The following is a 72089-nucleotide window of genomic DNA, read 5'->3' as shown; positions in this document are numbered from 1 at the left end:
GGTAAACATACCAGTTCCAGTTCAATGGAATATGATAACCCCAAACATGTTCCAAGAGAACAATGTTACTTTGTTATGGAGAACATGTTTGCTGAAATCAGATACATAATTTCCAAGACTATAGCGTGGTTGAAACAAACGTGTTACTCTTGCATCACGTTTGGAGGTATGATATTCCGTATCTGCGTGCATCATTCCTCCTACAAAGGTTCGAAACGGCTATCACCGTGGTCCACAACTCACCAGTCTTTTCTACCAGTGTATGCCTAAGGTGAAACATAATATGTTTGAACAATACAAACAATATTTTTTTGACCAATTCTGAAAATATATATGCTTGAAGCAGAATGTGTTTGGGAGTACACCTAGACCTCGCTTTGCGTCGTTTCGCCTTGTTTCGAAGTTGCGTCTGCTGAATCAGTCTTGGTTTTCACTTTGCGTCGTTATATTTTCGAAGTTCCGTTGTTATCGTTGTTATCTATCTCCAATCTTTGCATGGTTTGCCATAAAAACTCATAATTCACTTTGCGTCGTGTTTTTTATACCCTCCATCATAGGATGGGGGTATATTAACTTTGTCATTCCGTTTGTAACACATCGAAATATTGCTCTAAGACCCCATAAAGTATATATATTCTGGGTCGTGGTGAAATTCTGAGTCGATCTAAGCATGTCCGTCCGTCCGTCCGTCCGTCCGTCCGTCCGTCTGTTGAAATCACGCTAACTTCCGAACGAAACAAGCTATCGACTTGAAACTTGGCACAAGTAGTTGTTATCGATGTAGGTCGGATGGTATTGAAAATGGGCCATATCGGTCCACTTTTACGTATAGCCCCCATATAAAGGGACCTTCAGATTTGGCTTGTGGAGCCTCTAACAGAAGCATATTTCATCCGATCCGGCTGCAATTTGGTACATGGTGTTGGTATATGGTCTCTAACAACCATGCAAAAATTGGTCCACATCGGTCCATAATTATATATAGCCCCCATATAAACCGATCCCCAGATTTGGCTTGCGGAGCCTCAAAGAGAAGAAAATTGCATCCGATCCGGCTGAAATGTGGCACATGGTATTGGTATATGGTCTCTAACAACCGTGCAAAAATTGGTTCACATCGGTCCATAATTATATATAGCGCCCATATAAACCGATCCCCAGATTTGGGTTGCGGAGCCTCAAAGAGAAGCAAATTTCATCCGATCCGCCTGAAATTTGGAACATGATATTGGTATATGGTCTCTAACAACCATGCAAAAATTGGTCCACATCGGTTCATAATTATATAGCCCCCATATAAACCGATCCCCAGATTTGATTTGCGAAGCCTCAAAGAGAAGCAAATTGCATCCGATCCGGCTGAAATGTGGCACATGGTATTGGTATATGGCCTCTAACAACCGTGCAAAAATTGGTTCACATCGGTCCATAATTATATATAGCGCCCATATAAACCGATCCCCAGATTTGGGTTGCGGAGCCTCAAAGAGAAGCAAATTTCATCCGATCCGCCTGAAATTTGGAACATGATATTGGAATATGGTCTCTAACAACCATGCAAAAATTGGTCCACATCGGTTCATAATTATATATAACCCCCATATAAACCGATCCCCAGATTTGACTTGCGAAGTCTCCAAGAGAAGCAAATTTCATCCAATCCGGTTGTAATTTGGAACATGGTGTTAGTATATGATCTTTAACAACCGTGCCAGAATTGGTCCATATCGGTCCATAATTATATATAGCCCCCATATAAATCGTTCTCCAGATTTGACCTCCGGAGCCTCTTGGAGGAGCAAAATTCATCCGATCCGGTTCAAATTAGGAACGTGGTGTTAGTATATGGTCGCTAACAACCATACCAAAATTGGTCCAATCACACAAAAAATTGGTCCATATCGGTTCATAATCAAGGTTGCCACTAAAGCCAAAAATAATCTACCAAAATTTTATTTCTAGAGAAAATTTTATTTCTAGAGAAAGTTTTGTTAAAATTTTATTCGGTTCATAATAAAATTTTCATCATTGTCAAAATTTTATTTCTATAGAAAATTTTGTCAAAATTTTATTTCTATAGAAGATTTTGTTCAAATTTTATTCGGTTCATACACAGAAAAAAATATCACCAAAATATTTCCAATTAAAAAGTTAATTGAAGTTGATTTTTTTTTCAATTAATAAATTAATTGGTACAATTAACTTTTTAATCAAGATAGAAACATTAAGTTAATTAAGTCAATGATTGAAAATTTTAAAATTTTTAATTAAAAAGTTAATTGATACAATAAACTTTTAATCATATTCGGAAGACTAAGTCAGTTAAAAAAGTGATTAACATTTTTTTAAATTTTTACTTAAAATTTTTTTTCAAACAATCAATTGTTAATCCAAATAAAAATTCTAAGCCAATTCAAAAGGTAATTGAAAATAGTTACCTTTTTTTTAATTAATAAATTAATTGAGTTTTGCAATCAACATCAATTAAATTTTTAATTGAATCAATTAAAAAATTAATTGAAATTTGGTAATGAAATCAATTAATTTTTTAATCAAGATTTTTTTCTATGCCCAATTAAAACTGTGATTGATACTATCATTTTCGTGATTGAAGACATTTCAATTAAAAAATTAATTGGATCAATTAATTTCGTGATTGAATCAGAAAAAAAAATTTTTTGTGTGTAATCATGGTTGCCACTCGAGCCAAAAGTAATCTACCAAGATTTTATTTCTATAGAAAATTTTGTCAATAGTTTTTTTCTATAGAAAATTTTGTTAAAATTTTATTTCTGTAGAAATTTTTGTCAAAATTTTCTTTCTATAGAAAATGTTGTCAAAATTTTTATTTCTATAGAAAATGTTATTTCTGTAGAAAATTTTGTCAAAATTTTATGTCTTCTTGTCAAACTGAATTATATACGTATTGGATCGATCTTTTTTGATTTAATATATACCACGTATGGACTTACATACAATTTAGAAGATGGTGTTAGGAGGTTTTAAGATACCTTGCCATCGGCAAGCGTTACCGCAACTTAAGTAATTCGATTCTGGGTGGCAGTGTTTAGAAGAAGTTTCTACGCAATCCATGATGGAGGGTACATAAGCTTCGGCCTGGCCGAACTTACGGCCGTATATACTTGTTTTTTTTTTTTTTTTAACGTATATGCGACGCAAACCGAGGTCTAGGTGTATATGTTACAAAAGCGATTTTTTGTGGGTGCAGGGTTAGTACTATAAAGCTCATCACACTCATTTGGGAGTTGCGCCTCTTGTGCTGAGATGTAGATCAAATTTCCTAGATGCCTCACTGAAGCATTGTCACCTACGTCCGGCATTCTCATGTCATGAAATCTGGGGCCGATCTTTTGTTTACAAAGTATACACGCTAAGCATTGCACCACGGTGGCTCCCGCAGTCACTATAAGTCTGACTAGCTACAGCGCTTTCTTGGGTGGGTATAATATAGTCAACTCCACCCAGCTTCATCCTTTCTAATTCAATTGCATTACCTTGTGACGCATAGTAATTCCATTTCTAGTTTTACTCACCTCATAACATTCTACTTTAGCATATTTCCTTTTTTGGTTGGCTGAAAATGCGTGGGTTATAGGCAAATCTACCCACACTCACACACAGCTGGTTAAGTTTTGCGGTTTTACTGGGTTTTCTCCACGATCTTTTTCCTGGGCCATTTTTCTTTTGGAAAATCTCAATTTATGGTGTGTTATATATTTTAAATAAATAAAATGGACTCACTTCCTTTGGCCGTTGATTTTATTTTTTTCGCTGGTAAATTTTTTAAAATTTAAATGGAAAAAACGCTCAAATGTTACCATGGGTGACAATGGGGTATTTCATTCTCCAGTGGATTCACCACATGTTTGTTAGTTCTCTCTATTGCTTCTGTTTTTTGGTAATCTGAGATGTTAATTTTTTCGTTATCTACTCTCATCCTCTATGGGGGAGTATGGTTCCGTTTCCTCTATACTATTCGCTATTATACGGAATTTGGTGGTATTGCTTGTTTTATTCTTCTGTTTAGTCATTTTTATTTGGATTTTTTTGTTTGGAGCCCTGAATCTTTTGGCTAGGTGTAATTTTCATTTAGCAAACACTGATACGTTTGGACTTGGCTATTTACTTCCAGTACATAAATTTTATCAATTCACTGAACCATTCACTACTGGCCATTGTCTCTGCTCTATCTCCAAAAAGTTTGTCAGTGGGATTTACTTGGGTTTTTTAGGGTGATGGGATTTTTTTTTTTTTTTGTGAAACACATTTTTTCACTAAGGATTTTCAGAGATTTTATTTAGTTTAGTTTAGCGGAAGTGATAGCATTGTTATGGCGGATATTAAGCATGACTGAGAATAGATGTGAAAATTTTATTAAATAACCATAAAATCATCCATACAATATGATGGGATTTTTTTTTGGGGGGGGAATTTAAGTTGAAAGTTATTTGATTTTTATTTTTGTGGGATAAATATCGATAGATTTTATATGGGATTTAATAGAAGTTTATTGTAGTGGGAATTTTTAAGAGGTATATAAATAAGGTTGTTTGATGCTCTATTTCATACACTAGAAAAATATCTATGCAAATTTTTATACATATATATATATATATATATATACACAGAGAAGAGGTTGGTTGGAAATCGGTTGAAGTAATGAAAATTCTACATTTGTAATTAAATATCAATTACCCCAATCTATGTACTATATTTGCAATCATACGTTGGTCTTTACTATAATGTTTCTACTATTTCAATGGATTCACGTTTGTGATAGACGACAGACAGTTGTAGGAACTGAATATCTCTACTTTGAAAAATTATGCTTGAATTCGGATGACACGACCTGCCGTAATTAATTGCCGTAACTGTCACTTAGTTATCACCACTTACGGACGGTTTTCACAACCGAATGGCATTTGAATTATTTTACAAATGTCATTTCTATTAAAAAGTATTCTATCTAAAGGAGACTTATTTTTTGACTTCAAATTAAAACGGCAGAATTTTCAGCTGTGGTAATTCTTTAATCATCTAAGCATGCACCAACTTATCTGGAGAATTCGGTATGTAACAGATAGGATGATAAATGCACTTCCTCAATGATCAGTGAGTCAAATATGCAGGGAAGCCAGGTTATATTATATGTCAGAATAACATCACAAATTGAAACAGCAGCTGTGTAAAATGTACCTCCATGATTCTACAAAAACAACCTTAAAAGTTGGACACACCAGGTAGGTCCAGATTACATTATATGCTCCAAACCGGATTGGGATACACCCCAATTTCTAATACTATATGTTTAATTTTTAAATTCCTTTGCATGATAAAACGAATGCGTTGCTACATTTCAACAGGTATTTATCCCTAGCATCGTCCAGTCCATGATTTGACCAGTGAATCAAAATCGGTTTCTTTTAATTTATTAAAATACTGACCAGAGATGTTTATAGCAGAAATCCATGCCGAAGGAAATATGAACTTTCGCGATATCTGGCGAAGTCGGAAAAATGTTTTGAGGTAGTTTGGACTACTTTTTGACGTTCATATACATATTTATACAAAAGTTTCTATACTCTGATAAATGTATTTCAGATTTACCATTTGAACCGACCTTTCTACGTTAAGATTATAGTAAGAATCAATATGATATGTCCACAAATGGTGTGGTCCGTAAATGTTTATAATCTGCTACAGTCCCAATAGTACCGATTTTCACCATTTTACGTCCAAATCAGCTAAAAAGGTGCAGATGTTCATGTCATATGTTACGTGATATTCGGCCCGGCCGACTTTTCTGTCGTATTTAGTTGTTTTTTATATGAATATATATAAGAATCAATTTATTAATAAATTTTTATTTTATTTGTAGTAAACAAATCATAAAGTTCAATTTGCATCATTTGATATCAAACACATTGTATTTAGATTTATATGCACCATTATACATATATTTAAATAAAATAAAATATAATATTTGTTTGGAAAGGAATTGGTTTTTAATTTGGCTATGAGTATTACTAAGGTTGGGCAGCACAACCGAATGAAGAAGGTAGCTACAACCGATGTCGTTGGCAGACCCAACCAATACCATATGAGATATTAGTTGTGTCGACCGAATCAGTCGGGTGACACAACTGCCAACTAATAGTTGCTACAACTGCCAAAAGGAGGTTGGCAATAAATTCGATTGTCACAACCAATCTGTATTCTCTGTGTATATATATATATATAGGAAATCCGAGTTGTATTTGATTGTATGTATCGGGTACGCTCAGAAACGGCTGAACGGATTCACTTGCAATTTTAAGAGGGCGTTCATTGGAAACTTCATATTTGGATACCTGTTGGGGGAACTTTCCGCTGGCCCCACTTGTTGAAAATTACTCTTAAATTCTCCATTTGCTTGAAAATTTCAGGTTGTGGATGACTTTTAAACAAAATTCCTCTATTTCATTTTTCGAAAATTGGTCGGAGAGGGGTACCTCATCTTTGCCAGACTATTTAGTAACATATAGTGAAAAACTAAACATCTCCGATTTACTTGTCATTTACAAAGGACGTGGGGAGGTTATGAAATTAATATGGGGTAACTGATTTTTTGATATTTGTCCGACTTTTTGAAAATTGGTCTAAAATCTTCCGATTTGCTTGAAAATTTTCAAAGAAGGTTAGGGGTGACCTCTAGACAAAGATCCGCCACTTTATTTTTCTAAATTGGGTCAGAGATGGTAACCTCCCCTTTGCACGACAAGTATAGTGCAAAAAAAAAACTTCTCCGATTTACTAGAATTACATAAAAAACAATGAAATATGGGGTACCTGCTTTTTTTAATATTTGAACGGAGGGAGGAAGACCTCCTCTTATCCGAAAACACTAAATTAAAAACTAAATTAAAGGTACAAAAATCTATATGAAGACTATTATATTTTTATAAAGTCTTGTGAAATAATGAATGGAAAAGATCTAAGGAATTGATTGTGAACCATTGTATATTTATAATTTAATTAATTAAAACAAGTAAGGAAAGTCTAAAGTCGGGCGGGGCCGACTATATTATACCCTGCACCATTTGGTAGATCTAAATTTTGGATACCATATCATATCCGTTAAATGTGTTGGGGGCTATATATAAAGGTTTGTCCCAAATACTTACATTTAAATATCACTCGATCTGGACAGAATTTGACTTCTACAAAATCTATAGAATCAAAATTTAAGTCGGCTAATGGACTAGGGTGGAACACAATGTTAGTAAAAAAACATGGGAAACATTTAAATCTGAAGCAATTTTAAGGAAACTTCGCAAAAGTTTATTTATGATTTATCGCTCGATATATATGTATTAGAAGTTTAAGAAAATTAGAATCATTTTTACAACTTTTCGACTAAGCAGTGGCGATTTTAGTTACAAGGAAAATGTTGGTATTTTGACCATTTTTGTCGAAATCAGAAAAACATATATATGGGAGCTATATCTAAATCTGAACCGATTTCAACCTAATTTGGCACGCATAGAAACAATGCTAATTCTACTCCCTGTGCAAAATTTCAACTAAATCGGAGCACAAAATTTGCCTCTGTGGTCATATGAGTGTAAATCGGGCGAAAGCTATATATGGGAGATATATCTAAATCTGAACCGATTTCAACCAAATTTGGCACGCATAGCTACAATGCTAATTCTACTCCCTGTGCAAAATTTCAATTGAATCGGAGTAAAAGATTGGCCACTGTGGTCATATGAGTGTAAATCGGGCGAAAGCTATATATGGGAGCTATATCTAAATCTGAACCGATTTCAACCAAATTTGGCACGCATAGCTATAATGCTAATTCTACTCCCTGCGCAAAATTTCAACTAAATCGGAGCAATAAATTGGCCTCTGTGGGCAAATGAGTGTAAATCGGGCGAAAGCTATATATGGGAGCTATATCTAAATCTGAACCGATTTGGATGATATTTTGCAAGTTTTTCGAGACTCATAAAATATTCGGATGTACGGAATTTGAGGAAGATCGGTTGATATACACGCCAATTATGACCAGATCGGTAAAAAATATATATGGCAGCTATATCTAAACCTGAACCGATTTTTCCAAATTCAATAGGGATCGTCTTTGAGCCGAAACAGGACCCTATACCAAATTTTAGGACTAAACCTGTGAGCTGTACTTTGCACACAAAAATACATCAACAGACAGACGGACAGACAGACGGACAGACAGACAGACGGACATCGCTAAATCGACTCAGAATTTAATTCTAAGACAATCGGTATACTAAACGATGGGTCTCAGACTTTTCCTTCTTGGCGTTACATACAAATGCACAAACTTATTATACCCTGTACCACAGTAGTGGTGAAGGGTATAAAAAGTAACCGTGAAAACAAACTGGGTTTCCGCTTGAAAACTGAACATAGTACTCAGCTATATATGGAAACTATTGATTCCCAGATTTTCTTGAAATTTCCAGGGATCTTGAGGGTGGTCTCTAAACTCAAAACACAGTTTACTTCGATCCAAAGATTTTGACCTTCCCTTAAGGATTTTGGTTTTGATTCCGAGCCAAAGTTGCGGCTTCCTTAAAGTAAATATATTTTGTAGCGAACTATCGCTTTTCGAGGTATATTAATAATGCTATTCGTGTTCAAAAAAATTCACGTTCAAAAAAAAAACTTTAAATCAAAGTTGCGAAATTCTCAAAATAAGGCTTAGCCTATAAAGATTCTACTAAAGATTCAATACTTCAGTTAATTTAAGGATGATTTCTTTAAATCAAAAAATTTGTTTACTTTAAGTAAAATTGGCCTTAGTTGAAAGGCATACGACTTTAACGGAGGGACGAAAATTTCCAAAAAAAATAATTAAAATTTCCTTATTTTTTTCCTTATATTTGTCCTTAATATTTTGTAAATTGCGCGTCCTAAAGTTTAGGTTGCGTAATCTTTAATGGCACGTACATATTCTTTTAGTGTAGACAAAACTCCCCAACTTTAGTTTACGATATTTTATCTCTTTATTAAATTGGCCTTAGTTCAAAGGCATACGACTTTAACGGAGGGAGGAAAATTTCAAAAGAATTTTAATTAAAATTTCCTTATTTTAAAGAAATTTGTCTTTAATATTTTTGCGCATCCTAAAATCTTTAATATCACGTAAATAATTTTTTTTCAGTGCTGACAAAATTTCCCAACTTTACTTTACGATATTTTATCCCTTTATTAAAAGAAGAGAGGAGGACCTCTCTTTGCCAGATGAACAAAAAATTAAACTTCTTTACTAGAAATATACATCCTGGAGGGTTTAGGAAATTAATGTGGGGTACCTGCGTTTTTGATATTTGTATACCCGACATATTGAAACTTGAACAGAAGCTCACCAATTTTCTTGAAATTCTCAGGGATGTTAATGGTTGTCTCTAGACAAAAGTCCCCTACTTCATTTTTCCATACTTGATCCCTGTTTTAAAAGAATAGAGCAAAATCTATACTTGTCATTTTTTTTAATTGGAGGGAAGCTGCTCCCTAAATAGGTTTTTTTGATAGTTGCACTTAAAACAATGACCAAAATTGACAGGCAACGTGGAAGGCTCCTCATTTTCGGGTATATTCGAGAAAGGTATCTTCCCCGTGGCCGATATTTTAAAAATATTTTTTATGCTCAATTTTTCGAGAACTTTTAAATATTTACAGGCTCTGATTTATTTGATAGGATAGTTGACAGTGTTTTTATCCAATTGAAATAGTCTACTTAATTTCCGGTATGTTAAAAAGGAAAACGTAGGTTAATTTCAGAAGATTTTAACTAAACTGTATTACAAACGCCGATATCACAAAGAAGGCAAATATTTTTTTATAAATTCAAGAAAATTTGTTAGACCTAATTATTTAGTTCTTTAATATAGGTTGCATAATATATCAATAGTTTTTAATATTTAAACTCCCTTAAATATCAAAAACTTTTGAAATAATTATCAACAATAACGTCAATTTCCTTTAAAACATTTAATGAAATCTACATTGCCGTTCAACATCGGTTGACTCATAATTGATTTATTCATCATTCTTTCTATTTAAAATTCATAAATTTATGCTAATGTAAACATTTGCCATCGTTTATCGTTAAATCAAAATCCACTTTCGAGTGAAGTTTTCAATTTTAATTATGTTTACCTTTTGTTAATTATGTTGTTCTAAAGCATTGAAAGATTCCACCATCACATTACCACTGCTAATCCTCTTTACAAATTAATGGATGAGGGCTTTGGGGCGACGAAGCTGGGAGCTAAGTTGTTGGTCCATAAAACAACAAGAACAATTCAATCAATTAGGAGAATGCCATTGCCTTCTTCTTGAGCATCGTTTAAAGATACCCACACTCATATAAACTTACACACCTACAGGCACACACACACACACACTCAAACTCAGCAAATAAATGCCATACTTACACAATTAAAAGTAAGAATGAATGCTAATTGAAAATTTTGTAAAATCAAATGAATTGTAGTTGAAAAGTTCAAATAAATAAAGGATTTCTAGGAAGAGTGAAGAGGAAATAAGATAGGGAAATGTTGTATATGTTGAATTTGATAAACTTATTTATTATGACACTGTACTACAAACATAAATACAAGAGCTCAGCGATGTATAAAAAAAGTTAGGAAAGAGCCAAGGAGTAGCTTCGCTTACACGAAATTGACCAGTTCCCGAGATTGGTTCTCCGATGAGAATTCATTCCAGACCAAATAAACGCGAATTTGTGGCAAGTGTTGCAACGATTTTATCTAATGATTTTTATTTGCTTCAGTAGAAAATTGTTTAACATCAAAAGAAAACTTAGTTTGTCTTAAATCTCGTTTCTCAGAAAAGAAAACTCTTCTTTCAGTGTATCTACGGCACAATGACCACAAAAAATCTTGGACTTTTGAGCCTGGGACATTTGATACTATTAAATACCAAAGTGTCGATCATTTCAAGGCGGCTCGCAGTGCTTCGAAAAAGGCAAACAAATTATATGCTTTGAGTTTTATTCTAATATTTGTTTTTAATAGTCTATGATACCTAGCTTCGGACACAAAAATACTATTCAGCTATATTTGACTAGAACTATTTTCAAAAATATTTGAATTTCAAGCTTTTTGGTCGAAAATAGGGTTAAAATACATGGACGGTATAAAAGAAGGAGTGGTCCGATTTTTGTCATGTTAAATATTTGTTGTAGGTATTGGTGGTGGTATTTGAACTAAAACCAAAATAAACAAAATAAAATTGAGCAAATTAAAATTTTGATAATTGTTTTAAATTTCTACATATACTACACTTTATACATACACTACACCCACAGAAGGAATATGATCACCTCAAACATGTTTCAAGAGCAAAATACTATTTTTGGCCGGCAAACATGGGTATTTTTGCTGCAAAAATGTTGTTTTCTCGCCAAACATGTACATGGTTGCTGAAACAATATGCATAATTTCCGAGAAAATAACATTGTTGCGAAAACTATGTTACATGTTTGCCGTCCAAAAATAAGATTTTGCTCTTGAAACATGTTTGAGGTGATCATATTCCTTCTCTGGGTGTATTTGTTGGGTTGATTATAGTGTATATTATTTAATAAAAAAATTAAAATTCTGCTATATTTGTTTAGAAATATTTTTTCTTTTTGAGAATATTTTTGGTAAAATTCCCTCATTTCTAACAACGAAAGGATTTTGGATGACTGAAAAATTAACCTTTTTTTTTTGCAAATTTTCACACATTTCCCTTTTTGGCCATCTTGGTGGCATTTTAAGCATTGGTAACAAAAATTATATATTTATTGATTGTATTCATTTTTCTCTTTGAGTTTGGTTAACATTTGTTGATAGCTTTCAAGTCAAAAAATTAAAATGTTACTAATTAAAAAAAAAAATAAAAAACAGTAACGTTATTTTTTCTGAAGTCTGTAAAACATGACAAATTTTCACATTTTTTTCTTTTTTGGTACTCTGTAGACTTGTAGCAAAAAAAAATTATATCTCTGAATTTTTTTTTAATATTTGTTTTTAATTTTCAATTCAAAAACTAAAATTTATCTAATTTTGAAAAAGTAAATATTGTAAAAAATTTTAAAGTTGAAGAAATTTTCGCATAGTTAAGGGGACCAATTTTTGGAGGCCTATCAATAGGGTTCCGGTCCACATAGAGTCTCAAAATTTGGTTCACTACTTAGTCAATAGCTCGGCTCTAAACATACATAATAGCAAACTTCACAGAGCGATATATACCCACACAGACGAAAAAGACTGTTTTTCATATGTTTGGGTGTAAAAATTATATGTTTGGAACTCAAATTTTTTAACACAATATTTTTAAGTGCAATCATAAAATGTTCATAAACTAGGTTAGGTTAGGTTAGGTGGCAGCCCGATGTATCAGGCTCACTTAGACCATTCAGTCCATTATGATACTACATTGGTGAACTTCTCTCTTATCACTGAGAGCTGCCCGATTCTATGTTAAGTTCCATGACAAAGGACCTCCTTTTTATAGCCGAGTCCGAACGGCGTTCCACATAGCAGTGAAACCACTTAGAGAAGCTTTGTAACACTCAGAAATGTCACCAGCATTACTGAGGTAATGAAAAACTTTTGGTGTTCGGTCGAAGCAGGAATCTAACTCACGATCTTGTGTATGCAAGGCGGGCATGCTAACCATTGCACCATGGTGGCCCCAAAAACTTCATAAACTAACATAACATCTTTGGTACATATATGTTAATACGTTAGAACATATTATGTTTGGGACATAGAATGTTTGTAAATATAAAACGCTTGGTTGCAAACATATATTAATTTAGAAATAGCCTATAAACATATATGTGTTTAGAAAGATAGACCTAGAGAATATGCTGCAAGTAAAAAATGGAAGTAACCAATTGGCGCCTTAAAAATATAAATACGCGAAGAAAATCCTATTAAATTTTTTTCAACCATTGTATACCTGAGGTGAAACATAATGTGTTTGAACAATACACACAGTATTTTGTTTGGACAAATCCTGAAAATATATAAGCTTGAAGCAAAATGTGTTTGGGTTATATGTTACAGAAACGATTTTTTTAGCGTGCATTCCCAAATGACGGTAACTCCCTGGTATATAAGGAACGCTGACCATCATCGTGATTATAAGTTGAACTATGGTTCAGATGAAATAATAATCCAAACATGGAAGCACTCCAATAAGCTTCGTCTCCATTCTAATGCTGAACTAAAATAAATATTCTACAGCAACTATGCACAAAATTCTTTCTGGAGAATGCACACTTAACCCAAATTAAGCCATTTACGGCCATTTTCATGTAGCTCCGTTAGGCTTTAACTGCCAGTTAACAGAAAGTAAATTGCAAATATCTTCTCTCCGGTTAACTTTAACTGAAAAAATTTCGTCAGTTAAGCTCCTAATTGGCCTATGGAATATAAATGCAAGATGACAGCTTCGTCCATAATACGGTTTAAAATTTGGTTAGTTAACGGAACACTAACGGAGCTTTATGAAAATGGGGGTTAATTGATAAATCATTAGAGAGTAATTACTGAATTACATACTCACAAATCTTAATGTTATGTATATTCCTTATCTAACAACATGTATTATAGAAAAATTGCTTAATGAATTGAGCTCTGTTGTAATCAAAATAAAAAAGATGTTATCTCGCCCCTCTATACAATCAAACACTTTTGATCCCTTTGTATGGGAGGTACGTGATGCATTGGTCCGATCGGAACTTTCCTATGATGTCCCGTTCTATATTAGTCCATTTGTTATATGGGATAGAAGCACAACATTTTCATGTAACGTATGATGGCTTCGCCGACATTTTTGATTCTGAACAATAAAATATATCATTTTACTTTGTTGCATCAGCCACCCAGATTCGATAATTGAGATGTGTATCCTAGATGTAGACAGTTTTCTCTCAGTGTATAGTGTTCGATTTATTTTATTGGCCTTTTTCACTTTTTTCTATCTGCAAAAACTACCTGTAGATGAGTGTAGTTCCTAAGGAAACGTGGCATTTGCATTAAAATGCCATAAATACTCAGAATCAAATCAAATAATATTGTAAATATCAGAAAGGGCCCAAGTTAAACAATTTAAAACCAAGAATGAATGATAAACTTTTAGCTATTTGTCACTTAGGCAAAATTAACAACCACGCAAATACAACAGCACTTGAATCAGCAACAATTCTCTACTACGCAACACAAATAGGAAAAGATTTGTCATTACATATTTGTATATTAGTTATGTATAGTTCTTTAAAACTTTGGACAGACATAAAACCTTTTGAGAAATGATAAATTTCATTTGTCTTTGACAAAGCTAAAGGAATACAACCATACATACTACATTCAGCCAACCATTCATCCATCTACCAGCATCATATTATAGCTAAGAGTAATAAGGCACTTTACTCTGAAAACTCTCTTTCTCTCCTTCACTCTTCCTCACTCTCTCACTCCCCATGTTGCTGACTCTGAGAACTAACTGCTATGACAACAAAATAGTTGTAGTTAATACTTTATAATTATGTTACCAACAACAAAAACAACAACAATGGCTTTCAGTAGAATCCTTTGCCACAATAAATCCAAGAAGGCTAAATTACATCAAATTGAAAAGTAGAAGTTGACAGAGTAACAAACAAGCTATCCTTTTGTGACAGTATCATTACCAGTTATCATCACATAGCTTATAGCAATGTCTCTCCTCCAAATACACCATCATTCTTACATAGATGTTCCATTACGTCTCCGTTTTTTTTTCGCCATGGAACTTTTCATTTAATTTCCTAAGATTTTTTTAAAAGAGCTATGCTTTTGAAGTTTTTTGCTATGAGCCATCGAAAAACGCTTAACTAATTCATGAGCCAAAAGGAAAACATTTTGCATTTCTTTCACATTCTCCCAAAAGAAAGAGAATTCTTAACATTTCAATTCTGCTTTCATAAATGGTTGCTTTATGTTGCTGAAATGACACTTAACGCGAAAATAGAAGAGAAAAAATACTGAAAGAATATCAACAACAGCGGTTGTCTAATAAGGAAATACAGTGACTATGACGTAACTCCATAGTGGTATGTTAACAAAATTTTCCCGAATATCTATTTTTGGGGAAATTGTAAATTCTTGTAATAAGCACAACTCAACTAAGGAACTAAGACGGTATTGGGAAAAAAATTTGACACAACAATCTACTGATATTGCCTGTTTGAAAATTATACTAAAATCCATAATCACACTGAAAAAAATATTTATGTCATATTAAAGATTACGCAACCTCAATATTAGAATTCTTAATTTATACACTATTAATAACAAATTTCTTTAAAATAATGAAATTTTAATTAAAAGAAAGTTTATAATCTTTGCTTCAAAATTGTTTTCACATGTTAAAAATTTGCGTCCCTTCGTTGAAGTTGCATGTCTTTAAATTAAGGCTAATTTTCCTTAAAGTAAGGAAACACATTTTTAATTGAAAGAAATCGTCCTTAAATTAAGTGAAATATTGAAACTTTATATTTAAGATAAAAACGCTTCAAATATAGGCTCTGACTTATCTCGAAGTATCCGTCATAATGTCGATTTTTAAACTGGCATTTGCTTGTACGTGAATAGCTTTATTAATATACTGGAAAAATAGAATGAAAATTTGATAAATGAGATTTGTATCATAATTTTAGTTTTATAGATCCTAGATTTAAAGGCAGATAGGTTGAAAAAAAATTTCCTTATTTTCAAGAACCCGCATCTTTGGCTCGGAATCAATACCAAAATCTTTGAAGGAAGGTCAAAATCTTTGGATCCAAGTAAACTTTTTTGAGTGCAAGCAGATTTTATTCCAGTTACAGTTGATTTTATTGCTAATACACTGAAAAAATATTGACCAAATATTGGAGATTATACAACCTCAATTTTAGGACTCGAAAATTACGTAATGTTGAGGACAAATATCATTAAAATAATTAATCATTGAATAATTTTCATTAAATTTAGGACGATTTGGAAACGACAATATTGATTCCTCTGATAAGGTCTGTTAGGTCTTTGAAGTAAGGCAAATTTCCCTTAAAATAAAGAAAACATTTCCCTTAAAATAAAGAAAACATAACTGGAATTTGTTTGCACATGAATACCTTTATTAATATATGACAAAAAGGGAATAAGTTTTCGATTAATGTGATCTGCATCCTAATTTCAATTTAAATGATCCTAAATTTTCAAGCCAGAAGAAATTTATTTTAAATTTAAAGCCTAAAAAATATATTTATTCGGATCTCGGCATCTATACCAAAATCCGTAAGGAAAGGTCAAAATCTTTGGAAACGAAGTAAACTTTTTTTGAGTGTAAGCTAGAAAACCGCAAGTACCTGTCGTTAGAGTCCACCAACATTTAAATGTGATTAAATCTTTTACTTCTCGTAACACTACTCGGTACCATTATACTGGCATTATTGCATCGCATACAAAAACATCGTAAAAAGCGATAATACCACCAGAAATAGTGCTAAAAGTGAAGGCCACATTTGATCAAAATCAACACCGCCTTGGTAGAAAATCGCAAGAACGAATACAGCACATATCGAAAATTAAACTTGGACTAAATCCATTGAAGTTCCAAAAAGTGCAAGAGCTAACCGATGCACAAAAAATATTAGACTGGAAAGAGCCAAGGAATTTCTTCGCTTTTACGAAAGTGACCAGTTACCGAATGAGAAATCATTCCAAAGTGAGACGTTTGTAAACAAACAAAAGATCGGTCATATGAAAATTTATATATTTGGCCACCAGAACCGCAGTAACGTCCGATGATCACTCCCCGCTCATATTCATGGACCGTGGGGTCAAAATAAATGCTGGATATAATCGGGAATAAATCCTAAAGATAGTATATAGTAAAAAAATTCACGAAAATTGTTCTTAATTGAGTTTTAAACAATATTTAATTAAACATTTAATTGATTCAACATTTTTTTTAATTGAATCAAAACTCAATCACAAAAATCAATAGAATCAAGAAATTTTTTAATTGGATAAATTAATTTTTTAATTGACTTTCAAAAAAATTTTTAATTGATACAATCATTTCTGTGATTGAAGGGAGCCACCGTGATGCAATGGTTGGCATGCCCGCCTTGCATACACAAGGTCGTGGGTTCGATTCCTGCTTCGACCGAACACCAAAAAGTTCTTCAGCGGTGGATTATCCCACCTCAGTTTCAAAGCTTCTCTAAGTGGTTTCACTGCAATGTGGAATGCCGTTCGGACTCGGCTATAAAAAGGAGGTCCCTTGTCATTGAGCTTAACATGGAATCGGGCAGCACTCAGTGATAAGAGAGAAGTTCACCAATGTGGTATCACAATGGACTGAATAGTCTAAGTGAGCCTGATACATCGGGCTGCCACCTAACCTAACCCAACCTTCTGTGATTGAAGACATTTCAATTAAAAAATTAATTGGATCAATTATTTTGGTAATTGAATCAGAAAAAAAAACTTGTGTGTAATGAAGACATGGCCAGACAAACATATCATCGATAGACCCTGCTCATAAGAATAACATAGCTTAAAAAGGAGGTTCCTTGTCATTGAGCTTAACATGGAATCGGGCAGCACTCAGTGATAAGAGAGAAGTTCACCACTGTGGTATCACAATGGACTGAATAGTCTAAGTGAGCCTGATACATCGGGCTGCCACATAACCTAACCTAACCTCCTCACTTCATTTCTACTGCACAATGACTACCAAAATCACCGGGTTTCAAACCGTTGCACCTGGGGCATTTTGAAGAGTAAGGTTGACACTAAAAATAGCAAAGTGTCGATCATCTCATGAGGAGAATAGGTCAAAATATCGCAAAGCTACTTCCCGCAGCGTGTGATGGCTTTGTCGGACGTTTGAATGCCATAATTCGTGTCAAATGTCGAAAATTCAATAAAATCTAAATTGATTCTAAAATTGTATGTTATTTTTCTTTGCTTTTGAATATTAAAATAATAAAAAAAAATAAAAATACAACGCATTACATACAGTCCCCCTGTACCGTAGGTTTATGTACACCCAGAGAACGAATGTGATCACCTTAAAAATATTTCAAGAGCAAATGTTATTTTTGAATGGTGAACACGTAACATGTTTGTCGCAAAAATTTTGCTGGTAAACCAGATTCCATGGATCTATTGCTCTCTATTTTTATATTCCACTGTACATTAACTCAACAAAAATCTATGGCAAATTTCTCCAGCACTATAATGTAACTTATGAGATTGTATAATTTTGTCAACATAAAAAAAAAACTACAACTACAAAATTCCCAAAATACAAGGCAGTGGGTAACGATGTGAATGAAAAAAAGACAAAAACACACACCCATACACACATACAGTTAAATATCATGAATATATTCCATAACATCTTAGATGTAAAGATGTTCCTCCTTCTTGTTCTATTATCGAAAAAAATAAGACTTGTTTGAATGATTTGAGCTGGTATAACTGAATACAAAGTTTCTGTCGACAGAAAAATATTGTTTCGCTTTTTATGCAAAATACAATAAACAAAAACCAAGAACTTTTTTGCAAACATTTTATTTTATTTCGTACAACAGTAGTATTTAGTAAATTTTCAATTACAAGTTTATTTTTTTGTTGAATTTCTTGTTGCTGTTGGCGTCCCTATTTGGTTAAGTGCAAAGGGTGAAATTCGAGAGGTCTATTATATGGAGGCCCTATAGAGAACTCTTTATGTCATACAAAATATCTTTTTACCATTTCTCACTCTCATTGGCCTTCTAATAAAGAACGAAGAGGGCAAGCACATCAGAAAAGTGAGCGGATTGTTTCAACTCTGCCCATTGGAGAAAGCATAAAACCCCGTCTAAAGAGTTAATAACAAGTATATACGGCCGTAAGTTCGGCCAGGCCTAATCTTATGTACCCTCCACCATGGATTGCGTAGAAACTTCTACAAAAGACTGTCATCCACAATCGAATTACTTGGGTTTTGGTATCTTAAAACTTCTTAACATCGTTAAGAAGTTGTGAGTTAAATAGTCCATACGTGGTATATACTAGACAAAAAAGGTATGTATAGGTAAGTCTACAAACAATTACGAATCGATATGGACTTTTGCACGGTACGTACACGCAGAGAAGGAATATGATCACCTCAAGCATGTTTCAAGAGCAAAATGTTATTTTTGTGTGGTGACCATGTAACATGTTTGTCAGTAAAATGTTATTTTATCGTCAAATATAACCTGCTTGCCGAAATCAGATACATGATTTCCGAGAAAATAACATGGTTGCGAAAACCATGCTACATGGTCACCACCCAAAAATAACATTTTGCTCTGAAAACATGTTTGAGGTGATCATATTCCTTCTCTGGGTGTAGAGACCCAGAATTGAAATATGGGGGTCGCTTATATGGGGGCTATTTCAGCCGGATCGGATGAAATTTGCTTCTCTTAGAGGCTCCGCAAACCAAATCAGGGGATCGGTTTATATGGGGGCTATATATAATTATGGACCGATGTTTTTGCATGGTTGTTAGAGACCATATACTAACACCATGTACCAAATTTCAGCAGGATCGGATGAAATTTGCTTCTCTTAGAGGATCCGCAAGCCAAATTTGGGGGTACGTTTATATGGGGGCTATACGTAAAAGTGGACCGATATGGCCCATTTGCAATACCATCCGACCTACATCAATAACAACTACTTGTGATTTCAACAGACGGACGGACGGACATGCTCAGTTCGACTCAGAATTTCACCACGACCCAGTATATACTTTATGGGGTCTTAGAGCAATATTTCGATGTGTTACAAACGGAATGACAAAGTTAATATACCCCCATCCTATGGTGGAGGGTATAAAAAATGTAACAATTTTTGAAAGAAATTATAATAATGGAAAATATATAGTAAACAGAACTTGTACTATACGGGAATCAAATCTGGATTCTCATTGGTATTAGTTGTTAATTCGTGCTCGCCTGATTATAAATTTGTAAGCATTACGTTCTCAGATCACAACCGTTGGTTGTTTTTGTTTTTATCATTGTCACATTTAGACTGTCTATTCTCCGTTTGATACGATATCTATGTTAATTAACTCTCACCCTCACTTGCAATACTGCCTGAAATTCCTAGTAAATCATGTGAATAAATATATTGCTGAGTGCCTGAGCAACAACACATCAACATCGCCAGCAGATCCTCTAGCATCATCAGCACACGAACGAAATGTAAAATAAACGATACTTGTATTGTATAAAGTTTGTCTTTTTATACTTCATCCAAATATCCTTCCTTCCTTCCGTTGGAAAGTCTTTTCTGAACAGTAGCACCAACTGGCAACTAAAAAACAAGTAAGGAGAAATATAAAAGATACCTTCTTCTTCTCCTTCATCTTAGACTATGGAATATTTCAAAAAAAAAAAACACCAAAAAGAATACAAAAGCGACTACGCATTCATCTTCTTTTGCTTCTTTGTACAACCCCGTTTTTCCTTAAAGCTTCTTCCTGTTACCGCCTTACTCCCATGATAAATTTATTACGAGGATAATATGAATGTTTGTGTACATGGGACAGGATGAGTTGGTTTGCTTTCGAAATATGAAAAACTGTTGACAAGTTGTTGCTGTTGGCATTTATTTTCATGCTGTTTATTCCTGTCTTAAATATCCTGACTGAGCTACATTTGTTTGCTTTTCGATGAATATATGCCTGGGTGTGTGTGAGTTTGTATACATAAGAACATGTGAAAAATCTGTGCGTTTGCTTGTTTGCATAGGATACCATATTAAAATAGGGACACGCTCATACATTCGTAACAAACCACTCACATGTACTCAAAAGCTTACTCAACAATTCATGTAAACTATATTCTCATAATGCATAAGACGCCCAAAATATTAGAGTGTGTACTTGAAGTTGATAAGGAGGAGAGTATCATATTGAGTGTACATTCGGTTAATTGTCATTCGATTAATCGAATAATGTGAAATATCATCCATATCAAACAGAGAAGGAATATGATCATTTCAGACAATTTTCACAAGGAACATGAAACATTTTTGTCGCAAAAATATTGTTATCTCGTCAAACATATACATACTTACCGTAATCAAATACAGAGTTTCCGAGAAAATAACATGGCTGCGACAATTATGTTACATGTTCCCCTTCCAAAAATAACATTTTAAAACATTTTTGATGTGATCATATACATTTTTGTCGCAAAAATATTATTATGGCTGCGACAATTATGTTACATGTTCCCCTTCCAAAAATAACATTTTAAAACATTTTTGAGGTGATCATATACATTTTTGTCGCAAAAATATTGTTATATCGCCAAACACATATAGAGGCTTACCGCAATCAAATACAAATTTTTCACAGAAAAAACATGACTGCGACAATTATGTTACATGTTCCGCTTCCAAAACTAACATTTGGAAACATTTTTGAGGTGATCATATTCCTTCTCTATGTGTTGTGAATGGACATGAATTCACATACACCTTTATAACAGTTCGTCTCTGAGTTCGGCACATCCAAATCAACACTCATGACGAGTACACAAGAAACATTATCAATTTGAAGACATACTAAGTACCTTTAAATGATCTCTGTACTCCTTAATAGTTTTCCTGTGAAACTATTGACACAATTCCATTATATATTCTTTTTACGAAAAACTGGCATTTCGTAATATATTTGTTTACAATTGAATATTTGTTGATTATTTCTGTAATTGGATTCAGATGTTAAGTGTAATTATAATGTTTCTTTTGAGGTAGAAAAAGTAGCTTAATTTGGATATTTAAGATTTAGGTGACAGTCTACAAAGTATTTTGTCTACATACAAAGAATATTTCATTAAATGCATTTGTACATTCACATAACGAAATTGTATGCCCTCCCCCATAGGATTAGGGTATATTAACTTTATCATTCGGTTTGTAACATATCGAAATATTGTTCTAAGACCCCATAAGGTATATATACTCTGGGTCGTGGTGAAATACTAAGTCGACCTAGGCATGTCCGTCCGTCTGTAGAAATCACACTAACTTCCGAACGAAACAAGCTATCGACTTGAAACTTGGCATAAGTAGTTGTTATTGATGTAGGTCGGATTGTATTGCAAATGGGCCATATCGGACCACTTTTACTTATAGCCCCTATATAAACTGACCCCACATTTTGTTTGCGGATCCTCTTGGAGGAGCAAAATTTATCCGATCCGGTTGAAATTTGGTGTGTGGTGTTAGTATATGGACTCTAACAACCATGCAAAAATTGGTCGATATCGGTCCATAAATATATATATAGCCCCTATATAAACCGATCCCCAGATTTGACCTTCGGAGCCTCTTGGAGGAGCAAAATTCATCCAATTCGGTTGAAAGACGGTATGCAGTGTTAGTATATGGTTTCTAACAACCATGCAAAAATTTGTCCATATCGCTCTATAATTGTATATAGCCCCCATATAAACCGATCCCCGGATTTGACTTCCGGAGTCTCTTGGAGGAGCAACATTTATCCGATCCAGTCGAAATTTGTAACGTGGTGTAAGTATATGGTCTCTAACAACCATGCAAAAATTGGTCGATATCGGCCCATAAATATATATAGCCCCTATATAAACTGATCCCCAGATTTGATCTTCGGAGCCTCCTGGAGGAGCAAAATTTATGCGATTCAGTCGAAATTTGTTTCGTGGTGTAAGTATATGGTCTCTAACAACCATGCAAAAATTTGTCGATATCGGTCCATAAATATATATAGCCCCTATATAAACCGATCCCCAGATTTGACCTTCGGAGCCTCTTGGAGGAGCAAAATTTATCCAATCCAGTCGAAATTTGTAACGTGGTGTAAGTATATGGTCTCTACCAACCATGCAAAAATTGGTCGATATCGGCCCATAAATATATATAGCCCCTATATAAACTGATCCCCAGATTTGATCTTCGGAGCCTCCTGGAGGAGCAAAATTTATGCGATTCAGTCGAAATTTGTAACGTGGTGTAAGTATTTGGTCTCTAACAACCATGCAAAAATTGGTCGATATCGGCCCATAAATATATGTAGCCCCTATATAAACTGATCCCCAGATTTGATCTTCGGAGCCTCTTGGAGGAGCAAAATTTATCCAATCCAGTCGAAATTTGTAACGTGGTGTAAGTATATGGTCTCTAACAACCATGCAAAAATTGGTCGATATCGGCCCATAAATATATATATAGCCCCTATATAAACCGATCCACAGATTTGACCTTCGGAGCCTCTTGGAGGAGCAAAATTTATCCAATCCAGTCGAAATTTGTAACGTGGTGTAAGTATATGGTCTCTAACAACCATGCAAAAATTGGTCGATATCGGCCCATAAATATATATATAGCCCCTATATAAACTGATCCCCAGATTTGATCTTCGGAGCCTCCTGGAGGAGCAAAATTTATGCGATTCAGTCGAAATTTGTTACGTGGTGTAAGTATATGGTCTCTAACAACCATGCAAAAATTTGTCGATATCGGTCCATAAATATATATAGCCCCTATATAAACCGATCCCCAGATTTGACCTTCGGAACCTCTTGGAGGAGCAAAATTCATCCAATCCGGTTGAAAGACGGTATGCAGTGTTAGTATAGGGTTTCTAACAACCATGCAAAAATTTGTCCATATCGCTCTATAATTATATATAGCCCCCATATAAACCGATCCCCGGATTTGACCTCTAGAGCCTCTTGGAGGAGCAAAATTCATCCGATCCGGTTGAAATTTGGTACGTGGTGTTAGTATATGGTCTCTAACAACCATGCAAAAATTTATCCATATCGATCCATAAATATATATAGCCCCTATATAAACCGATCCCCAGATTTGACCTTCGGAGACTCTTGGAGGAGCAAAATTTATCCGATCCAGTCGAAATTTGTTACGTGGTGTTTGTATATGGTCTCTAACAATCATGCAAAAATTTATCCATATCGGCCCATAATTATATATAGCCCCCATATAAACGGATCCCCTGATTTGACTTCCGGAGCCTCTTGGAGGAGCAACATTTATCCGATCCATTTGAAATTTTGGTACATTGCGCTAGTATATGTTCGCTAACAAACATGCTAAACTTGGTCATATCGGTCTATAGTTATATATAATCCTCACATAAACCGATCCCCAATCACACAAAATTGGTCCATATCGGTTCATAATTGTATATTATGTTTCAATTATATTTCAATTCTGGATCTCTAATTACCGCGCAAAAGTTCATATCGGTTCGTAATTAATTGTAGACTTCCCTATATATGCCTTTTTGCCTAATATATACCACGTATGGACTAACATACAAGTTAGAGATCCGGCCTGGACGAACTTACGGCGGTATATAATTAAAACCAATGAAAATGTTTCATTATGGAATCAAATTTTAATGGAAATTTGATGTTTGATTGTATGTTAGTCCATACGTGGTATATATTACGCAAAAAAAGGTATATATAGGGAAGTCTACAATTAATTACGAACCGATATGCACTTTTGCGCGGTAATTAGAGAGCCAGAATTGAACATTGTATGTATTTATGAAACTGTTTCGTTGGATCCGCTTCAATGACAAATTTCTTTAATATTAAGAAGAATTTTCTATCAGTGTAATAATCCATTTTATAAATACACTGGTATATCTATCAAACTAGATAATGACAGCTCAAACAAAGTCAATAAAAAGTTGGGTATTACACTAGAAATCATTATAACGATATTGGTACCAACATATTATTATTCAGCCTAACGATTAATAATACTACACAGAAAAAAATTCACGAAAATTTTTCCAATTAAAATTTCAATTGAGTTTTAAAAAATATTCAATTAAAAATTTAATTGATTCAACAATTTTTTTAATTGAAACAAAAATCAATCACAAAAATTAATAATATCAATTATTGAATCAATTAATCTTTTAATTGACCCTCAATTAATTTTTTAATTGATACTATCATTTCTGTGATTGAAGACATTTCAATTAAAAAATTAATTGGATCAATTAATTTCGTGATTGAACCAGAAAAAAAAATTTGTGTGTGTATGGATGGCACCACTTCAAGAGACACAAATCACATCTGAAAGATATATGTTGTTCGCCCGGAACCGAGGGCTTTATCTTTTTCCTTAACATAAACAGAAATCTCACCAATAAATTTAAATCCGTATTAATGTGAATTTAGAAAATAACTTAAAATTTTTCCAGAAGGTTATCTTGTTAACTTATCCTTCGAAATATTCTGTAAATGATATGGTTGACTTAGTTAACACAAAATGTTCCTTACAAATGTACTTCAAAGTAAATCTGAAATTTAACAAAAAGTCTCTCAATTTTAAAAATATCGGGAGGAAGCAGCCCGGCTTCGGTTTCCGAGAGATATTATGTTTGACCCAGCATTACAACGTCGAATTCTGTCATTGAAACGCCTTGAGTTTCTGAAGTCGAGTCCAGCGACCTGCCCCATAAATACTGTTCATTCGCTTTATACGAGCTTAATAAACGTAACATATCCACAGCTCATCACTGCTCTCGCCCTGATTCCCCCACTTATATAACATATCAGCCGATTATTAAATTTGGCCCGACCTTGCTTACTGTTGTGTTTACTTGTGAATTGTTAGGGTAAAACAGCATATTGAATTATATACACTTTTTTTATTGAAATTATTGGTCACATTTCAATATTGCTAATATCCATACTAGATTTATGTAAATTTATAAAATATTCATTATTAATTTATGCATAACTCTTTCATTTAAAAGTAAATAACAAAAAACAAATTAATAAAATCAATTATTTTTATTTATAATTTACAATGTTGGTTCTTCATTCAATACCACAGGTTCTCCATCCAATTTCTTTATAGTGGGTAAACGTTTTATACACTCTGCCCTCCACGTGGGTTCATCCATACCCTCAGATATGGGATTACCAACAACAACTAAATCTTCCAATGCTTCCAATTCTTGCAGGCGATTAAATTCAGACCAATCTTTAATGAGATTATTGCTGATATACAAAACTTTAAGATTTTTCAATGGTGATAAACCCTTTAATTTCTCAATGAGATTATAACTAAGCCAAAGTTCTTCAAGTGTTTCAGCAACAGCTTCCTGTAGAAAGGTGCACGGTTATTCGAATTTAATCTTGAATGAAATATTCATTGGGAAAATTTTAGACTTACCAAACCTGATATTTGTTTAATATAATTTCTAGACAATGATAGGACTCTTAAATTTTTCATACCATTTAAACCGAAAATTTTTTCAATCATATTTGTGGAAAGGCTTAAACGTCTGTAAAGGAGAATACAATTACTGTACAACTGGACCTAGGTTTAAATGTTGTCCATTAAAAAAAAAAAAATAGATTTTAATATCCAGTATTAAATAGGTATTTCCTTACTCGCAATTGACTAAACTTCCCAAGGTATTGTCCATTTTCTCTATTGGAGGCCATTGAAATTGTAACTCCACTACAGTTGCTTGAGTTGCATTTTGTTGTTCACGTTCTTCCCATCGCTTGATTGCTTCTTTAATAGTAGTGGCTTTGGACATTATGCACAGAAAAAAGAAAAACACTAAATTATTATATTTACAGGAGAACGATTACTTATTGACTAAAGTTTACAAATAAAATTTTTATTGCAAGAAATGTTGCCTAGTTACTCTGTGTTTGTTATTGCTCCAGCATATGCAATGTTCAAAAAGTTAAGTTTCCATGAAGGTCCACCATTTGTTTAGAAGTTGTTATAGAAACCTACCCTGGATGTTAACCAACAAAGAGCAATAGGCTTCAATATTTATCAAGTGGGATGATTAAAAAGATTATGAAATTATTTTGTATTATTTTTTTTTACACTAAATGTAAATTAGTTTGTGCAGAAAAATATACCAGTCTTATAAATGTTGGCCTTTGCCAACATCTATTTCCATAATTGGATTCAGATGTTAAGTGTAATTATAATGTTTCTTTTGAGGTAGAAAAAATGGCTTCATTTGGATATTTAAGATTTAGGTGACAGTCTACAAAGTATTTTGTCTACATACAAAGAAAATTTCATTAAATGCATTTTTACATTCCCATAACGAATTTTTTGTGCTCTCCACCATAGGATGGGGGTATATCAACTTTGTCATTCCATTTGTTACACATCGAATTTTGATCTAAGACCCCATAAAGTATATATATTCCGGGTCGTGTTGAATTCTAACTTGGTGCAATGGTTAGCATACACAGGGTCATGGGTTCGACTCCTGCTTCGACCGAACACCAAAAAGTTTTTCAGCGGTGGATTATCCCACCTCAGTAACGCTGGTGACATTTCTGAGGGTTTCAAAGCTTCTCTAAGTGGTTTCACTGCAATGTGGAACGCCGTTCGGACTCCGCTATAAAAGGGAGGTCCCTTGTCATTGAGCTTAACATAGAATCTAAGAATATTTTCTTGTGTACAAATGGCACATGTTCGAACTAAAAGAAACAATGATTGTGGTAAACAGGATCCGTTGTGAAACTTCTTTTGAACTTTTTATACCCTGCGCCACACTGTGGAACAGGGTATTATAAGTTAGTGCATATGTTTGCAACACCCAGAAGGATACGAGATAGACATATGGTGTCTTTGGCAAAAATGCTCAGGGTGGGCTCCTGAGTAGATATAGCCATGTCCGTCTGTCCGTGAACACATTTTTGTAATCCAAGTCTTGGTCGCAGTTTTAGTCCAATCGACTTTGGCACAAGTATGTGTTTTGGCTCAGAATAGAACCCTATTGATTTTGGAAGAAATCGGTTCAGATTTAGATATAGCTCCCATATATATCTTTCGCCCGATATGGACTTATATGGCCCCAGAAGCCAGAGTTTTACTCCAATTTGCTTAAAATTTTGTACAAGAAGAACAATTAGTACTATAGTCAAGTGTGCCAAATTTTATTGAAATTGGTTCAGATTTAGATATAGCTCCCATATATATCTTTCGCCCGATATGGACTAATACGGTCCCAGAAGCCAGAGTTTTACCCCAATTTGGTTGAAATTTTGCACAGGGAGTAGAATTAGCATTGAAGCTATGCGTGTCAAATTTGGTTGAAATCGGTTCAGATTTAGATATAGCTCCCATATATAGCTTTCGCCCGATTTACACTAATATGACAACAGAGGCCAATTTCTTGCTCCGATTTAGTTGAAATTTTGCACAGGGAGTAGAATTAGCATTGGTGCTATGCGTGCCAAATTTAGTTGAAATCGGTTCAGATTTAGATATAGCTCCCATATATATGTTTTTCTGATTTCGGCAAAAATGGTCAAAATACCAACATTTTCCTTGTAAAATCGCCACTGCTTAGTCGAAAAGTTGTAAAAATGACTCTAATTTTCCTAAACTTCTATCACATATATATCGAGCGATAAATCATAAATAAACTTTTGCGAAGTTTCCTTAAAATTGCTTCAGATTTTAATGTTTCCCATATTTTTTACAAACATTGAGTTCCACCCTAGTGCATTAGCCGACTTAAATTTTGAGTCTATAGATTTTGTAGAAGTCTATCAAATTCTGTCCAGATCGAGTTATATTTAAATGTATGTATTTGGGACAAACCTTTATATATAGCCCCCAACACATTTGACGGATGTGATATGGTATCGAAAATTTAGATCTACAAAGTGGTGCAGGGTATAATATAGTCGGCCCCGCCCGACTTTAGACTTTCCTTACTTGTTTGAGTTGATTTTGAATCCACCAGTCCAAAGAAATACAATTTCCCTAGGTACCTTACAATATGTGAAGTTTTATATTTCCCATTGGACAAATTACCCTGAAAGAAGAATTTGTTTTCTGAAGAACGAAATCTTAGATAGCATTTTTTTGACATTAAAAAATTTTATTTTTTATTAGTGACAATTGTTACATAGATAATCATAAATTTGGGATTCTTTGTTCTCAACAAAAAAAATTATAACAAAGGGGAATTTCCTTTTGTCTAAAATTTCGTTCACACTAAAAGAAAAACATACCGGTTTCCAAAGATTTTATCTTTACTCTAATGATTTTGGTATTGATTCCGAGCCAAAGAAGTCGAAAATTGAAGTAGGGATTCATTTATTCTCTTATATTCAATTCTCTTATAACTTTGGCTTTTGCGAAGTTGATTTCAGAAACCACACTTTTATTTATTAGTTTTTTTTTTTCAGTTGTTTTCTTCATGTGCTGCCAAAGTCATTTAAAAACGTGTTAACGAAAACTTCAATTTCCACATTCAGGCTCGACTTCAAGTAGAAATTATGATATATTTCAAGTAACAATCGTCTTTAAAATAAAATGTTGAAAAATATCTAATATTTTTCGAACGCTTTTTTTGCTTTGTTGTCAAGAAAAACATCATCATACACACTGAAAAAAAAGAATACTCGGTTCCAAAGATTTTGTCTTTACTTTAAAAAATTTGGTATTGCTTCCGAGCCAAAGAAGCGGAGAATACAAGTAAGGATACTTTTAAGACACAATTCTCTTTTAAATTTAGGTTTTGTGTACTTGCTTCTAGGAAGCAAATTTTAATTTTTCGCTTTCTCAGCTTTTTTTCTTCATATGCTATCAAAGACCTTTAAAAACGAGTTAACGGCAACTTTATTTTCCAAATTAAGACTCGACTTCCAGTAGAAATTATGCTATGTTTAAAATAAAAAACTTCTTTAAAATAAAGTTTTGAAAAACATGTTCTATATTTGAACGATTTTTTGCTTTGTAGTCAAGATGCAAAAAGACAACAAATTTAAAGACAATTTCATTAAATTTAAAGAATTTTTCTGAATTATTAAAGTCAAGTTGACCTTAGCCTATAAATTTTTTCTTTCATGTTAAGATACCCATTTTTAAGTCAAATCACTTAATTATAAGGACAATACGACTTCATTGAAAAGTTTATCGACTTTTGGACAAGGAAAATAACTTTATTTTAGAGAAATGCGTCTTATATGCTAAGCAAAATTTGTATTCGTATTTTAAAGACATGAAATCTTTGACCTCACGACAATATTTTTTCAGTGCACTGAAAGTCGATAAACTTTTCAATAAAGTCGTATTGTCTTTATAATTAAGTGATTTAACTTAAAACTGGATATCATAGCATGAAAGAAATTTTTTTGGGGTATGGTCGACTTGACTTCAATAATTAAAAGAAAGAAAAATTCTTTAAAATTATTGAAATTGTCGTTTTGCATCTTGACTACAAAGCAAAAAATCGTCCAAAAATAGGACATGTTTTTCAACACTTTATTTTAAAGACGTTTTTTACTTTACATAGCATAATTTCTACTGGAAGTCGAGTCTGAATTTGGAAAATAAAGTTGTTGTTAACACGTTTATGAACGTATGAAGTTATACCTCTTTGATGCAAAATGTAATATAACGGGAATAGCCCAAAGCAACTTTCCGTGAAGTTTATATTCTTTAATGTCGATTAATTAAGAAAAGTAGTCGTGAAAAATGGCTATGTTAGCGTCTAAACTCGAACTTAATACCCACCTTAATGATTTTAATACGATTTTAATGAAAAGTTTTTCAAATTTTGGACTCGGCCTAGCGGCATATCAGAGAAATGCGTCTTCTATGCAAAGCAAAAACGTATTCATATTTTAAGGACATGAAATCTTTGGCCTCACGACAATATTTTTTTCTCAGTGCTGGAGTAAAATATTCTTTCTTTGGTGTAATTTCTCTTGTAATATTAGTCTAGAATATGTTAACATTCTACCTTAATAGTTCATAATGATTGTGAACTTTTTGCGGTTTATGGCCACTTAGATAATTTTACAAAATATTTATCATGACCTCCAATTCCTACAATGAAAACAACAGCGATTTTAAATGAAATAAATTGTTTTTATTAACAAAACAATAAATAATTTAAATACTTAGAAATGTTTATCCAGTCACCCTACACGCAAAAAAATAAATTTCCTTACACAAATTTCTTCATAACGAATTTTATTTTTAGAATCTTTTGTACTAAACATGTAATCCTTTTACATTTTGGAGAATAGAAGATGAAATTAGTGTAAAATAATATTTTTCTATTTTTTATACCCTCCACCATAGTATGGGGGTATATTAACTTTGCCATTCAGTTTGTAACACATCGAAATATTGCTCTAAGACCCCATAAAGTATATCTATTCGGGGCCGTGGTGAAATTCTGAGTCGATCTGAGCATGTCCGTCCGTCCATCCGTGTGTTGAAATCACGCTGACTTCCGAACGAAACAAGCTATCGACTTGAAACTTGGCACAAGTAGTTGTTATTGATGTAGGTCGGATGGTATTGCAAATGGGCCATATCGGTCCACTTTTACGTGTGGCCCCCATATAAACGGACCCCCAAATTTGGCTTGAGGAGCCCCTTAGAGAAGCAAATTTCATCCGATCCGGTTGAAATTTGGTACGTGGTGTTAGTATACGGCCTCTAAGATTCACGCTAAAATTGGTCCATATAGGTCCATAATTATATATAGCCCCATATAAACCGACCCCAGATTTGGCTTGCGGGGCCTCTAATAGAATCAAATTTCATCCGATGCAGCTTAACTTTGGTACATGGTGTTAGTATATGGTCTCTATGGTCTGTTTAGTGAAAAAAGAGCGAACAAGAAAATTTTTAAATTTTTTTTCGAATTCAGCAGCTCAAAATACATAAAAAAGTTGATTTTCATCGAGTGTACATGAAAAAAAAATTTTTTGTAAACTAGTGTAATCAATAATATGCCAAAAGATAAAATATTTCAATAAATAATTCATCCAAGAAGAGATTGGAAATCACCGTTAGATGTTAATATAAAATAACGACTTTTATTTGCATATTCGCAGACCTTGATCGCCCGTTTTAGATCAGATCTCAGAATAACCAAAATAAAAATAATGAGGTCATCTATCTATATCTATCTATATCTATATATATATATATATAAAATTCAATTTATGTTTGTTTATTTGTTTGTTTGTTTGTATGTTCCGAGTTGGCTCCGAAACGGCTGAACCGATTTACTTGAAACTTTCAGAGATCGTAGGGGGCGTTCATGTGGTGAAAATAGGGTACCTCATTTTTTGACACCTTGGCGCGGAGAGGGACCTCCCCTTCGTCGGACTTTTTGAAAATTGGACCAAAGTTGGCCGATTTGCTTGAAATTTTCATTGAAGATTGGGGTTGGCATCTAGACAAAGATTCGCTACTTTTTATTTCGATATTTAGGACGGAGGGGGGCCTCCCCTTTTTTCGACTTTTTTTTAAGTACAGTGAAAAAACTAAAATTCTCTAAATTATCTGAGATTTACAGAGAACATGTGGTGAGGTTATGGAATTAATATGGGGTACCCGATGATTTCATATGTGGATGGGGAGGGGGACCTCCCCCTTGCCCTACTTTTTGAAACTTGGAACAAAATTATGCGATTTGCTTGAAATTTTCATTGAATGTTGGGGTTGGCACCTAGACAAAAATCCGCTACATTAGGCATAGGGCATAGGGAGACATCCGCTTCTCTTAAGTACATACAGAGAAACAATTAAATTTTTACCGAGTTACTTGAAATTTACAGAGGACTGGGGAGAGGTTACGATATTAATAGTTGATACCTGATTTTGTGATATTTGGACGGAAGAGAGGCCGCCCTTTTAGGCTTATAATTTGCTTGACATTTTCTGGGACGTTTACAAAAGATACGCTACATCACTTTTCGATATTTCGTCGGGGAGGAGGTCCTCCTCTAAAACTGCAAAAAAAACAACAATTCTTAAGTTTTCTTGAAATTTACATATGCAGTGGGGGAAGGTTATGAACGAAGAGGCAACCTTCCTTGCCCCACACTTGAAGGAAAGTTTCAAAAAATTTCAGGGAAGGTTAGGGGTGCTATTCACTACGATGTTTGTCGATATTGTATCTGGGAAAGTGACGTCCCTTTAAAACAATAGAGCAAAATTTAAACATCGCCGATCTACTTGAAATTTACAGGGAACGTGGGAGGAGGTGATTAAATTTATACATGATTTTTAAATTAGTATATGATTTTTCGATATCTGGTTGGGGAAGGGGAAAATTTAAATAAACTTTGTCGATTTACTTCGATAGAATTTATAGGGACCATTGAATAGTTGCGAAATTAATAAAGGGTACGTGATAGTCCGATATCAGGTCGGAGTGGAGCGAAGGTGGGGGGAGGGTTCCCTTTTGTCCGTTTTTTTTTTTTTCTTAAATTGAAAGTAGAGGGTTGTCCGTAAATGGGAACTCGGTACATAATTTTATGATTTTTGCACAGGCTTCTGCCAGACTTATTTTTAGTAAAGAACTTAAATTTACATGAAATTGGCAGCCAACGTGGAGGGTGCATCATTTTCCAACATTTTAGCAAATGTTAATGTGGTAAAATTTTTTACTATTTTTGCTTTTTCCGATTTATTGGATGGGAAACAGTAATTCTTTGTATGTTATTATAATATAGTGCTTAATTTTCAGATATATTGAGGAGAAGGATACCTTTCCTTGACAAACCACACTTAAAATTCACAAGAAATATAGAAGAAGGTACACCCTCTCCAGCCGTATTTGTACCTATAAACGAAAAATCAAGTAGTCCGATTTGTTTAAAAGAATTCAAATTTTTCGAATTTGTTTTCAGCACAAATATTCCTCCATGCCGGGTTACGCTAGTAGAAAATAAATTTAAGCTAAATTATATTAAATTTTAATGAATTATAACTGAATTGAAATTCGATTTATAGGATTTAACCTTGTTAACCCTAATATTGTCTTAACTAAAGTAAAAGTTAAAACCACAATTTATTTATTTAGATATTGTTTTATTTATTCAACAAACCGCAAATATAATTTGTCATGCAAAAAACTGCTCACAAACAAATTTCGGGGTATTTTCTTATGCCAATATGATTTTTGTGTTAGCCATGGCAAATACCAATGCGTTCTTAGAACGGTCAACGCAGTTTGAAAATTATATAAATATTCCGAAATTTATCTACAAATTTCTGGGTGTCGATTTAACAATGAAGCCTGAAAATTTCTCCAAATATTTACAAATCGCTGTGGTATCAAATCTAATATTCGTGGTAACTCTACAAATAATCTACAATTGCACAGCAACAGATCCCGATGGTGATGAAGAGCTAACAGCCAATATCATATTCGCCAATTATAATATTGTGGGATTTGGAAAATTATTAGCCATATATTATCATCGCTTGATAATGGTCGAAACTCTATATAGCCTGAGAGATATATATCCCCTTAAGAATTTTTTAAATGAATATTGCCTGAAGGGGCATTATAAATTCTATTCATGTTTAGAATTTTTCATTTGGTTATTCTATCGCTGCATAGGACCTACTTTTGTATTTCTTCCACTAATGCATTCATTAATAAATTTTGCTGTGGAACGTAAATTTTCCTATCTGGTACCCATATCAATGTGGGGTATACCAGTGGGTCCCGATAATTCATGGATTGTGTACATCTTGTCTTATATCACTGGTGGTTGGTGTTGTTTTTGTGCGGGATTATCTATAACAGCTTGTGATCTATTACTGTATGGTCTGATCACTCAACTTAATGTGCATTTTGATATAATATCGCAAAAAATATTACAGCTAGAACCCTTCAATGAGCAAACAACCTTGAAGGAAATGAATGAAATCACTGATTATCATCGAAAAGTTATGGGGTATGTTTTCGATGAAAATATTGTATTTTTGGATTGAATTTTGTTTGTTTTATTTCAGTTTAGCCAAGAACATCAATACCATATTTGGTCCTTCAATTATTTTCTCAGTAATGTCCTCTTCATTCACTTTATGCTTGGTCACCTATCAAATGTTGGATGATGTTCCCATATCCACTGTTTTGAAGTCATTAGTCTTGCTTATGTATGAAAGTAAACAGGTTGTCATTACCTGTTACATGGCTCAGAAAGTTATGGAACATGTATTTATCAAAGAATAAGAAATGGAACAATTAAAAAAATTTAAAATATAATTTTCAAATTTGGGATTGATATTTATACCCTTCACCACTACTGTGGTACAGGGTATAATAAGTTTGTGCATTTGTATGTAACGCGAAGAAGGAGTAATTATAGACCAACCTTTTAGAATTAAGGAAAGTCTAAAGTCGGGCGGGGCCGACTATATTATACCCTGAACCACTTTGAAGATCTAAATTTTCGATACCACATCACATCCGTCAAATGTGTTGGGTGCTATATACAAAGGTTTGCTCCAAATACATACATTTAAATATCACTCGATTTGGACAGAATTTGATAGACTTTTACAAAATCTATAGACTCAAAATTTAAGTTGGCTAATGCACTAGGGTGGAACACAATTTTAGTAAAAAATATGGGAAACATTTAAATCTGAAGCAATTTTAAGGAAACTTCGCAAAAGTTTATTTATGATTCATCGCTCGATATATATGTATTAGAAGTTTAGGAAAATTAGAGTCATTTTTACAACTTTTCGACTAAGCAGTGGCGATTTAACAAGGAAAATTTGGTATTTTGACCATTTTTGTCGAAATCAGAAAAACATATATATGGGAGCTATATCTAAATCTGAACCGATTTCAATCAAATTTTAGCACACATGACTATATTACTAATTGTACTCCTAGTGCAAAATTTCAACCACATTGGGCCAAAACTCTGGCTTCTGGGACCATATAAGTCCATATCGGCGAAAAATATATATGGAAGCTATATCTACATCTGAACCGATTTCAATCAAATTTGACACACATGACTATACTACCAATTTTACTCCTTGTGCAAAATTTCAAGTTAATAGGGATAAAACTCTGACTTCTGGGTCAATATAAGTGCATATCGGGCGAAAGATATATATGGGAGCTATATCTAAATCTGAACCGATTTCTTCCAAAATCAATAGGGATCTATTCTGTCCCAAATTAGGAACATGTGCCAAATTTGAAGGCGATTTGGACTTAAATTGCGACCTAGACTTTGATCACAAAAATGTGTTCACAGACAGACGGACGGACGAACGGACAGACGGACATGGTTATATCGACTCAGGGACCCACCCTGAGCATTTTTGCCAAAGACACCATGTGTCTATCTCGTCTTCCTTCTGGGTGTTACAAACATATGCACTAACTTATAATACCCTGTTCCACAGTGTGGCGCTAGGTATAAAAATTGTATTATTATTATAATTGGAACAGGGTATTATAAGTTAAGCCAGAAAGAGACGAGATAGACACAGGGTGTCTTTGGCAATATTGCTCAGGATCGGTCCCTGAGTCGATATACACATGTCCGTCTGTCTGTGAACACATTTTTCTAATCAAAGTTCAGGTCGCAGTTTCAGTCCAATCGACTTCAAATTTAGCACAAATTTCTGTTTTGGGTCAGAATAGAATCCTATTGATTTTGAGAAATCGGTTCAGTTTTTAGATATAAGCTCCCATATATATCTTTCGCCCGATATTCACTTGTATGGCCCCACAAGCCAGAGTTTTAACCTGATTTGCTTGAAATTTTGTACAATGAGTACAATTAATAGTATTGTCAAGTGTGCTAAATTTGATTAAAATCTGTTCAGATTCTGACCGATTTTCCTATACTTATAGGACATATCTATCGACTGATAAATCATAAATACATTTATGCGAAGTTGTCTAAAAAGTGCTTCAGATTTAAATGTTTCCCATATATATATATATATATATATATATATATATATATATATATATATATATATATATATATATATATATATATATATATATATATATATATATATATATATATATATATATATATATATATATATATATATATATATATATATATATATATATATATATATATTTATATATATATATATATATATATATATATATATATATATATATATATATATATATATATATATATATATATATATATATATATATATATATATATATATATATATATATATATATATATATATATATATATATATATATATATATATATATATGTATCTAAAATATGGATCTACACAGTGGTGCCGTGTATAATACCATATAGTCGGCCCCGGCCCGACTTTAGACTTTCTTGTTTGTTTTTATACCCTCCACCATGGGATGGGGGTATATTAACTTTGTCATTCCGTTTGTAACACATCGAAATATTGCTCTAAGACCCCATAAAGTATATATATTCTGGGTAGTGGTGAAATTCTGAGTCGATCTGAGTATGTCCGTCCGTCCGTCTGTTGAATTACGCTAACTTCCGAACGAAAGAAGCTATCGACTTAAAACTTGGCACAAGTAGTTGTTATTGACGTAGGTCGGATGGTATTGCAAATGGGCCATATCGGTCCACTTTTACGTATAGCCCCCATATAAACGGACCCCCAAATTTGCCTTGCGGAGCCTCTAAGAGAAGCAAATTTCATCCGATCCGGCTGAAATTTGGTACATGATGTTAGTATATGGTCTCTAACAACCATGCAAAAATTGTTCCACATCGGTCCATAATTATATAGAGCCCCCATATAAACCGATCCCCAAATTTGGCTTACGGGTCCTCTAAGAGAAGCAAATTTCATCCGATCCGTCTGAAATTTGGTACATGGTGTTAGTATATGGTCTCTAATAACCATGCAAAAATTGGTTCACATCGGTCCATAATTATATATAGCCCCCATATAAACCGATCCCCAGATTTGGCTTGCGGAGCCTCTAAGAGAAGCAAATTTTATCCGATGCACCGTGGTGCAATGGTTAGCATGACCACCTTGCATACACAAGGTCGTGGGTTCGATTCCTGCTTCGACCGAACACCAAAAAGTTTTTCAGCGTTGGATTATACCACCTCAGTAATGCTGGTGACATTTCTGAGGGTTTCAAAGCTTCTCTAAGTGGTTTCACTGCAATGTGGAACGCCGTTCGGACTCGGCTATAAAATGGAGGTCCCTTGTCTTTGAGCTTAACATGGAATCGGGGCAGCACTCAGTGATAAGAGAGAAGTTCACCAAAGTGGAATCACAATGGACTGAATAGTCTAAGTGAGCCTGATATATCGGGCTGCCACCAAACCTAACCTAATAGATTGTCCAATAAACAGAACTAATGGTATAAAAATCCGATGCAATTGCTTACTCGACATTTTCATCCAATGGTAGAGGGTCTTAATTTTTTCAACTGTGAAAATATTGTTAATATTTTTTCTATGTGCAATGATACTTATAGAAATATGAATGTGGAATATTACATCTATGGCTAAGAGCTAGTGTATGATCCCTACATATATTAATAGGTGGTGATAGGCCATTATCTAAATCTAAGAACATTGCCGTTTAAATCATTCATCCAACCACATACAATTACTTCGTTCTCACACTCCAAGTATTCCATGGTGCAGCCAACACAAAAAGATTTCAGATTTTCTCAGTTTCTCACCTACGTTAGACATGGCCAATACCACTACTTTACTACAACGGTCAAATCGCTTTGAGACCTATATGAAAATTGCCAGAGCCATTTATAAATTTCTGGGAGTCGATTTGACCATGGAGCCACATAGATTCTACAAATATTTGCAAGTGATTTTGACATTGAATTTCATCTTTGTGGTGCTTCTACAGAATATGTACAATGCCACGGCCAATGATGTTGCTGAAGTTCTCTTACCGAATATCATCTTTGCCAATTATAATTTTGTTAGCTTTGGCAAACTTATGGCCATGTATTATCATCGTTTGACCATGACTAGAAATCTGGAAGAACTAAAGGACTTATATCCAGAAAGAAAAATCGAGGAAAAATACCAACTGGAACGTCATCATCGAATGTTTTCACGTTTGCAATTTTTTATCTGGAATTTTTATCGGATGATTGCACCGCCTTTTCTATTTCTACCGCTGATTCAGTCAACTGTAAATCTATGGATTAATGGTGAATTTTCCTATTTGGTGCCCATATCAATGTGGGCTATTTCGACTAATCCCAATATGGGATGGAAGACATATCTGTTCTGTTATTTTTCTGGCGGTTGGGTGTGCATTTGTTCCGGAATGTCTATAGTGGCTTGTGATCTTTTACTATATGGCCTAATATCACAATTATGCCTTCACTTTGATTTAATATCTCAACTAATTCTAGAGATTGCACCCGACGATGAAAGAGAAGGCTTGGCAAAATTAAGTGAAATTGTTAAATATCATCGAAAGGTTATGGAGTACGTCTGGCCGTCACTTTGTAAGGGAATTACAGAGCTAAACTGGAATTTTCGTTTTGTCTTTCAATTTCAGATTAGCCCGTAAAATCAATAGCATATTTGGGCCTTCGATTATATTTTCGGTAATGTCCTCGTCATTTATTTTGTGTTTGGTCACCTATCAAATGTTGGATGATGTTCCAATGTCCACGATTTTTAAATCTTTTACTTTGCTGATATACGAAAGTAAGCAAGTTGTAATTACCTGCTATTTGGGTCAAAAAGTTATGGAACATGTAAGTTTGATTTTTTCTTTTAATTCTGGGCCCAAATCTAAGAATTAAGAATGTACAACACTCTAAAAATTTGCAAGTAGTCAAAGCAGAGAAAAGCATTTCCCAAATTCTCCCTTCCTGAAAAATCGCATTTTCTTATAAGTCTTCACAAAAAAAAAATATGATTCAATCACGAAATTTAGTGATCCAATTAATTTGGTAATTGAAATGGCTTCAATCACGAAAATGATAGTATCAATCATAGTTTTAATTGGGCATGCATAAAATATTTGATTAAAAATTAATTGATTTGTTGTGAAAATTTCAATTATTTTAGAAATTTAATTGATGTTGATTGCAAAAGTTAATAAATTTTGTTTTTTTTTATTTCTATAGAAAATTTTGTCAATATTTTATTTCTATAAAAATTTTATCAACATTTTATTTCTATAGAAAATTTTGTCAAAATTTATTTCTATGGGAAATTTTGTCAAAATTTTATTTCAATGGGAAATTTTGTCAAAATTTTATTTCAATGGGAAATTTTGTCAAAATTTTATTTCTATAGAAAATTTTGTCAAAATTTTATTTCTATAGAAAATTTTGTCAAAATTTTATTTCTATAGAAAATTTTGTCAAAATTTATATCTATAGAAACAATTATCAACATTTTATCTCTATGGGAAATTTTGTCAAAATTTTATTTCAGTGGGTAATTTTGTTAACAACTATTTCTCTAGAGAATTTTGTCAATATTTTATTTCAATAGAAAATTTTGTCAATATTTTATTTCTATAGAAGATTTTATTTCAATAGAAAATTTTTTCAACATTTCTATGGGAAATTTTGTTAACATTTTATTTATTTCTATAGAAAATTTTGTCAATGTTTTATTTCTATAGAAAATTTTGTCAAAATTTTATTTCTATAGAAAATGTTGTCAATATTTTATTTATATAGAAAATTTTATAAAAGTTTTCTTTGTATAGAAAATTTTATCAAAATTTTATTTCTATAGAAAATTTTGTCAAAATTTTATTTCTATAGAATATTTTGTCAAAATTTTATTGCTATAGAAAATTTTGTCAAAATTTTATTTCTATACAAAATGTTGTCAATATTTTATTTATATAGAAAATTTTATTAAAATTTTCTTTCTATAGAAAATTTTATCAAAATTTTATTTCTATAGAAAATTTTGTCAAAATTTTATTTCTATGGAATATTTTGTCAAAATTTTATTGCTATAGAAAATTTAGTCAAAATTTTATTTCTATACAAAATGTTGTCAATATTTTATTTCTATAGAAAATTTTGTCAAAATTTTATTTCTATAGAAAATTTTCTCAAAATTTTATTTCTATAGAAAATTGTCACGAATTTATTTCTATAGAAAATTTTGTCAAAATTTTATTTCTATAGAAAATTTTGTCAAAATTTTATTTCTATAGAAAATTTTGTCAAAATTTTATTTCTATAGAAAATTTTGTCAATATTTTATTCCTATAGAAAATTTTGTCAACATTTTATTTCTATAGAAAATTTTGTCAAAATTTTATTTCTATAGAAAATTTTGTCAAAATTTCATTTCTATAGAAAATTTTATTTCTATAGAAAATTTTGTCAAATTTAGATAGAAAATATAGAAAATTTTATCAACATTTTATTTCTATAGAAAATTTTGTCAAAATTTATTTCTATGGGAAATTTTGTCAAAATTTTATTTCAATGGGAAATTTTGTCAAAATTTTATTTCAATGGGAAATTTTGTCAAAATTTTATTTCAATGGGAAATTTTGTCAAAATTTTATTTCTATAGAAAATTTTGTCAAAATTTTATTTCTATAGAAAATTTTGTCAAAATTTATATCTATAGAAACAATTATCAACATTTTATTTCTATGGGAAATTTTGTCAAAATTTTATTTCAGTGGGTAATTTTGTTAACAACTATTTCTCTAGAGAATTTTGTCAATATTTTATTTCAATAGAAAATTTTGTCAATGTTTTATTTCTATAGAAGATTTTATTTCATTAGAAAATTTTTTCAACATTTCTATGGGAAATTTTGTTAACATTTTATTTATTTCTATAGAAAATTTTGTCAATGTTTTATTTCTATAGAAAATTTTGTCAAAATTTTATTTCTATAGAAAATGTTGTCAATATTTTATTTATATAGAAAATTTTATTAAAGTTTTCTTTGTATAGAAAATTTTATCAAAATTTTATTTCTATAGAAAATTTTGTCAAAATTTTATTTCTATAGAATATTTTGTCAAAATTTTATTGCTATAGAAAATTTTGTCAAAATTTTATTTCTATACAAAATGTTGTCAATATTTTATTTATATAGAAAATTTTATTAAAATTTTCTTTCTATAGAAAATTTTATCAAAATTTTATTTCTATAGAAAATTTTGTCAAAATTTTATTTCTATGGAATATTTTGTCAAAATTTTATTGCTATAGAAAATTTAGTCAAAATTTTATTTCTATACAAAATGTTGTCAATATTTTATTTCTATAGAAAATTTTGTCAAAATTTTATTTCTATAGAAAATTTTCCCAAATTTTATTTCTATAGAAAATTGTCAAGAATTTATTTCTATAGAAAATTTTGTCAAAATTTTATTTCTATAGAAAATTTTGTCAAAATTTTATTTCTATAGAAAATTTTGTCAAAATTTTATTTCTATAGAAAATTTTGTCAATATTTTATTCCTATAGAAAATTTTGTCAAAATTTTATTTCTATAGAAAATTTTGTCAATATTTTATTCCTATAGAAAATTTTGTCAACATTTTATTTCTATAGAAAATTTTATCAAAATTTTATTTCTATAGAAAATTTTGTCAAAATTTTATTTCTATGGAATATTTTGTCAAAATTTTATTGCTATAGAAAATTTAGTCAAAATTTTATTTCTATACAAAATGTTGTCAATATTTTATTTCTATAGAAAATTTTGTCAAAATTTCATTTCTATAGAAAATTTTATTTCTATAGAAAATTTTGTCAAAATTTTATTTCTATAGAAAATTTTATCAACATTTTATTTCTATAGAAAATTTTGTCAAAATTTATTTCTATGGGAAATTTTGTCAAAATTTTATTTCAATGGGAAATTTTGTCAAAATTTTATTTCAATGGGAAATTTTGTCAAAATTTTATTTCTATAGAAAATTTTGTCAAAATTTTATTTCTATAGAAAATTTTGTCAAAATTTATATCTATAGAAAAAATTATCAACATTTTATTTCTATGGGAAATTTTGTCAAAATTTTATTTCAGTGGGTAATTTTGTTAACAACTATTTCTCTAGAGAATTTTGTCAATATTGTATTTCAATAGAAAATTTTGTCAATGTTTTATTTCTATAGAAGATTTTATTTCAATAGAAATTTTTTCAACATTTCTATGGCAAATTTTGTTAACATTTTATTTATTTCTATAGAAAATTTTGTCAATGTTTTATTTCTATGGAAAATTTTGTCAATGTTTTATTTCTATAGAAAATTTTGTCAAAATTTTATTTCTATAGAAAATGTTGTCAATATTTTATTTATATAGAAAATTTTATTAAAATTTTATTTCTATAGAAAATTTTGTCAAAATTTTATTTCTATAGAATATTTTGTCAAAATTTTATTGCTATAGAAAATTTTGTCAAAATTTTATTTCTATACAAAATGTTGTCAATATTTTATTTATATAGAAAATTTTATTAAAATTTTCTTTCTATAGAAAATTTTATCAAAATTTTATTTCTATAGAAAATTTGTCAAAATTTTATTTCTATGGAATATTTTGTCAAAATTTTATTGCTATAGAAAATTTAGTCAAAATTTTATTTCTATACAAAATGTTGTCAATATTTTATTTCTATAGAAAATTTTGTCAAAATTTTATTTCTATAGAAAATTTTCTCAAAATTTTATTTCTATAGAAAATTGTCAAGAATTTATTTCTATAGAACATTTTGTCAAAATTTTATTTCTATAGAAAAATTTGTCAAAATTTTATTTCTATAGAAAATTTTGTCAACATTTTATTTCTATAGAAAATTTTGTCAACATTTTATTTCTGTAGAAAATTTTGTCAACATTTTATTTCTATAGAAAATTTTGTCAAAATTTTATTTCTATAGAAAATTTTGTCAATATTTTATTCCTATAGAAAATTTTGTCAACATTTTATTTCTATAGAAAATTTTGTCAATATTTTATTTCTATAGAATATTTTGTCAATATTTTATTTCTATAGAAAATTTTATCAAAATTTTATTTGTATAGAAAATTTTGTCAAAATTTTATTTCTATAGAAAATTTTGCCAACATTTTATTTCTATAGAAACGAAATCGCCTGTAATTTCATTCCAGAGTTCTTTGGTCAACGAATCACTTTACTCACACAAATGGTACGAAGGATCTGTGAAATATCGCCGTCAAATAGCCTTTATGCTTATGTGCACCTCTCAACCATTTATACTTCAAGTTGGAGGGATAGCAGATATAACCTTATTGACGCTTAAAGTGGTACGTAAATTTTGCCAAAAATGTAATAATAAATCTATTCATAATTGCGGCTCTTACGCTTTCAGGTTTACGGCAATGCTTATCGTTTGTTCACCGTATTCAAAACTACTTAATTTCCCCAAAATAAATATGGGCTAATGGCTTCTTTCACCACTTTATAAAAAACATCAATTTGTAAATCACATTTCTATGTTACATAAATATGTAAAATTTCGTGTATTTTTGTAATTAAATACATTATCATTTCATATTACAAGTAGAGTTTGTAAAATTCTAAAAATAAAGCTGATCTAAATAAATGTCGTAGAATTCCCAAATCGTTTGGCGTTCTTTTAAACAGTTGACCCCCCAGGAAAGTATATTCAAATAAAATGAAGTATTAACTAAAACGGAAACATGAAACTTATCGTCTATCGGCAGTACCACTACCCCGTTTACCGGAATACAAATGTTTGGGCATTTTTGTACCAATAAAACGATCAGCTTCACCTTTAAGACCCAAACGTGTAACCTTCTTGGCAATATCTTTCTTGGCCATAATTTGAGCTTTCTTTTTCATGGCTACATTCTTAATGCCCATAGTGTCACGAGCTGGTTTACGTTTCAATGGCTGGCCGGTCTTCTTAACAATTGCGGAAGATTCTTTGTCGAGTAGAGGTTTCTTCAGGGTCTTCTTGGATCCCACGGCAATTTGACCACGTCTTAGATCCATTACTGCCTTTGTGAAATTGGCATTTTCAGTACCAGACATATCCACACCAAGATTCTCCATGGTCTCCACCAATTTATTGACAGAACGGTCACGCACCTTGGGCTGTTTGTGACGTGGTATGATTGGTTTATTTTTGCGTGGTTGCAGACGTTTCTCGTCGCGTAAAAGGAAACGTTTGGTTCTGATTTTCTTGGCCATTTCACGAATTTCTTTAAGGGTCTCATCCATAGACATATCGGGAATATCGTAGACACCACCCTCTTCCCGAATGCCTTCGGCTCTCTCCAATTCTTCCAACTTATCAAAGATATCAGGATCGATATAGTCTGCAATATTATGACCTTCCCAGAATTCAGGAATGACATCGTAACGTTCCTCTTCGGCAATTTCGGTGTAATTCTTTTGCAGATCCAGAGTGTAGTCATCACCCATTTCTTCTTCGATTTCTTTTTCCAATTTACGTTTACGTTCTGCCTTGGCGGCATTCTTCTCCAATTTGGCCAAAGCTTGTTCTGGTATGCAAGGAGCTCGCACTTTATCATCACGTGGAGCTGGCATTGCCACATGCAAACGATTGAGAATATTGTCAACCTTCTTAGTACGCATTTTCTGATCTACTCTGTAGGAAAGCAAGCGTTCACAAGCCTCCATTTTAACTTCCATAACACCAGCTTCACTGACTGTGGATAGGAACAAAACAGGTACGTTGGTATCTTCTTGAAGCTTTTCTATGACTTGTCTCTTTTCTGGATGTAGATCTTCCATGCCAAGGATATCGATTTTGTTGATGGCCAATAAAAGAGGTTTGTTTGTAAACAAGGGTTTGATACTTTCGAAAAGCTTAACTTGCTCCTCCAAAGAGTGACCACATTGTTCTGAAATATCCATGAAATAAAGAACGGCAGCTCGCAAATGTGCCAATGCTGTAATGGCTTGCATTTCAATGACATTACGTTCTTCCAAGGGATGATCTAAAATACCAGGGGTATCAATAACCTGTAAACAAGAAAATGTTACACATTTTTGGAAGAAAACAACAAATATAAATTGAGACTCACCTGCCACCTTAAATATTTGTAATCTGTGTGGCCCACATATAAAGACTTTGTGGTGAAAGCATATGGCTGAACCTCCACATCGGCACGAGTGATTTTATTGATGAATGAAGATTTGCCAACATTGGGGAAACCACAAATGATAATCGTACGCGAATAGGGATCAATGGTGGGTAAACGTGATAAATGCTGGCGTACTTGCTCCAAATATGTCAAATTAGAAGCTTGCCTCTTCATTATAGTAGCCATGCGACCTAAGGCAGCCTTTTTCAATTGCTTGCAACGATACAAGGAATCACCATATTTCAAAAGACGAACATAATCTTTACCAACACTAAAAAAATGGAAACCATTAATAGAAGTAAAAACCCCATATCCATATCCCTCTTCTTACTTATCAATTAAATGTCTGGCTGTATTCAATTGACCCAAAGCCAATTTGTAATGGTCTTTGTCATAAAGAACATTCATTAGATCAGCATAGAAAGGATGTACATCGTCTAGCTTAGGAAAATCTTGGATAATCTGCGATAAACGATCATGGAAATTCTGTTGGGTGAATTTCACTTTGCGAGTGTAGAACGCACGAATACGGGATATTTTATAGCCTTTATGCACAACTGTAGGAGTTTTACGTTGTGTTTTCGACAACATAATGTCGATAAAGTCCTGTAAAGATCATCGAAATATTTCATCATTATTTGTAAACATCACAAAGTTGTTAACAAAAACGCAATAGAACTTCCTCACGAAGCAAGGTTAGGTCTTTGATATCATTGATCATATATGTATGCTTTATTTCATATTTTTTCCGAACTTACCTTTGCTGGCGGAACCACCATAATTTTCTTAAAATTATACAAACTCATTTTGATATATTTTCTTTGGATTACGCGTGTAATTCGAAAGAAATTGAAAAAATTATTAAACGGGTTCAAATGCCACAACAACCACGAGGCACGCAAAACCCAAAAGGAACGTAGTTGCCACACAACGTTAACGACAATGACAACAATGAACATATGGTAATAATAACTTTGATGATGTTGCCACCTTACTAGCGCGTACCATCTCTAAATTATGCGCTTTACAGGCTATCAGTTATTCCGGACGTCAGTGCTCGTGTCGAACATATCCCATATATTGTGCACATTAGAAGCTAAGTCCGAAGGCATAATCGATGCTGCTGCATGTGCATGGGTTCGATAACACTTTTACCGATTATTTAGTCATGTAAAGAATCTTAAGCGGACCTTAGACGGTCGGATAAACACTCCGACAGAAGTTCGTCTATTTGTTGTGTATTCGTTCAAGTTTTGCCCTTAAGGCCGGTACTATGTTCATTCTTGCGAAAATTTTTTATAGAAACCATTATTTCGCACATAGAAAGCGGTGTTTATTTAGGTAACTTGGAGCGCTATTTTACAGGGAGCAATATTGAATTAAGTTGGTGGTTGCTGTTTGTTATTACAAAATTAACATCCCTGCCAACATTTTTTGAATTTGGGGGCGCTTTTGAGAATCCCCACTACGTCGAAAACAGTCGTATACGATATCCAAAACTCCTCGGAAAAGCGCCGTCACTATTGAGAAGTTGTACCACGCCAAGTTACTACAAAAAAGTATCGCATGAGTGCAATTATTAGGTGCCCTTCTGGATACATTTAAAAAGACGCCAATAAGAGCCCCTTCAAACAATCAGAGAAAGTGCATTTTAAGATAGTTCTAAAAGAATCATTGTGGTCAAGTAAAACACGATTGTTTAGATGATTATTAATTTTATTAAACATTTATAAATTCTCATAAATATAACATTTATAGGACTATCACATCACATTTAACATATTTTTATGCATTAATAAAATCATTAATTGAGTTTCAAGTTGCAAGTTACATGTTGTACATGTTACAGCCAGTGCATTTATTCCCAATGGAGGCAGCCTGCCTGGAAAAATATTTGAAAAACCATCACTTTATTCCATTTGGAAAGTCAAAAATTGTTCACCAATATACCTTTGACAATTTTAAGCGAAATAACTATGTTTTCAGCACTTCATTATCGTTTTTATTTAAATAAATTATAAGAAGCTAGTTGTGCTTGGTGTTTCACAAAATATAAAATGGCTCTTGTAACAATATTGATGGCAAAATACTTTCTTGCGAATAGTGATGGCAAAATACTATCACAGTTGGCGATTGTTGCAGTGTCACATACGAGTCTGTGGTAGCGATGAGGATGAAATGGAACTTTGAAATGCTGGCAGGGATTTTATTTTCCTTGGGCAATTGATCTGCTGCTCCTTTGATCCTTTGTATAGTTTCGGAACAAAAATATAATCCGTGTTTGTGTTATAAACCCACACAAATAGTTTTAATAAATAAATTATTTCTTAATTCACATTGCAAATGGCGCCATGCTATAAACGTCAGTTTTTCAACTCGAAAAAAACAAAGTACCACAAATGGAAAAATTTCGCTAGTTTTTCGCATTTTTTAATTTTGTATGGAGTTTCAACGCGAAAACCGAACAGAGTACCGGCCTTTACACTGCACGAACAAATGTGATAACAACATGAAAAAATAAGAAGAAGCATAAACAAACAATGAAGTTGTATGAAGATTTATGGGTGAAACCATTTTGTACTGAAAAAATGGTAGAAAATAATAAAAAAAATCCTGGTATATGTGTCAAAACAATGATTCCTGAAGTAACCCACATTTAATATATTACAAATTACATAATGAATTTCAAAATACTTGTCGCCTGGTTTTCCATTGATTGGATTTGTACCACCCAACCAGAAAAAATCAAAGTTGTTTTGATTTTATGCCAACACGTCCCCGCGACAACCGAACACGACCTTATACTATCGGATTTGTCGCCGCAACGTGTTGTGTCGCAGGGTTTATCCAACCGTATAAGGTGCCCTTTACAGTGTGTCGGATCGATACGACTTGTCGGGGATGACTAAATAATCGGTAAATGTGTTATCGATCCCATAAACATGAAGCAGTATCGATTATGCCTTCGGACTTATAAGGTGCACAATATATGGGATATAATCGCCAACTGTGATGGGGAAGCGTATGAAAAAGTATGAGTTACATGTTGCAGCGTCTATCAGCCTGTGTTTTTATTCTCGATGGAGGCAACGTGTCTGTAAAGTATCTGAAACACAATCACTTTGTTCTATTTGGAAAGTCAAAAATTGTTCACCAATATACCTTTTACAATTTTAAGCGAAATAACTATATTTTCATCACTTTTATTATTATTATCAATTTTATTTAAATAAATTATATGAAGCTAGTTGCGCTTGGTGTTTCACAAAATATAAAAAGCTCTTGTAACAATAGTGATGGCAAAATACTTTCATGCACATTTCATACTTTTTCATAGCTTCCCCCATCACAGTTGGCGGTTGTTGCAGTGTCACTTACGAGTCTGTGGTAGCGATGAGGATGTAAATGGAACTTTATGCTGGCAGGGAATACAATGTTTTCTGAATCCTGCAAGTATTTCAAAGTTCCATTTCATCCTCATCGCTACCACAGACTCGTAATGCGTTTTACAGACTATCAGTTATTCCGGACGGAATGTCGGTGTTTGTAAGGAATCTTGCAGTGTGTCGAATCGATATGACTTGTCGGCGATGACTAAATAATCGGTAAATGTGTTATCGATCCCATAAACATGCAGCAGTATCGATTATGCCTTCGAACTTAACTTATAGTGTGCACAATAATGGGATATGTTCGACACGAGCACTGTCGCCTGGAATAACTGATAGTCTGTAAAGCGCATTATAAGCACTTCAAAACGAGTCATTTTCGCCATACTAAAAAACAAGTTCAAAACATAAGTTTTCCTCCAAAACACGTCAATTTTAGAATGTGAACCCACCTAATTTGGAATATGCCCCGAATAACATACCCTATTCAAAATATATGTCAAAATATTAAAATAAGTTTCATAGAAAAAAAGGAATAAACAATGGCTTTTAAGAACATGGACATGTGAAAATAACATAAAGTTTTTTCCCTTTGCGCTCGCGGTAATTATTTGGACATACGTTGCATAAATGTGAATTTCGAGTAAATGTGAATTTCTAGTTTCCATGGTAAAGGCCGGTACTCTGTTCGGTTTTCTCGTTGAAACTCCATACAAAATTAAAAAAATGCGAAAAACTAGCGAAAATTTTCCATTTGTGGTACTTTGTTTTTTCGAGTTGAAAAACTGACGTTTATAGCATGGCGCCATTTGCAATGTGAATTAAGAAATAATTTATTTATTAAAACTATTTGTGTGGGTTTATAACACAAACACGGATTATATTTTTGTTCCGAAACTATACAAAGGATCAAAGGAGTAGCAGATCAATTGCCCAAGGAAAATAAAATGTTTATTTTGTAATAACAAGCAGCAACCACCAACTTAATTCAATATCGCTCCCTATAAAATAGCGCTCCAAGTTACCTAAATAAACACCGCTTTCTATGTGCGAAATAATGGTTTTTATAAAAGTTTTTCGCAAGAATGAACATAGTACCGGCCTTAACTGTCAAACTAAAACATCTCAACCCGGTGTGAACGGTGAAATGTTTTGGAAAAACGAATGAGGAAAACGAGTCGGTGGGAACATTGCATAATTCAACTTTAATCGATACTACAGCTTGTTATGCGCCGGGCGGACTATAAGTTTATCCGGACGACAGTGCTCGTGTCGAACATATTTCTTATATTGGCCACATTATAAGTTAAGTCCGAAAGCATAATCGATACTGCTGCATGTTTATGGGATCGATAACACATTTACCGATTTTTTAGTCATTGCCGACAATTCGTATTGATTGGACACATTATAAGAATTTTTACATACACAGACATTCCGTCCGGAAAAACGTATAGTCTGTAGGACGCATTAATGGGATAAACTTATAATTAAACGGGGCATTAGCAAGTGTCCCCATATCGCCCATCGCTATGGTTGTGTTTATATATTTTGCGACGTTGTTATCGTCACACAGATCCCAGATGCAAATCAAGAACAGTCAGGGAAGAAGAAGAATATACAGAGGTTGATAAAATTTGTTTTTCTGATAAAATAAAAAAATCACGAATATGCAAGCATAATTGGATTTGCAATATTTTCTATTTTTATATTGAATAAAATACAGAAGGTAAACAAACAGAACAGAATTGAAGTTTTCGAGCCTAGACTAGTATTCCAGACGTGTCGCTTGATGTAAAAAAAAAACAAATAGTGAACAAAATAAACTTTAAGTGCTAATACTGTAAAAACAATGGGTTTAAAAAAATGTTTAAAAGCTAAAATGTTCTACAGATTGCTATCGAAGTTGACATAATTTTTGCTTCTTATTACGATGTTTTATCAGCAAAATTTGGAACGCAACAAAGAGATGCATATAACAAGAAGACACTCCCAAATCATTTTGGAAATTTTGAAAAAAAAAATCAACATTCAAGGCGTTAAAACTAATATGTAATATTTCCTTAAGCAAAGAATGCAAGCAAACTTAGTTTTTAGATTTTCTTGTATTCACGTTTCGTCAGGTTGTTTTTCTTTGTTGATTTTTTTCTTTGCGAATGCACTATTAGTTGTGACTAACGAGGGGTGGCCTATTGATTAAAGTCAATAGTAATTAATCGGTAATTATTTTCTATAAATTTCCTTAAAAAAATTTTGTTAGATTGATTTTGCAAGTCCCTTTTGAAACTGCTATAAGTTTTACACCTTCTGTTGACCCAAACAGAAGGATATTAAGCCCATAGTCAACAAGGTCGACGGGACTGATGATGAAACATGTAGGGGTACTGCTTCTACAAAAATATTAATCCCACGGGGAAAACGTAATACTGGCATTGGTGGATGTCAGTCCACATGAGTCGGGGAAACCTGGGGTGCCACAAATGTATAATTTGATATTTTCTTTACAGAAATATTTCGAAGTTAGTCGAAACGCAGTCCTCATCCATTGTAGACGTCATGTGGTAGACGAGCAGAAAGATCATTTCCATACCCAATATAATGTCACAAAATAGCTCTGAGGATCTTCGTAGTGCTGCCGAATTAATAATAAATCAAGCTCGAGCCATGCAGTCCAGAGGTGGAGGCAATATTCCATATGATATGAGTTAGTAGATAATATGAAAATTTCTCAATCTATGCTAATAATGTTATATATATTTTTTAAAGCACGCACCCATTCCATAAATTTAATAACTGAAGAATTCCTTGGTGGCTATATGCAGGATGGTCGTATGTCAGTGGTTCGAAGATTTTTCTGTTTATTTGTAACATTTGATCTATTTTTTGTTTCATTATTATGGTTGATATGTATAATGGTAAGTGTACCATAGTTTATCTCCATTGAAATAATTTTACTTGTATACTCTCCACCATATGTTATATCTATCATCATATTGAGTTGTTAAGTTTCCGCTAAATGAAGGAATTAGCTCATTCTAAGAAATATTAGAATGACCATCAATCTGTTGGTCATGGATGTCTTCTTTTGGTTTCATGTTGAAATTTGAGATTTCATACTTTTTTATTACCATTGTACATCGGAAGAAGGTAGGAAAAAAATTCATATGTACTGTTGCTTATTGTAGTAATGTACAAATAATTTTTTGGTGCCCGTTTTGAAGAGAGCTACGCTCCTAGAGGTGCATTTGTATTCAATGTTAATTTATACAATCATATTAAAATAATTAATGAAATATATTAAGTTAGAAATATAAATAGGCATATTAATGAAATGAGGTTGGTGGAATCTTTACTATCATTCGAAGTGTGTTATTAAATCAAATTTAATTCAAAACTAATGAGACTAATCAGGGAATAATTTTCCGTGAATCAAAGATAAAAACAATGTTTTCTTTAAGATCAATATTTTTTTTTCTGCAAAATAGCCTATTTTCTCCCTTTTTGCTTTCTTTGCATTGCGAATACAAAAAATTAGGTAGAATTATTTTTACATGTATATGATAATGCGCAATTGTTCATTTTGGAAAGAGTAATTCTCGTATGTTATTTGCATCTCCAGCGACGATATATGTATAGCTAGGCTGCTGTAGATCTTTTCAATAACTAATTGATGCCAATTGCTTCATCTTGTTTTCCAAAACCGTAATGAAATTTATAATTTATTTTTTCAACTTGGTAAATTTAAATTTCATGATGGAGGGTATATGAGTTTCGGCCCGCCCGGCCGAACCTAATTTCATTCTTACTTATTTCAATATATTTTATTTCATTAAGCTAAATGGCGATAACATCTTTGTGGCTTTGCAAAAACAAATAGTCCATTATACCATTGAAACTTCACTTTTCGATGTGGTTGCTGCAGCCATATGCCGTTTTCTAGTTTTAATATTTTTCTATGCATTACTCTATGTAAATAATTGGATTATAATAGCGGTATGTTATAAAGACAAATTAAATGTGAATGAAAACTAAATAATAATCTACCAAAATTCTAACAGCTGTCGACGAGCGGTTCCTGCCTATTTTTGATATCAAAAGTTTTCGTTTTCGATGTAAGTTATACGAGATATGTTTGTTGATTTTGGGTTAGTTCCAAATTTTCTGCGGTTTCATAATTTACTTTCAGTGGGTCAAAGCTACACCACAAGTATTTGAAGTGATTCTCATTATAACATCGTTCGTTTTGGCCTGGGGTGAAGCATGGTTTTTAGATTGTCGTGTTATTCCCCAAGAACGTCATGCAAGACGTTATTTTTCGGGTAATTATTATAAGAAATTATTTGCTGACAAAATGAAATGAAACGTTTATTGTTTGTTTCCTTTATTATTTATTTCCAGCAATGACTGGATCCGCTGATCGATCTCCCTTAATGGCTCCTCTTTTGTCAACACAAAATGAACGAAATCCTGCTGACAGTGTTGTTGATTTTTATTCGCCTTTGGATTCCGCCCATAATAGTGATGCAGAAGAAGATTTGGTAAGATCCTAGTGTAGTTTTTAAAATCTGCATTGCATATCTATTTGATGTTATCTTTAACCGCCAGGATGACGAATACCATCAAATGGCCTTGGATTGTATACGCCGAACGTACGATTTAATAAATGCCCATGATTGGAAAGTAGAAAAGGTTACGAAAAAAGGTGACACCATCAATAGTATACATCGCGAAAAAATGGGAAAAATCTATAAACTAACGGTAAATGATTTTTGCTTTCGAATTTTAGAAGTGACAGGAAGTTATTAACTCAATCTAAATTTTTAGGGTCGCTTGAAATATCCAGCCAAAGCTTTGTGCAATGAATTGTTTTATAATGTAGTAGATATGCCTCGCTGGAATCCGACTACTTTGGAAGCAAAGATAGTTAGGGTAAGTTGTGTAGTAATAGTATACAATTATCCTAAACAGATTTTGACAAAATTTTCTAGACAAAATTTTCTATAGAAAGAAAATTTTGAAAAAATTGTCTATAAAATTAAAATGTTGGCAAAATTTTCAATAGAAAAAAATGTTGACTAAAATGTTTACAAAATTTTCTATGGAAATAAAATTTTGACATTTTTTTTATAGAAATAAAATTTTGACCAAAATTTCTGTGGTAACAAAAAGTTTGACAAAATTTTTTATAGAAATAAAATATAGAAATAAATGTTGACAAAATTTTATATAGGAATAAAATTTTTACAAAATTTTCTATTGAAATAACATTTTGACAAAAATTTTCTATAGAAATAAAATGTTGACAAAATTTTCTATAGAAATAAGATTTTGACAAAATTTTCTATTGAAATAAAATTTTGACAAAATTTTCTATTGAAATAAAATGTTGACAAAATTTTTCATTGGAATAAAATTTTTACAAAATTTTCTATTGAAATAACATTTTGACAAAAATGTTCTATAGAAATAAAATTTTTACAAAATTTTCTATTGAAATAACATTTTGACAAAAATTTTCTATAGAAATAAAATTTTGACAAAATTTTCTATAGAAATAAAATTTTGACATTTTCTATAGAAATATAAATTTTGGCAAAATTTTTTATACAAATACAAATTTTGACAAAATTTTCTATAGAAAAACAATTTTGACAAAATTTTCTACTGAAATAAATTTTGACAAAATTTTCTATAGAAATAAAATTTTGACAAAGTTTTCTACTGAAATAAAATTTTGACAAACTTTTCTTTTGAAATAAAATTTTGACAAAATTTTCTATAGAAATAAATTTTTGACAAACATTTCTATAGTAACAAAAATTTTGACAAAATTTTCTTTACAAATAAAATTTTTAATAGAAATAAAATGTTGACAAATTTTTCTATAGAAATAAAATTTTGATAAATTTTTCTTTGGTAATAAAATTTAAACAAAATGTTCTATTTCTTTCAAAAAAATTTTTTTTTCATAATAATAGACACAAAATTTTTATCAAAAACTTCAAAATAAGATTTTTTAAATTTAGTAGATTTTTGGTAAAATTTTCAAATTTTTTCTTCTTTAATAATCTTTTTAATTTCCTTAATAACCATTCTCCCAATAATTGTAATTTATTACCCTTTCTAGAAAATTAACTCCTACACCGACATCACCTATAACGTATCTGCCAGTAGCGGAGGTGGCATGATCAAATCTCGAGATTTTGTAAATCTACGTTGTTGGCGTTGCATTATCGATGGCAAAATATGTGATGATAATATAGATGCCGATTCATCCGATGAAGAAATGCTTAACAACTCATGTGAAGGTAGTGTTTCAACTATCTCGGAAGGTGAAGGTATTATAACACCTCTGCCGGGTAGTGTAGAAAGTTGTCGTGGTGCTAGTGGTAATGGAGCTTTTAACGATAGTAGTGCTGCAGCATTTAATACATTGAGTAAAAGTTTAGGTGCTAAAGATTTCACAGATGTTATGCATTTAACTTTGAATAATGAACCACCACCTTTGGATGATGAATTTGAAGATGCCAAGGATCATGTGGAAGAAGAGAATAAACCAGAGACAAGCAGTAAAATTCCTAGTAACATCCCGGAGAAGGTAGTAAAACGAGGACGTGTTTGGGTTAATGCTGCCATTAGTGTGACTTATGATAAAGTTCCCATTAATCCCAAATATACGAGAGGAGAAAATCTTGTGTCAGGGTTTGCAATGCACGAGGTGGAAGGAAATCCTGATGTTTGTATATTCGAATGGATTTTATGTATTGATTTGAAAGGATATATACCACGTTATGTTTTGGATACGGTAGGTGCAGCAACTAAGAATTATAATCGAACAATAATTGCTAACGATTATTTGTTGTTATTTATAGGCTTACACAACATTTATGACAGAATATATCACATATTTACGTAAATACATTAAAGAGTTACGTGAAAGACGTCGACGCCGTACATTGCCTAGAAGTTAGAATTGCTTAGCTTTTGCCTATGCCAAATGAATCATTTAGTTGTTTTTTTAATTGAATACCAAACGATCATCCGAAGGCCTGTTGTTGTGAAAGACAATTAAAACAAATGTTTTTGAAAAGAACTGATCCCATGTATTTGTCTAAATCTCTCATTTTCTTTGTTTTGATTTAGTTAAATCTCGTCCTTATTGAGAGATCTTTTATATGTTTTTGTCTATATTATAATTTTTTTATTTCTTAATATTAAGTTTCAAAATGTATAACTCATACTTTCAATAAGATAATATATAAAAAATAAATACAATTTTTTTATAATAATGGAATACAATTTTGTATTTAAACTGAAATTTTTAGCGAATCTCGTATGAGGAACAAAGGACTTTGTTCTCATATTCTAAGGTCCTTTTTAGCCTATGTCATGCAATGGTATGTTCCAATTATGGAGAAGTTTTTATAAATCATCATGGATGTTATGGATGTCAATCAGCGTTACTGTTGAGAATTTCCAAAAAAGTACCGAAAGATTGTCATTCGCCATAAAAAGTGACATACTTTTTTGTAGAGGAAAATTACAATTAAAATGGGGTTTTTTGATTTTTGCTACGAAATTTTAGCCTCTGCCTTTTTTTAATTACATCTTACTTAACTCAATAATTCTTTTACCTCCATTTCATCCATTTCATGAAATTGAGGATTCAAGGGAGAACCCGGTTTACGTACTACAGAGACAACCACCGGTGAAAAACTTATGGCGATTTCGATTGGGAAAAAAGGTGCAACATTCTCGAAATTGATTGCCAAATATAAAGGACACTGTCATAGATTTTGGATCCTGTATCCCCCTCAATATTATGAATTAACAATAACTTTGGAATGACACTATTATTTGGGCGAAAATACAACGAGGGAAAAAGTAGTGTAACACCAGGGCAACATATTAGGTCGAAACTTTAATTGAATCTATAATTCTTCGTAACAGGTTGGCTGATAAGTCCCCGGTCTGACACATAGATGGCGTCGCTAGTATTACATGCATATTATTTTAATATAGTACCAACCTTCAAATGATTCGTGTCAAAATTTGGCGTCTGTGAGTCAATTAGTTTGTAAGATAGAGCGTCTTCTGTGAAGCAACTTTTGTTATTGTGAAAAAATGGAAAAAAGGAATTTCGTGTTTTGATAAAATACTGTTTTCTGAAGGGAAAAAATACCGTGGAAGCAAAAACTTGGCTTGATAATGAGTTTCCGGACTCTGCCCCAGGGAAATCAACAATAATTGATTGGTATGGAAAATTCAAACGTAGTGAAATGAGCACGGAGGACGGTGAACGCAGTGGACGCCCGAAAGAGGTGGTTACCGACGAAAACATCAAAAAAATTCACAAAATGATTTTGAATGACCGTAAAATGAAGTTGATCGAGATAGCGGAGGCTTTAAAGATATCAAAGGAACGTGTTGGTCATATCATTCATCCATATTTGGATATGCGGAAGCTCTGTGCAAAATGGGTGCCGCGCGAGCTCACATTTGACCAAAAACAACAACGTGTTGATGATTCTGAGCGGTGTTTGCAGCTGTTAACTCGTAATATACCCGAGGATGCTCGCAGGGAAAAAATTTGGCTGCATTGAAGAGGTGTTCGCCGAAACTGAGGCCTATTTTGAGGCAAAACTGAAGGAGTTCTACCAAAATGGTATCAAAAAATTGGAAGGTCGTTATAATCGTTGTATCGCTCTTGAGATTTTGACAAAAAAGGTGTTTTTCTTCGTTAGACCGTGGACTTATCAGCCAACCAGGTAAGGCTAATCCAGTTTAAAAATAGCACACTAACAGCAAACAATGGTTGCTTTTCTTTTTCGGCAGACTTTCCTCTGTTTTCAGCTGTGCTTATTTACACGTTTCTTTCAATGTACCTAATACCCGGTCAGAAGAGAAAAAATGAACTGAAAGTACCCAGCAAAAAAAATTGGAAGATGTTCTAAAAGCACAACTTTAAAAGCACTTCCAAAAATTTCCTTCCTTTATTTTAACTATACAGGAAGTTCTTTTAACAAATGCTAAATCCATTCTAGAAAAATTGCGAATTTTTGAAAATATTTGAGGTCAAACCTTTCAAACAAACGTTAGAATGTATTAAAAATCATAAAAAATATTTTTAATTGGCAAAATATCACAAAATTTTTAAATTCATCTTCCAGGTGAATGTGAATCAATTCCACGATTTTCGAGTCCTACAATCCACTTTCACCGGAATGAAATCAATTCACTTGCAAAAGTCTTGGTGAAAGTTGAATTATGTCCAAGATGGGTGTATTTCTGGTTAAAAATAGTACTCGAGTAAAAAATTTGAAATGTTTTATATTTTATACATGAGTTTTATTAGAACTGCGTCATTTTTAATTAAAAAATAATAAATTATAATAAGTCTATTGATTCCACTTATTTTGATTTCCGCCTTAGTGAATTTTTGGGTGATTTGTGCAACCCAGCTGGTTACAGAAAAGTTAAAAAAAAACGTGGAATTAAGAACACCAAATTTTCACGTTCGTGGATTTGACGTGAATAGTGGAAGTGGAATTGAAGTGCATATCCAAAACACTGAATACAGTGCAACGTATGTTGAAATGGTGGAAATCCATCATATAACAAGCCCATATGGGCGCTATACCCGAAAGTGGCTGATATGGCCCACTTAGATAAAATTAAACTAAAACAACAAAATTGTTTGCAGTAAAAAATGGTTACACTAGCATCAGTTTAATGACATAAAGAAAAGCCATATTGAAAGTAGATTTTTAACAAGAAAAAAATTGTATTAACCTTGAGTTTCAAAAATAAGATTTACAAGAAATTATTGCCTCCGAGAAAAAATACAATTAGCCGGTAAAATATTTGAAGGAGTTACGAATAAAAATGTTGTAATAAAGATTAAAAATTACTGCATGTTCTACATGTAAATCAATTGTTTCACCAAGTTCTTATCAATCATCATTGGCATCAGCATCCCAATCAGTCTCTTCCAAGCCCATAAGTTGTTCTACGAAGCATATAAAATGTTTCATTAATCAGTTTAATTTAGTCACTATTCTTGTAACATTTAAAAGCGGAATAAATAATAATTAAGTTTTAAAACAGAATGTTTTCGAAATTATTTGTACCAAGTTTGGCAGCTATTGCAGTGCGAAAAGATTCATTTAAGCATTACTTACCACAACAAGATGAACATTACCATCAACTCGGTTTGGATTATGTACATCAAACGTATGAGCTTTTAACAGCAAACGATTGGAAAGTTGAAAAATTAACAAATGCTGGAGATACCGTTAGTAGTGTACACCGTGAAAAATATGGAAAAGTATACAAGTTAACGGTGGGTTTTTGATTATCATAAAAATTATTTAATTGAAGATTTCTTATTAATGGAGATACAATTTTTAGTGTCGCATAAAATATCCGCCAAAACCATTGTGTAAAGATTTTTTTAATGAAATTGAAAGTCTACATTCGTGGAATCATACGGTCGAAGAATCCAAAAAAATCAAGGTGAGTATATAAAACAAAGACAAAACAAAATAATATTTAAATAAAATTTGATCAGAAAGGTTTTTCACTGACAATTTCTTCGGGACATCGAAAATTTTTATTAACACACTCAAATCAAAAGTGAACCCTGTATTTCACTAAAGCTAATTAAAGTTTATTTTATGTCGTGGAATTATTATGTTTGGAGAAAGTTCTCTTGACTGTAATAACTTTTTGCTTACTTTATTAAATTAACTAAAAAACGGGGGGAAAAATTATACACAAACGAAGCATAAATTCGTACTTCTCCCAAATAGTTCATTATTTTTTTTTAAATTTGTAAATTTTACTACAAATGCGCGCATCTTGAACTTCGTAGGGCACTAAAGACATTCCTGCAATTTTTAACTCCAAATTTTTCCTTCAAACTACTAAATTTTCTTCAGCAAGTGAAAAAAATGAATTTTCAAAATTTAACCAAAATTTTTCTTCCTGATGGGTTCACAGTTTTTTCAATGCAATTCTCAATTCAACTACTCGTATTTTAAAGAATTTGTAGGTTTAAATTGAAAATGTGTTATATGTTCACGAGAAGTTTTTTTAATTAACAATTAATTGTTATGAATTAATTTTCGTGATAAAAACATAAATAACTCCAAACTTTATATACATTGGAAAAAAAATTACTTGAATCCAGATTTTGACCTTCCCTTAAATCTGGCAAGCCAAAGATTCGGCTTTTTTAATATAAAGACATTTTTAGGAAAATATATAGCAATAAAATTCAGGCGAACACAGATCTTCATTCTCTTTTGCGATATATTAATAAAGCTATTCACATACAAAGAAATGCCAGTTTAAAAAAAATCCATATAACAATATATATTTTAAAGTAAAAATGTAACATCTTCGAAATAAGTCTTAGCCTATATTTGAAGCATTTTTATTTTAATTTTAAAGATCGTCTTTAAATTTAACTGATATATAATTTAAAGACTATTTCTTTAAATCCAAAAAAACATGTTTATTTTCTTTAAGGAAAATTTAACTGAGGGACGGACGATAATTTCCAATATTCGTGTTCTAAATTTAATGAAAAAATTGTTTGAAGCAAAAGAATTTTGTCCATAATATTGTGTAAATGGCGTGTCCAAAAATTTCTAATTTCTAAAAACTTTCTAACTTTAAAAGTACTTTCAGAAGATGCACTTCCAATGATGTTCTTTATTTTAACTACCCAGGAAGTTCGTTTAATTCAATTTTTTATAACTTTGTTTTTTCATACTTTTAATGTATAACTTTATTATACCCACCACCATCGGATGGGGGGTATATTAACTTTGTCATTCCGTTTGTAACACATCGAAATATTGCTCTAAGACCCCATAAAGTACAGTATGTCAAGAAAGTCTTTTGACATTGCCAAATATTTCAAATTCCAGAAATAATTGAAGTAAAAATCGAGTTGTTAATTAGTTTTGAGAAAAATAAAATATGTATACTTTGCAAAATACATAATAAAATATTTTTTAAAATTAAATTATATTTAGTTTTGGAACAAAACATAAGTTTTATCCTATTGTCAAAACACTTTCTTGACAGACTGTATATGTATTCTGGGTCGTGGTGAAATTCTGAGTCGATCTGAGCATGTCCGTCCGTCCGTCCGTCTGTTGAAATCACGCTAACTTCCGAACGAAACAATCTTTCGACTTGAAACTTGGCACAAGTAGTTGTTATTGACGTAGATCGGATGGTATTGCAAATGGGCCATATCGGTCCACTTTTACGTATAGCCCCCATATAAACGGACCCCCAAATTTGGCTTGTGAGGCCTCTAAGAGAAGCAAATTTCATCCGATCCCGCTGAAATTTGGTACATGGTGTTAGTATATGGTCTCTAACAACCATGCAAAAATTAGTTCACATCGGTCCATAATTATATATAGCCCCCATATAAACCGATCCCCCGATTTGGCTTGCGGAGCCTCTAAGAGAAGCAAATTTCATCCGATCCGGCTGAAATTTGGTACATGGTGTTAGTAAAGGGTGATTCTTTTGAGGTTAGGATTTTCATGCATTAGTATTTGACAGATCACGTGGGATTTCAGACATGGTGTCAAAGAGAAAGATGCTCAGTATGCTTTGACATTTCATCATGAATAGACTTACTAACGAGCCACAACGTCGAATTTTCAGTGAATGGGCCCTAGAAAAGTTGGCAGAAATTCCGCTTTTTTATCGACAAATTTTGTTCAGCGATGAGGCTCATTTCTGGTTGAATGGCTACGTAAATAAGCAAAATTGCCGCATTTGGAGTGAAGAGCAACCAGAAGCCGTTCAAGAACTGCCCATGCATCCCGAAAAATGCACTGTTTGGTGTGGTTTGTACGCTGGTGGAATCATTGGACCGTATTTTTTCAAAGATGCTGTTGGACGCAACGTTACGGTGAATGGCGATCGCTATCGTTCGATGCTAACAAACTTTTTGTTGCCAAAAATGGAAGAACTGAACTTGGTTGACATGTGGTTTCAACAAGATGGCGCTACATGCCACACAGCTCGCGATTCTATGGCCATTTTGAGGGAAAACTTCGGAGAACAATTCATCTCAAGAAATGGACCGGTAAGTTGGCCACCAAGATCATGCGATTTGACGCCTTTAGACTATTTTTTGTGGGGCTACGTCAAGTCTAAAGTCTACAGAAATAAGCCAGCAACTATTCCAGCTTTGGAAGACAACATTTCCGAAGAAATTCGGGCTATTCCGGCCGAAATGCTCGAAAAAGTTGCCCAAAATTGGACTTTCCGAATGGACCACCTAAGACGCAGCCGCGGTCAACATTTAAATGAAATTATCTTCAAAAAGTAAATGTCATGGACCAATCTAACGTTTCAAATAAAGAACCGATGAGATTTTGCAAATTTTATGCGTTTTTTTTTTTTTAAAAAGTTATCAAGCTCTTAACAAATCACCCTTTATATGGTCTCTAATAACCATGCAAAAATTGGTCCATATCGGTCAATAATTATATATAGCCCCCATATAAACCGATCCCTCGATTTGGCTTGCAGAGCCTCTAAGAGAAACAATTTTCATCTGATCCGGCTGAAATTTGGTACAACCATGCAAAAATTGGTCCATATCGGTCCATAATTATATAAAGCCCCCATATAAACCGATCCCTCGATTTGGCTTGCGGAGCCACTAAGAGAAGCAAATTTCATCCGATTCGGCTGAAATTTGGTACATGGTGTTAGTACATGGTCTCTAACAACCATGCAAAAATTGGTTCACATCGGTCCATAATTATATATAGCTCTCATATAAACCGATCCCCCGAATTGGCTTGCGGAGCCTCTAAGAGAAGCAAATTTCACTCGATCCGGCTGAAATTTGGTACATGGTGTCAGTATATGGTCTCTAACAACCATACAAAAATTGGTCTATATCGGTCCATAATTATATATAGCCCGCATATAAACCGATCACCAGATTTGACCTCCGGAGCACCTTGGAAGAGCGAAATTCTTCCCATTCGGTTGAAGTTTGGTACGTGATGTTAGTATAGGGTATCCAACAACCATGCAGGAATTGGTTCCTATCAGTCCATAATAATATATAGCTCCCATATAAACCGATCCCCAGATTTGACCTTCGGTGTCTTTTGGAGAAGCAAAATTCATCCGATCTGCACCCAGAAAAAAGTGCCTTCTAAACTAAAGGAAAAAAATTTCATCAATATAGTTTATCCATTTTATTTCCATTAAGGTAAATTTTTGTGAAAAATAATAAAATTTATTCGTTTCAGTAAAAAAATCCTAAACTGTAAGCAGTTAGGAATAGTTCATTAACTAGAATAAGGCATGGAATTTTACTCATACTATTTTCTTCGCTGGGTATAAGAATTTACTACTGAAAAAGAAAATTTTATTCACCGATAACAAAGCATTCGTAAAAATAAACAAAAACCGAACTAAAACCAAGTTTCCTCAAAATTAGTAAAATTTCTTATAAAATGATAATTGCGACTTCCTTTATAATAGAAAATTTTTCATACATACGAACAGCACTTGGCATAGAAAAATATTTTAGTTCATTCGTACTAAGAAGTATGCAATCCTTTCAAAACTTAAGGAAACACACTTGTTAGAATATAGGAAATTTTTTCTATTGTCTACCTGTAATCGATACCTGTCATCGTAATCGATGTGTTTGCGCGTGGGTATAATCGATATATTTGCGCGTCGGTTGTTTTTTTAGTTGGAATCGCGTTGTTTTGGTATACGGAGAGATTGTTAAAAAATAATATGGTAAAATAATATAATAAATAACAAATAAAATATATAAAATATTTGTTATTTTAAATTAGTGAGAAAAATTTTCGTTTTTTTAAATAAATCTATCAATGTTCGTGATAGTGTATAAAGAAAGAAAACACCAGCAGAATAACAACCCTTTCATTTGTCTTCATTTTGGAATCTTCAATTATCAGGTAATATTCAGTGACGCTAACCTTTTGCAACAAAAATGTTTTATGATTTTTTATATTTGTAGGTATTGAAATTGTAAAAGGAGGACAAAATCGTTAGGCAGCAACTTATTAAAAGTGAAAAGTACAAGAAGAAGAAAAAGTGCGTTTTACAGTTGATAATATCACACGGAAATTGGAAATAGTGGAATAATAAACTAATATTTCAAAGAGATTCGATGCTGTTGATTCTTAATAAATATATTCAATATATTAATAAAACATGTCTTTTATTGAAGATAAAATTGCTTATAGAAATAAATAAAATTGTATTTAAAAACGAAGGTAAGCAGTTCTAATTATGAAGTAAAAGTTTTACCACAAATGTGTAAGATTTGTCGAAATGAATGAAAAAATTTCAATAAAATCATTCCATATATGAATTCAAATTAGTTAAATTTTTTCATTCTGTAGTATAGTGGTATATAAATATAGGAAAATGTTAACTAATATATGGAATGCATTATTCCTAATTTCTACGAAAATCACATCGTTCAAACAAATAAAAATGTCTTTGGCGCTATACGAAGTTCAACTTTTAACTTAAAGAAGGGGTCACTTTTTTCTGGGTTTGGTTGAAATTTGGTACGTGGTGGTAGCATATGATATTTAACAACCATGTGAGTTGAAATTTGTGGATGACAATCTTTCGTAGAAGTTTCTACGCAATCCATGGTGGAGGGTACATAAGATACGGCCTGGCCGAACTTACGGTCGTATATACTTGTTTTGTTTCAAATAGGTTAAAAAACGAGTAAGAATTCATAAAATAGTACAAATCATTGAAATTTTGTCGAAATCCAATCTGAAAAAATTGTAAATTTTTGAAAATATTTGAGTTCAAACGTTTCCGACAAGCGTTAGAATCCATTAAAAATTATAAAAATGATTTATTTGACAAAATATCACAGAATTTTTTAATTTACATCCAAAACATTGAATTCGGAACACACCTAAAGAAGTGATGCAACGGCTGTTGAAATGGAGGACTTCCGTCCTATGACAAGCCCATGTTAAATTCATTGCTTCTGCGTCAATTTTGCACCACTTCCGGATCCAAAAATAACATTTTCATTACTTTTTTGGCGACGCTTTTTTTGCTGGGGTACTTACAAGCTCCTAAATACGATCAGCAAACATTTTGTTTGCTGTTATGCCTCAATTCGATAAATATTCAGATTTTTGGTCAAATACTTTGGATATTCATAAAATATTATTTTAATTATGTTAAAACAATATATGTCAGTTGACATTTTTATTTGTTTCAGCAAAAATAAAACATGTTTTACTGTAATCGAGCTTAAAAAATAGCAGGAAATGTTTGCTATTTCAGCAAACAGTGACTGCTGTCCCTTTTTCAGCAGACTTTCTGCTGTTTCAGCAGACTTTTTGCTATTTCAGCAGACTTTCTACTGTTTTAGCAGACTTTTCTGCTGTCCCTACTAACAAATTTCTTTGGGTGTAGTTATAAAATTTTGTAAAATTTTCATTGTCATCGACGATTTTTTCAAAAAAAAAATTAATAACTTCGTATAAAGAAAATTTTCCCTTCAATAATTGTTATTAGTAAGGCTATTAGAATATATTTTTGAATTGTGTATTGTCTAAGAATATCCCACATTATTGTCCATGTTCGCATATCCTTTAACAGCCCAGCAAAAAAAGCGTCGCCAAAAAAGAAATGAAAATGTTCTTTTTGGATCCGGAAGTGGTGCGAAATTGACGCAGAAGCGATGAATTTAATATGGGCTTGTCATAGGACGGAAGTCCTCCATTTCAACAGCCGTTGCACTGAATTTGCATCACTTCTTTAGGTGTGAGCCGAATTCAATGTTTTGGGTGTAAATTAAAAAATTCTATGAGATTTTGTCAAATAAATAATTTTTAAAATTTTTTTTATCATATTTAATGGATTCTAACGCTTGTCGGAAACGTTTCACCTCAAATATTTTAAAAAATTTACAAATTTTTCAGATTGGATTTAGAATTTTTTTCGATAAAATTTAAATTATTTGTACCATTTTATGAATTCTTACTCTGTTTTTAACCTATTTGAAACAAAAAAAGTTAAAATTATCCATTAAAAGTATGAAAAAACCAAGTTATAAAAAATTGAATTAAAAGAACTTCCTGGGTAGTTCAAATAAAGAAGTGCTTTTAAAGTTGTGCCTTTGGAAGAACTTCAAAATTTTTTTGCTGGGAGATGAATGTGAATCAATTCAAACTTGGTGTTCTACTCTTCATATTCATCAGAATTTTCGTGAAATTAATTCACTAGCTTCAATTTAATTAATGCGATGGTTAGCATTCCCTCCTAGCATACAATTTAGTCATGGGTTCAATCCCAGTTTCTACCGAAAAAAGTTTTTTTTTATATCCTTTTAATGTTGCTGCTTATATTTCTGACTGTGTCAAAGCTTCTCTAGCTGGCTTTACCCTAATGCTTAGTACTAAGTTCGTTTTTGCGAAAAACGAATATCGGTCCAAGAGCTAATTCATAATTTTACTCAGTTAGACATTTATGTACAATTGTGAAATCCTTTCGGACTTGGTAACAATGGTAAATTAAGCCAAGCCACATAAAAGCATTGTCCTAGGTTTATGCGCAACAATTGGCAACTTCAATTTACCTATCGTAGAATTGTGACCCATTTTTTCCCATTCCAATTTCAGATGATCAGATTTTTTCCGGCTCTATATGCCATCGTTTTTATTATTTGTTTTAATTTGGTTTATCCTCATTTTTTTCAGAAAATTAATCTTTATACCGATATAACATATAGCATCTCTGCTCCATGTGCTGGAGGCCTGATTAAATCTCGTGATTTTATTAATCTAAGATGTTGTCGTCTCTTTAATAATGGAAAGTTATGCGATGAGCATTTTGAACTGAATCAATCTGAGCAACATAAATTAAATAAATGGTGCTTAAATAAAAATTCATTAAATATTAATGCGAAAGAAAATCCCACAATGCAAACACGAAGTATTTTGGGAAATTATCTCTCAGCAGTTGGTATGACTTCCACACCGGATAATAACCGAATGGATTTAATAGCGAATAGTGCACTAGATAATAGTATGATCAAAAGGAATATGGTATATCAGAATACCAAGAGTTCGGATCAATTCAATGGATTTGATATAGATAAAGAGAATCAATATGATATGGAATCTTTAAGTGACTCGATGCAACCCCAAAGGGGTTTAAATCAAGCATGCAATCAAGAGCGTGTATGGATTATTGCTAGTAGCAGTGTGGATTATGATAAACTTCCTTTAACTTCTCGCTATGTTCGTGCTCATAATCACATATCGGCCTTCGTTATTCGTGAAATTAAAGGAAATCCCAGTGAATGTATCGTCGAGTGGATCGCATGTGTGGATTTTAGAGGAAGTATACCTCGCTATGCTGTCGATATGGTAAGTATACATACTAGTAAGGAAAGTCTAAAGTCGGGCGGGGCCGACTATATTATACCCTGCACCATTTTGTAGATCTAAATTTTCGATACCATATCACATCCGTCAAATGTATTGAGGGCTATATATAAAGGTTTGTCCCAAATACATACATTTAAATATTACTCGATCGGGACAGAATTTGATAGACTTCTACAAATTCTATAGACTCAAAATTTAAATCGGCTAATGCACTAGGGTGGAACACAATGTTAGTAAAAACAAGTAAGGAAACTCTAAAGTCGGGCGGTGCCGACTATATTATACCCTGCACCATTTGGTAGATCTAAATTTTCGATACCACACTGAAAAAAAAGCATGCGCGGTTCCAAAGATTTTGTCTTTACTTTAACAATTTTGGTATTGATTCCGAGCCAAAGAAGCGGAGAATACAAGTAAGGATACTTTTAAGACACAATTCTCTTTTAAATTTGGGTTTTGTGTACTTGCTTCCAGGAAGCAAATCTTGATTTTTCGATTTTTCAGATTTTTTTCTTCATATGCTATCAAAATCCTTTAAAAACGAGTTAACGACAACTTTATTTTCCAAATTCAGGCTCGACTTCCAGTAGAAATTATGTTATGTTTCAAGTAAAAAACATCTTTAAAATAAAGTGTTGAAAAACATGTCCTATTTTTTAACGATTTTTTGCTTTGTAGTCAAGTTGCAAAAAGACAACAAATTTAAAGACAATTTCATTAATTTTAAAGAATTTTTCTGAATTATTGAAGTCAAGTTGACCTTACCCTAAACAATTTTTCTTTCGTGTTATGATACCCATTTTTAAGAAGAATCACTTAATTATAAGGACAATACGACTTCATTGAAAAGTTTATCGACTTTTGGTCAAGGAAAAAAACTTTATATTAGAGAAATGCGTCTTCTATGCTAAGCAAAATCTGTATTCGTATTTTAAGGACATGAAATCTTTGGCCTCATGACAATATTTTTTTCAGTGCATATCACATCCGTCGAATGTGTTGGGGGGTTTGTCCCAAATACATGCATTTAAATATCACTCGATCTGGACAGAATTTGATAGACTTCTACAAAATCTATAGACTCAAAATTTAAGTCGGCTAATGCACTAGGGTGGAACACAATGTTAATAAAAAATAAATATGAGAAACATTTAAATCTGAAGCAATTTTAAGGAAACTTCGCAAAAGTTTATTTATGATTTATCGCTCGATATATATGTATTAGAAGTGTAGGAAAATTAGAGTCATTTTTACAACTTTTCGACTAAGCAGTGGTGATTTTACAAGGAAAATTTTGGTATTTTGACCATTTTTGTCGAAATCAGAAAAACATATATATGGGAGCTATATCTAAAACTGAACCGATTTCAATCAAATTTGGCACACTTGACTACACTACTAATTGTACTCTCTGTGCAAAATTTCAACTAAATCGGAGCAAAAAATTGGCCTCTGTGGTCATATGAGTGTAAATCGGGCGAAAGCTATATATGGGAGTTATATCTAAATCTGAACCGATTTCAATAAAATTTTGCACACTTGACTATACTACTAATTGTACTCCTAGTGCAAAATTTCAACCAAATTGGAGTAAAACTCTGGCTTCTGGGACCGTATTAGTCCATATCGGGCGAAAGATATATATGAGAGCTATATCTAAATCTGAATCTATTTCAATAAAATTTGGCGCACTTAACTATAGTACTAATTTTTTTTCTTGTGCAAAATTTTAACCAAATTAGGGTAAAACTCTGGCTTCTGGGGCCATATAAGTCCATATCGGGCGAAATATATATGGGAGCTATATCTAAATCTGAACTGATTTCTTCCAAAATCAATAGGGTTCTATTCTGAGCCAAAACACATACTTGTGCCAAATTTGAAGTCGATTAGACTAAAACTGCGACCTAGACTTCGATTGCAAAAATGTGTTCACGGACAGACGGACATGGCTATATCGACTCAGGAACCCACCCTGGGCATTTTTGCCAAAGACACCATGTATCTATCTCGTCTCCTTCTGGGCGATGTAAACATATGCACTAACTTATAATACCCTGTTCCAGGGCAGGGTGTAAAAAATAAAAATTAATGAAAAAAAATCGTTTCCAAAAATTAATTGTATAAATTATTTTTTTTTATGAACGTTGGTGATTTTTACGTTCATTTGTGTGATTGAAGAAATTTCAAATAAAATATTACAAAAAATTTTTGCAATTAAAATTTTAATAGAATTTTTAAAAGAAAACTAAAAACATTATTTGATTCAACAAATTTTTTAACCAAAAGAAAAAAGATCCAAAAATTAATTGTATTAATTAGTTTTTTAATTGAATAAATTAATATATTAATTAACTTTGATGATCGATACTATCGCTTCTGTGATTGAACAAATTTCAATTAAATATTAGTTGGATTAATTAATTTCATCATTGAAGACAAAATTTTTTTGTACTATAACTACTATTAAAATTTTTTTATAGTGGTTTAGATTATTAATTATAATCAGAATTATAATCTCAAAGTCATTAAAATTATTTATTTTTGGATTTTTTTAAAGGAAAAAATTATAATTTTGATATTTTACTACATGTAAATTAAATTCGAAACGTCAACTATAAATCAATTGCAACCCAAAATAATTTCGAAAAATGGGGTATAAACACTCAAAAAAAAAGTTTACTTGGATCCAAAGATTTTGACCTTCCCTTAAGGATTGTGGTATTGATTCCTAGCCAAAGATGCGGCTTCTTTAAAATAAACAAATTTTGTAGCGACCTATCGGGCTTTAAATATAGGACCAATAAAATTAAAATTACAAAAAAGGATACAGACCTCATTTATCAAATTTTCATTATCTTTTCGCGGTTTATTTATTAATAAAGGTACTCACGTACAAACAAATTCCAGTTAAAAAATCCAAATACTTCAAAGTAAAAAATGTTTTCTTAATTCCAAAAAAAAAACTTTAAACCAAAGACGCTAAATCCTCAAAATAAGTCTTAGCCTATATTTGAAGCGTTTTTGTCTTAAATCGAAAGTTTCAATATTTCAGTTAATTTAAGGACAATTCCTTCAAATCAAAAATGTGTTTCTTTACTTTAAGGAAAATTAGCCTTAGTTCAAAGACATACGATTTTAACGGAGGGACGCACATTTCCAAAATTTCTGTCCTACATCTAATGAAAAAAATTGTTGAAACAAAGATTATCAATTTTTTTTAAATTAAAATTTCATTGTTTTAACGAAATTTGTCCTTAATATTTTGTAAATAAGATATTATTACAATATTTTGTAAATTTCGCATCCTAAAATTTAGGTTGCGTAATCTTTAATGTCACGTAAACATTTTTTTCGATGTAGGAAACAAATAAAAGAAAAATACAACATTACAATTGCTTTTCTTTGATTCTATTTATTTAAAAAAAAATTGAATGAAATAACAAAAAGGACATTATTTATAATTTTTGTAATGTATTTTTAAAACTAATTATTTTTTGATCTATTTTAGGCTTTTACAACAAAAATGCCAGATTTTGCTTGTGCTTTGCGTAAACATGCAAAAACGCTATATCAAAAGAACCTAAACTCTCTCGCCGAAACAGATTAAAAGTGTCATGCCTTTTTTATTAAAACCATATTTAATGTAACTTAATATTATTAATTAATCAAATTGTATGCTTGTAATTTACAAAAAAAAAATAAAATAAAACTTTTTTCTTTTATAAAAATATATATATTGAATAACTTACCTTAACTTTACTAATAATGTACCATAACTAACAAACTCAAAAAACAGTTAACTCACCAGGATGGAACATTTTGTTAATTTTAGATTTTTTCAATTGTATGTCTTTATTTACAAATTCTTACATATATTTTGTTTTTAATAAATTTTAAGTTAATTTTAGAAATTTTAAACAAAACTGTATTACAAAAGTCGAAATCACGCCGATATCACAAATAAATAAGTAAATATTTTTCGATACATTCAAGAAAATTTATTAAACTAATTATTTTTTTTTCACTTGATAAAGAAAATTTTTTAGTTTGAAGGAAAAAAAAATTGAGTTAAATATTGAAAGAATAATTTAATATTTAATAATTATTGTTGTTCACTTGATAAAGACAATCTTGTAGTAAATTTTTATGGGGAAAATGAACTATCTACCTAAATTGTATTCCATTTTTTGAGT

At 32.1% G+C, this 72089-nt stretch overlaps 6 protein-coding genes across 6 annotated transcripts; 4 read left to right on the top strand and 2 right to left on the bottom strand.

Annotated features, from left to right (window-relative positions):
* Nucleotides 1-25974: 25974 nt before the first annotated feature.
* ODA-Dnal1 (Outer dynein arm dynein axonemal light chain 1) lies at nt 25975-26785 on the bottom strand. The gene is made up of 3 exons (XM_075312584.1): nt 26570-26785; nt 26349-26460; nt 25975-26277 (listed from the first exon to the last, which is right to left on the bottom strand). Exons 1-3 carry the CDS (start codon nt 26719-26721, stop codon nt 25975-25977), a joined length of 567 nt encoding a protein of 188 aa, XP_075168699.1. The 5' UTR covers nt 26722-26785.
* A 7309-nt stretch (nt 26786-34094) lies between these two features.
* LOC142240088 (odorant receptor 85b-like) lies at nt 34095-35163 on the top strand. The gene is made up of 2 exons (XM_075311805.1): nt 34095-34885; nt 34944-35163. The coding sequence occupies exons 1-2, from the start codon at nt 34095-34097 to the stop codon at nt 35161-35163; spliced, it is 1011 nt and encodes a 336-aa protein (XP_075167920.1).
* A 3449-nt stretch (nt 35164-38612) lies between these two features.
* LOC142237566 (odorant receptor 85b-like) lies at nt 38613-44475 on the top strand. Its single transcript, XM_075308929.1, has 4 exons — nt 38613-39412; nt 39486-39687; nt 44049-44204; nt 44270-44475. Exons 1-4 carry the CDS (start codon nt 38646-38648, stop codon nt 44315-44317), a joined length of 1173 nt encoding a protein of 390 aa, XP_075165044.1. The 5' UTR covers nt 38613-38645; the 3' UTR covers nt 44318-44475.
* On the bottom strand, nt 44376-46955 carry Non1 (nucleolar GTP-binding protein 1). Its single transcript, XM_075308928.1, has 4 exons — nt 46793-46955; nt 46366-46640; nt 45975-46305; nt 44376-45912 (listed from the first exon to the last, which is right to left on the bottom strand). The coding sequence occupies exons 1-4, from the start codon at nt 46838-46840 to the stop codon at nt 44608-44610; spliced, it is 1959 nt and encodes a 652-aa protein (XP_075165043.1). The 5' UTR covers nt 46841-46955; the 3' UTR covers nt 44376-44607.
* Nucleotides 46956-50997: 4042 nt separating this feature from the next.
* On the top strand, nt 50998-56722 carry LOC142238974 (steroidogenic acute regulatory protein-like). Its single transcript, XM_075310735.1, has 11 exons — nt 50998-51152; nt 51931-52127; nt 52190-52338; nt 53258-53416; nt 53482-53535; nt 53610-53742; nt 53822-53961; nt 54029-54181; nt 54248-54352; nt 55551-56228; nt 56296-56722. Exons 2-11 carry the CDS (start codon nt 52022-52024, stop codon nt 56392-56394), a joined length of 1776 nt encoding a protein of 591 aa, XP_075166850.1. The 5' UTR covers nt 50998-51152; nt 51931-52021; the 3' UTR covers nt 56395-56722.
* Nucleotides 56723-59524: 2802 nt separating this feature from the next.
* On the top strand, nt 59525-71837 carry LOC142240695 (steroidogenic acute regulatory protein-like). Its single transcript, XM_075312400.1, has 4 exons — nt 59525-59765; nt 59834-59938; nt 67201-67872; nt 71405-71837. The coding sequence occupies exons 1-4, from the start codon at nt 59532-59534 to the stop codon at nt 71501-71503; spliced, it is 1110 nt and encodes a 369-aa protein (XP_075168515.1). The 5' UTR covers nt 59525-59531; the 3' UTR covers nt 71504-71837.
* Nucleotides 71838-72089: the final 252 nt, after the last annotated feature.

The sequence above is a fragment of the Haematobia irritans genome, chromosome 5, assembly GCF_050003625.1.
Source record: "Haematobia irritans isolate KBUSLIRL chromosome 5, ASM5000362v1, whole genome shotgun sequence".
NCBI classification, from domain to species: Eukaryota; Metazoa; Arthropoda; class Insecta; order Diptera; family Muscidae; genus Haematobia; species Haematobia irritans.
This window is presented reverse-complemented; position numbering and strand designations above follow the sequence as displayed.

What these genes read in the sequence shown, in the direction of transcription:
- LOC142238974 (XM_075310735.1), top strand. Translation starts at nt 52,022, where the DNA reads ATGTCACAAAATAGCTCTGAGGATCTTCGTAGTGCTGCCGAATTAATA. An exon ending in CAAAAGTTTTCGTTTTCGAT is followed by an intron (nt 53,536 to 53,609) that starts GTAAGTTATACG and finishes ATTTACTTTCAG; the next exon opens with TGGGTCAAAGCTACACCACA. An exon ending in GAAAAATCTATAAACTAACG is followed by an intron (nt 54,182 to 54,247) that starts GTAAATGATTTT and finishes CTAAATTTTTAG; the next exon opens with GGTCGCTTGAAATATCCAGC.
- LOC142240695 (XM_075312400.1), top strand. Translation starts at nt 59,532, where the DNA reads ATGTTTTCGAAATTATTTGTACCAAGTTTGGCAGCTATTGCAGTGCGA. An exon ending in AAGAATCCAAAAAAATCAAG is followed by an intron (nt 59,939 to 67,200) that starts GTGAGTATATAA and finishes CATTTTTTTCAG; the next exon opens with AAAATTAATCTTTATACCGA. An exon ending in CTCGCTATGCTGTCGATATG is followed by an intron (nt 67,873 to 71,404) that starts GTAAGTATACAT and finishes GATCTATTTTAG; the next exon opens with GCTTTTACAACAAAAATGCC.
- LOC142237566 (XM_075308929.1), top strand. Translation starts at nt 38,646, where the DNA reads ATGGCCAATACCACTACTTTACTACAACGGTCAAATCGCTTTGAGACC. An exon ending in GTCAAAAAGTTATGGAACAT is followed by an intron (nt 39,688 to 44,048) that starts GTAAGTTTGATT and finishes ATTTCATTCCAG; the next exon opens with AGTTCTTTGGTCAACGAATC. An exon ending in CCTTATTGACGCTTAAAGTG is followed by an intron (nt 44,205 to 44,269) that starts GTACGTAAATTT and finishes TTACGCTTTCAG; the next exon opens with GTTTACGGCAATGCTTATCG.
- ODA-Dnal1 (XM_075312584.1), bottom strand. Translation starts at nt 26,721, where the DNA reads ATGTCCAAAGCCACTACTATTAAAGAAGCAATCAAGCGATGGGAAGAA. An exon ending in GGAAGTTTAGTCAATTGCGA is followed by an intron (nt 26,461 to 26,569) that starts GTAAGGAAATAC and finishes TCTCCTTTACAG; the next exon opens with ACGTTTAAGCCTTTCCACAA. An exon ending in TTAAACAAATATCAGGTTTG is followed by an intron (nt 26,278 to 26,348) that starts GTAAGTCTAAAA and finishes ACCTTTCTACAG; the next exon opens with GAAGCTGTTGCTGAAACACT.
- Non1 (XM_075308928.1), bottom strand. Translation starts at nt 46,840, where the DNA reads ATGAGTTTGTATAATTTTAAGAAAATTATGGTGGTTCCGCCAGCAAAG. An exon ending in GCCAGACATTTAATTGATAA is followed by an intron (nt 46,306 to 46,365) that starts GTAAGAAGAGGG and finishes CCATTTTTTTAG; the next exon opens with TGTTGGTAAAGATTATGTTC. An exon ending in ACAAATATTTAAGGTGGCAG is followed by an intron (nt 45,913 to 45,974) that starts GTGAGTCTCAAT and finishes TCTTGTTTACAG; the next exon opens with GTTATTGATACCCCTGGTAT.
- LOC142240088 (XM_075311805.1), top strand. Translation starts at nt 34,095, where the DNA reads ATGATTTTTGTGTTAGCCATGGCAAATACCAATGCGTTCTTAGAACGG. An exon ending in TATCATCGAAAAGTTATGGG is followed by an intron (nt 34,886 to 34,943) that starts GTATGTTTTCGA and finishes GTTTTATTTCAG; the next exon opens with TTTAGCCAAGAACATCAATA.